General features: G+C 39.1%; 2 protein-coding genes and 1 pseudogene across 2 annotated transcripts; all 3 read right to left on the bottom strand.

Moving 5' to 3' along the window:
* Window positions 1-3735: 3735 nt before the first annotated feature.
* Window positions 3736-29629, bottom strand: LOC131659161 (probable amino acid permease 7; annotated as a pseudogene).
* A 6708-nt stretch (window positions 29630-36337) lies between these two features.
* LOC131659162 (uncharacterized) lies at window positions 36338-42759 on the bottom strand. Its single transcript, XM_058928390.1, has 4 exons — window positions 41956-42759; window positions 41221-41904; window positions 41022-41097; window positions 36338-36390 (listed from the first exon to the last, which is right to left on the bottom strand). The coding sequence occupies exons 1-4, from the start codon at window positions 42757-42759 to the stop codon at window positions 36338-36340; spliced, it is 1617 nt and encodes a 538-aa protein (XP_058784373.1).
* Window positions 42760-44885: 2126 nt separating this feature from the next.
* LOC131659163 (uncharacterized) lies at window positions 44886-46561 on the bottom strand. Its single transcript, XM_058928391.1, has 3 exons — window positions 46402-46561; window positions 45723-46297; window positions 44886-45584 (listed from the first exon to the last, which is right to left on the bottom strand). Exons 1-3 carry the CDS (start codon window positions 46559-46561, stop codon window positions 44886-44888), a joined length of 1434 nt encoding a protein of 477 aa, XP_058784374.1.
* Window positions 46562-72089: the final 25528 nt, after the last annotated feature.

Consider the following 72089-nt stretch of genomic DNA (forward strand, 5'->3'; position numbering starts at 1 on the left):
GAACACTGAATGAGACTCACCCTTGTGTTTCAAGAACTTTACCCATGTCCAGCGGCTATAATCATCTACGATGACTAATCCATATTTCTTCCCTCTGACAGATGTTGTTTTGACCGGGCCAAATAGATCAATGTGTAGAAGTTCTAGCAGCCTAGAGGAAGAAACAACATTCTTAGACTTGAAAGCAGGTTTGGAAAACTTCCCTTTCTGACATGCTTCACAAAGAGCATCTGATTTGTATTTCAAATTAGGGAGTCCTCTGACCAGATTTAATTTGTTAATTTGAGAAATCTTTCTCAAACTAGGATGGCCTAATCTTCTATGCCAGACCCATTGTTCATCGCTAACAGACATAAGACAAGTTACCTTCTGATTCTTAAGATCCTGAAGATCAATCTTGTAAATGTTGTTCTTTCTCTTGCCTGTAAATAGGATTGATCCATCCTTCTGACTTACAGCCTTACAAGACTTTTGATTAAAGATCATGTCATAACCATTGTCACTTAATTGACTTATGGACAATAAGTTATGAGCTAATCCATCTACTAGAAGAACATTAGTTATAGAAGGAGAGTTACCAGTACTTATGGTTCCTGAGCCAATTATCTTGCCCTTCTGATCTCCTCCAAACTTAACTTCTCCAGCAGATTTAAGCACCAGGTCTTGGAACATAGACCTTCTTCCCGTCATGTGTCGAGAGCACCCAGAGTCCAGGTACCATGACATGCTTTCCTTTGTCTTCTTTGTAGCCAAGGATATATGCAATGGGAATAATCTTTTCCTTAGGTACCTACATTTTCTTGGGTCCTTTCTTGTTAGTTCTCCTCAAGTTCTGATTGAAATTGGGTTTAGCATGATAAACAACAAGAGGTACATCATGATAATTCTTATTCTGAGTTACATGATATTTCCTAGGTTGTGTCACATGCTTCTTAGTGTGTGTAATATGAAAGCTTTTAGCATGTGATGTGAGCCTAATATCATGGGAGTGCCCATACTTTAACTGATCATACAATGGCTTGTATGTGATTTTCATATCATCTACAGGTTCAAGTTTGTATGGGGTTTCACCCTCATAGCCAATGCCAACTCTCTTGTTTCCACTAACAGCATATATCATAGAGGCAAGTTGACTTCTTCCATTACCTCTAGATAAGAACTTTCTGAAGCTCAAGTCATATTCTTTCAGAATATTGTTCAGACTAGGAGTAGACTTTTCTGAGTCAGAAGGAGATCCAATATTTTTGGATAATTTTAAAACTTTTTCCTTCAATTCAGAATTTTCTTCTTCTAGCTTCTTAGTTTCAGATTCAAATAGCTTTTTCAGCTTTTTGTATTTGATACTAAGATGAGCCTTGAGTTCCAGAAGTTCTGTTAAACTAGAAACTAACTCTTCTCTAGATAGTTCAGAAAATACCTCTTCAGAATCTGATTCTGATGTAGATTCTGATCCATCATCAACTGTGGCCATCAGCGCAATGTTTGCCTGCTCGCCTTCTGAGTCTGATTCTGATTCTGATGAATCTGAATCATCCCAAGTTACCATAAGACCTTTCTTCTTATGAAACTTCTTTTTGGGCTTCTCCTTCTGAAGCTTTGGACACTCACTCTTGTAATGTCCTGGCTCATTGCACTCAAAGCACGTGACCTTCTTCTTGTCATATCTTCTGCTTCTAGAAGATTCTCCTTTTTCAAGCTTCTTAGAACTTTCGAAGTTCTTGAACTTCTTATGCTTGCTTTTCTAGAGTTGGTTTACTCTTCTGGAGATCATAGACAGTTCATCTTCTTCTTCTTCTAATTCTGATTCTTCAGAATCTTCTTCTTCATCCTGAAAAGCGTTAGTGCATTTTTTATAATTAGATTTTAATGCAATAAACTTACCTTTCTTCTGAGGTTCTTTAGCATCCAACTCTATTTCATGACTCCTCAAGACGCTGATCAGCTCTTCCAAAGAGACTTCATTCAGATTCTTTGCTATCTTGAATGCAGTCACCATTGGGCCCCATCTTCTAGGCAAGCTTCTGATAATCTTCTTGACATGATCAGCCTTTGTGTATCCCTTGTCAAGCACTCTTAATCTAGCAGTTAGAGTTTGAAATCTTGAAAACATTTTTCAATGTTTTCATCATCCTCCATCTTGAAGGCTTCATATTTCTGGATTAAAGCAAGAGCTTTGGTCTCCTTGACTTGGGCATTTCCTTCATGAGTCATTTTCAATGATTCATATATGTCATAGGCAGTTTCTCTGTTTGATATCTTCTCATATTCAGCATGAGAAATAGCATTCAGCAGAATAGTCCTACACTTGTGATGATTTTTGAATTCTTTCTTTTGATCATCACTCATTTCTTGTCTTGTCAGCTTTACTCCTCTAGCTTTCACAGGATGTTTGTAACCATCCACCAGAATATCCCATAAGTCACCATCTAATCCAAGAAAGTAACTTTCGAGTTTATCTTTCCAATAATCAAAGTTTTCACCATCGAATACTGGTGGTCTAGTGTAGCCATTGTTACCATTTCCATTGTGTTGCTCAGCACAGCCATATGTAGATGTAGGTGGTGGAGTCTCAACCATCTTAACTTAGTGTTTTTCTCTTCCTGAATCTTTTCTAACACGGTTAAGTGCTTGCACCTTAGAACCGACGCTCTGATGCCAATTGAAGGATAGAAAAACACTTAGAAAGGGGGGGGGGTTGAATAAGTGTGACTTTAAAAACTCTTAAGATAAAAACAATTGCATAATGATTTTTATCCTGGTTCGTTATTAACGAAACTACTCCAGCCCACCCCCTTAGAGTGATTTACCTCACCTGAGGATTTAATCCACTAATCAACCTTGATTACGATGGTTTTCCACTTAGATACCTTCTAAGTCTTCTAGAGTATTCTGATCACACCTTGATCACTCTAGGAACCTTTTACAAATTAATGTAAACAAATTCTTACAAGAGTATTACAATGCTTCTTAATAAGTTATAATCACAACTGTGATATTTCTCTTAAGTTCTAAGCTTAAAATCTCACTAAGATATTACAAATAAAGTGAGGTTGAAGATGAAGTTCGTAAGACTTTGATTCAGCAGCGTTTCAGCAAGTATGAAAGAGTTGTTCGTAAATTGGTAACCTTGCTTCTCATCATAACTTCACTATTTATAGGCATTTTGATAAGATGACCGTTGGGAGCATTTAATGCGTTGCGTGATCCGTACAGCATTGCATTTAATGTTTCACTCTTTTGTCAACTACCTCGAGCCTTGCTTTTCCTTCTTTAACTGACTTTGCCTTTAATAGCTGCTAACGTTCCTTTTGTCAGTCAGCGTAGCCTGCCATCTTGTATTTGCTTCTGATCTGATGTTTGTAGATACAACGTTTGAATTAATCAGAGTCAAACAGCTTGGTGCAAAGCATCTTCTTGTCTTCTGACTTTGAAGTGCTTCTAGCGGGATACCATAAGAACTTCAGTGCTTCTGCTTCTGATCTCAAGTTCATCTGATGCTTCAATAGACCATGTTCTGATTCTGCTTGACCATCTTCTGATGTCTTGCGAGACCATTTTCTGATGTTGCATACTTGAACCTTCTGAGTCAGTGCTTCTTGCGCTGAATTGTGCATACTCTTTATATATTTTCTGAAATGGAAAATGCATAGGATTAGAGTACCACATTGTCTTATACAAAATTCATATTTGATGTTATCATCACAACTAAGAATATTGATCAGAACAATTCTTGTTCTAACATAAAATTGCAACTCCAGCGGTTAAAATCACAAAGGATGTTCTAAAACCGAACATGTAAAGGTTTACCTCAAAAGCAGGTAACAGAGGAAGTTTCACTCCGTGGAAATCGTTCACAAAGCCACTATTCGGGTATTTCTTTGAAAACCATCTATCCATAGTACTATATATTGGTTGACAACATATCTGCCGAAAAAGACGATACAAATAAAATCGTTGAAAAGTGTAAATGGTTTAGTATGAAGTATGAACTAAAATTGATTGGTAAGAGATTATGATAGTACTTGATATCCTCCAACTAGATGAATGATGATACAGAAATTGGCAATGTCAATAAGCCAGAAAGGCTCATAAAATCCAAACCCTGTCAACAGATTTCCCGGAGCAGCATCTCCAAAAGCCGCATATCCAAAACATCCACAAAATAGGTAGAAGAGTGTTGTAATTGCGATTGAAATCACGGAGGCCTTTTGTGGTGGTCGTTTTCTTTACCTCCCCGTTTCACTTGGGAGGACGGCACGCTAAACCCTTCACGCGAAATTTGGAAGGAGAATGCGCCCGTGGTGGGATGAATTTTGTTTCAGTTCTTCCTACGATATCACACGAACTTTCTTATTTGTCCTACGAGTAGGAAAGGGGAAAAAAGATCTCAACTAAACCCTAGGAGTTTGCTAAGTGTGGGGATTTCACCTAGACTAGAAATTCTGGAGTCCGGGAGGTCGGTTATACATAGGGAAGTGTTTAAACACCCTACATATCTGTAGTACTCTACAGGAACCTTCTCTGTGTCATTGTGTTTGTGTTTATTGCTAATGATTGGGAAAGTTTCTCCTTTGTGTTAGGAGAAGGAATTGAATTGATTTGAAAAGACAGACAGACAGACAAACTGACTTTTTTTTGTATTTTATTAGCTCGCTGAGATTCCTTGTGAACCTCATGCCTACATATCCCTAGTGGAAGTCAGAGCTTAATGTAGTTCGGGGAACTAACTAGGGAAATTAATTATTTTTGGTGCCTTGCTTGAAGCTCAAGGTTGAAGCTTGGAATTAAATCTCTGTTTACAGTAAAGAGACATGAAATTATCTCTACAGAGAGGTATTTGTACTATTCTACCACAAACATTTAAAGGAGTGACAGAATAACTGAATTCATTTCATTCAAGAGGGGGACCTTACTTGTGTATGTGCAAGTATACCAGTCAAATGCCTCTTAAATGAAAGAAAGATGCTCATCCAAATTAGGGAAAGTTACCACATGTCTGGGTTTTACTGCCAGCTCATGCCTTTCAAAATCCTAAATGGGAGACTTGATTAAAATTGAAATTGAAATGGAAATGTTTGTTTGAATGTGGTAGAGTAGTAAAAATATCTCTCTATAGAGATAAGCTATGTCTATCTACTGTATAAAAGATTTGACTTTAGCTGGCTTGTATGAGGCCCAAGCTTGAGGATTTTTGATTGATTAATTATTATTATTGACTCTGGGAGATGGCTCCACTGGGGGTTAATTACAGGGTATTTTTGGTGTTCTGTACAAAGCCCAGAATTGAGGCTGACTCTACTTAGGGAGACTCTATTTATGTGCCTTGTACAAAGCCCAAGGTTGTGGCTAACTATTAAGGATAATTGAATTTTTAAGACTATGAATGACTCTATTTTATGTGCCTTGTACAAAGCCCAAGGTTGTGGCTGACTGTTGCTAGGGAAAACATTATTTTCTGCCTTGTACAAAGCCCAAGGTTGTGGCGGACTCTTAAATGAATTAAGTATGGATGACTATATGGGGAAAGATCCTAAGTGTTAGGAATCTTTGATACATGAAAAATATGGTTTATCTGCCTTGTACAAAGCCCAAGGTTGTGGCTACTGAATGATGAAGAACTCACTGGGGAGACTCTATTATCTGCCTTGTACAATGCCCAAGGTTGAGGCTGACTCTTGACAGGGGAGTTTTATTGTTTGGGTGCCTTGTATGAAGCCCAAGGTTGAGGCTAACTGTTTTTGTTGGTTTTGACTCTACTGAGGAGGTTTTATTTATTAAAAGACTATTTTTCTTTGGAAGCTAACCCTTTCCAGGGATTTTGACTCAGCTGGTGAATTTGTCTGTTAAAAGACTGACTTTATCATGTTTTTTGGAGGCTGACCCTTTCCAGGGATTTTGACTCTTTTGGGGAAATTATCTCCTAAGAGAATGAAATTATTTATTAATTAATTTTGGAGGCTAACCCTTTCCAGGGGTTTTTATTGAAATGAAGGAATGTGTGGAAGCTAACCCTTTCCAGGGATTTTGACATTTTAGACAGATGTTGGAGGCTAACCCTTTCCAGGGGTTTTTGACATTTTAGACAGATGTTGGAGGCTAACCCTTTCCAGGGGTTTTTGACATTTTAGACAGATGTTGGAGGCTAACCCTTTCCAGGGGTTTTTATTAATATGAATGGCAGAAAGATTATCTAATGGAGACTTCTTGTTTAAAGCCCAAGATGAAGGCTGACTCAATGCTGAGGATGACCAAACATGGATCCTAGACTCTGCTAAGGAAGATTGATGAAGATAAGGGTGACAGAGACTGTCCATGTCTCTCATTCCAAAAGGTGTACTCAATGCAAAATTGAGACAAACTTAGCTTGTTTAAGGTCTGGTTTAAATTGGAAGAAACTCACCAGGGTAGGCTAAAAGGTGACTAAAGACCTGTTCCTATGTTTATAAGAAACCTGATGGGTCCTTGTATACAAGCTCAAGAGGAAGCTGGAAATGCTTTTAAGAAGCCTGTGGGTCCTTGTACAAAGCCCAAGAGGAGGCTAATCGAGGGTCCTTGTTATAGCACAAGAGAAAGCTATGTAGTTTTGAACTTATTTTGGCTCTAAGCAAATGGGTAAGAGGTTTCACCGGGAATAATTCCTCTTTGGGTGGATGTGTCCTATTTATTTGGATTCTAAGGTTTTTGCCAAGATGTTTCACCGGGAATAATTCATCTTGGGGGTTTGAACTACAGATCTCTAATTAGGAAAGAGCCTTCACCGGGAAGACATTCTCAATCCTAGGTCATATTCCTATAATATATATATAGTTTAACTGTCCTAGGGTTTACACTCAAACGTAGTTCTAAACTAATATATATATGCACAGTTTATATTTGACAGTAATTTAAATAAAGACTGTAAATTGAAAGCTTGTAAAGCCTAACCTGGATGGAGTGGAGGCCATTGAAGAAGTATGTACAGAGCCTCAACAGTAATTTTTGTTGTTTTGTTGATAACAGGTGAATATATATATGATAAACAGTTAATGGTTTTTGAAAACAGAAGAAGTGAAGATGGACAAAGGTCACATAGGTATCTGAAGAGTTTCACCGGGAATAATGCCCTTCAAATACCAGAAGAATGTTTTTGAAAACAGAAAGAAGATTTTGAAAATACAGTTTTGAAAACAAGCTAAGAAGAGAAGGTTTTTGGGACTTACACTCTATTAGAGGCCCAGTACTTTGCAGTACTGGTGATAAAAACAGTTGGAAATGATTTGAAATGATATAAGGTTTTGTTGTTTGAAAACCTTAATCATTTGATTTAATCAGAGATTGAAAACAGTTTTGAGAATTGACAAAAGTCAACTTAATTAAAGTAAAAATAAAGATTTTTACTTAATTAAGACCTAAACAATTAGGGTTTTATCATAAAATTATTTACAAAGTGATTAGGTTAAAATAAAGTGATAATATATATTTAAAGTATTTAAGAAAACACTTAAAAACATACTATTTTAAACCTAATTAAAATTCAAGAAATAAATAATATTTTTATGATTTTTTTGACTATTCACAAAATAGATATATTAAATAATAGGTGTATGAAAAATGAAGTGAAAATGATTTATTTTGATAGGTGAATTAATTGTGTGAAGTTGTGAAGAAATTTAGTGTGAAAAGTGATAAAAAAATGGTTTTGTCACCTAGAGGGGTTGAACTCACGCCCTCCAAGTCATTGGCCAAAACACCCACCATCTGGGCTACGCGCGCAGTTTGTTTAAGATGCACATCCAACTTATTATATTTTCAAACAAGTGGCAAAACATTGAAAAATAAATGAAGCAAAAAGTCTGGGGCGAGGGGGATTCGAACCCCAGACCTTGGGCATGAGGAGACTAAGAGCGCATGTGTGGCCACTAGGGCAAGTTGTTCAGTCGTTAATAAAACGCACACCATTCAAAATAAAATAAACTCTCCCCTGAGAATTCAAATTTTGCGCGCCACCACCATCTTCGTCTTCAACCTCAAGCTCTCCATTTTTTGAATTTCTGAACTTACTCGTTTCTCAACCATTTGCAACGATGTAAACATGAAACTTGCTCTAAATTCACTCACGATTCTAAATATGTAACTAACATGAACTATCATTAACTACATCTAACTAATTTACCAGAAATCGTGAAGAACCCTAAAATTTCAAAATTAAATTAAATGACTATACTGAAAGATAAATGGATGATGATAGAGGGTTTTCAATCCTCTGATGATGCTGAACAAGATAGAATCGAGCTATTTCACAAAGAGTACTTAAATTAAAGAGAGGGAGTTCAGAAACTTACCTCTGAAAATGGAGATCGTGAGGATGATAGAGAGCAACTGGGCTTGTATGAATGATCCCAAAAGCTTCCTTGTGGCTCAGTGATGCTAACTGAATGCTTGTAATGACCTCAAACCTCCTGAATTGTTCTATGGACCTCCCTCGATTTCAGCTTCAAGTGAACATGGAGGGTGTTGATTCTCGAGTTACAGATGAGCTGCAGCCATCTGGTTAGCTTCACTATGACCTGAGGAGTGTGTCTGGATGATTGGCTTGCCTTGAAACCTTCTGAATCACTCCATGGACCTCCAACTGCAGATGCTCCAAAGTGAGAGCAACAATGGTGTTCCTCCACCTACAGAAGTGATCCAGGTGCTTGGATCACCTCAAATGACCTCCCTTGAGATGTTAGAATGCTCACTTCCCAAAGATAAGCTCTGGTTTGAAGAAATCGATTCTTCTTGCCAAAGAACTTTGAAAAACAATGAACAAGAGAAGAGAAAGAGAAAGCAAGTAATATGGTTGCTTTGGTGTGTTTTTCTACTGAATTGTGCTCTCCTATTTATAGGCAAATGTCTCAGTACTGAGTGAGAGAGTGAGCTTGCTTAGTGAAGCAAGTTTGGTTTCTTAGCCATGAAGAAATTTCAAAGAATATCCAAGTGTGATCATTGCATTTTCGAGCCACCTCCCCTATCCATTGATTCTATCTGATCTTAGGGGACAATTCAGATGCAAAGTGAGCTCTAATTGGTTGGTGAGAAGATTCCTTGGGTGATTCATCAATTTGCCATAAATTCTCAAATGTAATCATTACATAATCACATGTTCTTGTTTTAGGAATCTTCTTCAATTATCATGGCATGGTGAAAATGAATGCATGTCATGTTTGCAGATGTATTATGGGTCATGTAGCATCTGTATTTGAGGTCATGTGCACAAAACTTCAAAGTTCCAAAATGATGCATGACCTATAATTTCACTTCATGAGGCCAACTTTGAACAAGCATAACTCTTAGCTCAAATTGAATTTTGAGAAGGTTGAACACAATTTGGAAAGCCCTAAACATCTACTTTAAATCATTAGTTTATGTCTTCTTCAGAATCCTTTGGGAAATTTGTGAAAAATGAGGCCAAAGTTGGAAGAAAACTAGGTTAAAACACTTAGAAAAATTTCTAAGTGTTTATGACCTAAACTTCAAAATTTCCAAAACTTCATAAATGGTTGATCTTTTGAAAAAAGTTCCCTTGTAAGATGTTGTTTTATTTGGCAAGATCTACAACTTTCATGTTGGAAGTTTTTTGAGTTGTGTAGGTGAAATTTTGAGATCTCACCATGCCTTCAAAAACCCTAATTCCCGACTTTTCGCTCCTTGATGAATTTCTTTGAATTTCTTTGGCCAAATTACTTTGACATCCATATATTGATGATATTGATCTTTGAAAGTTATTTTTTGACCAAAAACCTTAAAAGTCAATGATGATCCTTCACAGTTGACTTTTTCCTGACAAAGTGAATTTTTGGGCTTTTGTGTAGAAATAAGATCTTCTCCCCAAATGGATGATATAAATGGATTATATGGAGGTAGTAGAGATCCTTGAATCATGTCTTGAGTTTTGGATTCATGCCCTGATCAGAAGTCAACTATCTTGGTGAATTAGGTCAAAACCCTAATTTGTCGACCATGTGAAAATAATGACTGTAGACTTTGAATTGAAGTGTGATGTCTAGTAGATCTTGTCATATGAGTTATTTGAAGATGATTGATGTCTTTGAATGACCCTCTGAGGTTTTTTAGGGTTTCCCAAATGTGATCCCTGATTTTAGTCCTTGATAGGCTCAAAACCCTAGTCTGGTGACCTGAGTAAACCTGTACTCATATGACTGGATGTCTAATCAATCATAGATGAGAAAAGTGAAGTTTTTGAGCCCCATGATTGTATTAGAGACTAATCTTTGTATTGATTGATCCTTTGCCTGAGCTTTCTTGTCTTTGAGCATCCTCGATTAGGTACCAGATGGAGAAATGACTGCTCTGGGTACTTGTCTTGACCTGATGAAAAATCCTGAAGATATGCCATCTCAGGGGGGTCAAAAATTAGGGTATGACAGATGCCCCTATTTAAGTTTCTTTTATCTGGAGGGAGAGAGATTGATATCTCGATCTCTCCTGCGTAAAAGAGACTTAAATATCAAAGAATGCCCGAATTTTGGGCGCTCCTGAGATGTTGTAATTGATAAAATCTTTACATGACTTGATCCCATTGTCGCGCTTGGCGGGGGATGATGAGACAAACTCCTGCAGAAATACTTGATGTGGATTCTGGTGAATGGATGGCAATGTAGGATGCGCAATCCATCTTCTTTAACTAAGTGTTGATACTTAGAAAAAGGTAAACAACCTCCCCCTTGTTTCGGATGTCCATATCTCGAAACTGGTCTTAGTTGTGTTTGGACAATATCTCAGATAAAGAGAAAATTTCCAATGGTCTGTTTCCTCGTCAAACTTCTTACCAGCACTTGGAGGTAAGATACCATTTGACGGTAATAAAGAAACTTCAAAGGTTTGTTTCCTCATCAAACTTCTCATCAGCACTTGGGGATGAGATACCATTTGATGGTAATAAAGAAACTTCAAAGGTTTGTTTCCTCATCAAACTTCTCATCAGCACTTGGAGATGAGATACCATTTGATGGTAATAAAGAAACTTCAAAGGTTTGTTTTCTCATCAAACTTCTCATCAGCACTTGGAGATGAGATACCATTTGATGGTAATAAAGAAACTTCAAAGGTTTGTTTCCTCATCAAACTTCTTACCAGCACTTGGAGGTAAGATACCATTTGACGGTAATAAAGAAACTTCAAAGGTTTGTTTCCTCATCAAACTTCTCATCAGCACTTGGAGATGAGATACCATTTGATGGTAATAAAGAAACTTCAAAGGTTTGTTTCCTCATGAAACTTCTCATCAGCACTTGGAGGTAAGATACCATTTGACGGTAATAAAGAAACTTTAAGGTTTTGTTTCCTCATCAAACTTCCCATCAGCACTTGGAGATGAGATACCATTTGATGGTAATAAAGAAACTTCACCATCTTCCCTTTTGACCTGGCATCTTTGAAAGATTGTCATATGGGCCCATGCTTTTTTGAGGGGCTAATGACTTTGTTTGAAGGCGGACGAACTGTTTTCGGGGTGAAAACTGCCATTCGTCGATTGGTGCCTGGGGAATCAACAAACTGTTTTCCTAAGGGGAAAACTACCGTTTATTGACTCTGTGGGGAACTAAACATCCCTGAAACAGACAAACTGTTTGAAGAAACTACCATTTGTCGATCTCTTGAGTATTTAACAGACAAACTGTCTTTCCTTGGGGAAAGACTACCATTTGTTGACTCCGCTGGGGATCATGAACTATCTTCTGGATGAAGACTACCATTCACTGATTCTGCTGGGGAATCATTTGTCGATCTGCTGGGAGATTCTGAATTATTTTCTTTGACGAAAAGGTGGCATCTCTTGACCTTGCTGGGGAAATACCAAACCTCTGGGGAATTCCAAAATGCAAAGCAGATTATCTTATCTGAAGAAGACTGTCGAATGTGGCTCTGCAGGAGAATCTCGGCTGAGGAATTCCAAAAGTGAACAAACTATCTCTTTGAGGGAGACTACCATCTATTGACTTGCTTGGGGAAATCTCTCTACATGGATTGTTGTCTTGAAGGAAAAAGTTTCTCCAGGACTTGCAGGGGAAACTTGAGTTCATGCCCTCATGACTCGGGCATTCTCATGATTAAAAGCCTAATTTGACTATGCAGTTGTGATGTAATGTATGCATGAATATTATGACAATTATAAAATGTAAAGTGAATGTGAATAGAATTGTCGCGGATGTAAAATCCTAATGATACGACTTGAATTCTTGTTGATCAGAAGATGTCCTCTTCTTGTAGTTCGAACTCTGTTTGGAATATCTGGCTATCAGTTGTCCGCTGTCCGAAGTAAATAATATGAATTGAAGTAAAGATCCGTCATCGGGAGATGTTCGCAAAGCGACCTCATGGGGAAATATTGGTTCCCGGAGTCTCAACCGTTCTCGGAGCAACTGTTTGCATTCTTCCTATTGTTTGTAAACCTCAGAAAGAAATTTCACCTTTATTTTTGCAAGTAAATTCATTTTTATTTTATGAAAACATTTGTTTCAAGAAATTGACTGTTTAAACTTAAAATGCATTCCAAGAAACTGAATAAGACTAGATTGCAAAGGAAAGCACAAGGCTCAAATTATTATATATGGAATGGTAATCAGCCAAATGCTTGATTCCATGGAGTATTTACAAAGTTGGAGATTGGTAATTTTCGGGAAAAGGGCTACGATGAAACGTGACGATCGTTATCTTTCCTTTCCACTCCGAGTTGCGCTGTATTCGTGCTTCGTAGAAGATGACCTACTGCTGATGAATACTCCGCTATGGATTTTGAATGATCAAGTTTGTCCTGAACACAGTTACTTGCCATATATCCCTAACTTTTGCGTAAACTACCCCTTTCGGGTTTTAAGTTTACCGGGATTGATTATTTATTTTTTTATGTCTCTAACTTTTGCCTGAATCGCCCTTTCGGGTTTTCGATTCACCGAGACGCTCTTTTTTGCCTAAGCCGCTCTTTGCGAGTTTTCAACTTAGCGAGCTGTTCTTTTATTTATTTAGGCGAAGTATTTCTTGACTACGTCGACGTTCACAGGACGGGTGAATTCTTCTCCATCCATAGTCGTGAGTATTAAGGCTCCTCCTGAGAAAGCTCTCTTGACCACGTAGGGGCCGTCATAATTGGGAGTCCATTTCCCTCTCGAATCTGTGAGAAAAGATTGAATCTTTTTGAGTACAAGGTCGCCTTCTTTGATTGTGCGAGGTCGAACCTTTTTGTCGAAAGCTTTCTTCATTCTTTGTTGATATAGCTGTCTGTGGCATAAAGCTGTCATGCGCTTTTCTTCGATTAAGTTCAATTTATCGAATCTGCTTTGACACCACTCGGCTTCTGTTAATTTTGCCTCCATCAAAACTCTCATTGATGGAATCTCAACCTCTATAGGTAGGACTGCTTCCATGCCATATACAAGGGAGAAAGGAGTTGCTCCAATCGAAGTACGTACTGATGTACGGTAACCGTGAAGAGCATACGGGAGCATTTCATGCCAATCCTTGTAAGTGATGACCATCTTCTAAATGATTTTCTTGATGTTTTTGTTAGCTGCTTCTACAGCTCCATTCATCTTTGGTCTGTAAGGAGATGAGTTGTGATGTTCGATCTTGAATTCTTCACAAAGCTCCTTCATCATTTTGTTATTCAAATTTGACCCATTGTCAGTGATTATCTTGCTAGGAATGCCGTAGCGACAGATGATGTGATTCTTGATAAACCTGACGACAACTTGTCTTGTAACGTTTGCATATGAAGCTGCTTCAACCCATTTGGTGAAATAGTCTATAGCTCTTTGATATGTTGCCCCTGCGTTCTTTAGTCCAAAAGGCATAACACGGTAGCAGAACGTGCCCCAGGGGGTGATGAAAGCTGTTTTTTCCATGTCTTCAGGTGCCATTTTGATTTGGTTGTATCCTGAAAATCCGTGCATGAATGAGAAAACTTTGGATTTTGCTGTACTGTCTACCAACATATCAATACGTGGTAAAGGAAAATCATCCTTAGGGCTAGCTTTGTTCAAATCTCTGTAGTCGACGCACATGCGGACTTTTCCGTCTTTCTTAGGAACGGGAACAATGTTAGCTAACCACTGAGGGTATTCTGAAGTGACGAGGAAACCTGCGTTGATCTGCTTTTGAACTTCCTCTTTGATTTTCATGGCCATCTCCGGATGAGTTCTTCTTAATTTTTGCTTGACCGGAGGGCATTCTGCTTTTAACGGCAAGTGATGCTCCACTATACTGGTATCCAACCCTGGCATATCTTGATAAGACCAAGCGAAGACATCTGAGAATTCTCTGAGCAGCTGTATCAAACTCTCTCTGATCTCTGAACTGAGCGAAGCTCCAATCTTAACCTCTTTTCTGTTTCCATCGGAACCAAGGTTAATGATCTCTAGAGGCTCATTGTATGGCTGAATGGCCTCTTCCTTTTGTTGAAGTAATCGTGAAATTTCCTTTGATATTTCTTTGTCTTCTTCTTCCTCTGCCTCGAATACAGGAAACTCAAAGCTTGGAGAAGTCATACGGTCGCACGTTTCAACGGGGTATTTTATGATTAATCTGCATATGTGTGATAAGTTTTATTTAGACAACGAGGGAAGACTCGGTGTATGCAGTTAATGGAATATTTGATGTTTTTTAAGGGTGTTTTTTAGGATTACCAATTTCCGAAAAAGAGAAAAGGAAAAACTAAACGAAGGAACAGAATGACATTTTTATTTATTGACAGTCATTTCTTGAAACAAAGACCCTATAAAACAAAACTCTATTGCTTTGGGCGAAGCAAAGAGGGACATTTTCCTAAGAAATAGTAAAATGCAAAGCCCTATGAAACATCTCTTCACCCTGGGCTATGGTGAGAGGACAAAATAACGGTGAAAGTTCCTACTTAGGAGTGCGAACAACAGTCGAAACTTCAACAGCTGTCCAGTAGTGGCGAACCCCATTGTGCACTAAGTAATCTGGAACCTTAGGCTTAAGCTGGCCTGTGGTAGGTCTTGATTTACCAACCACTGTCTTTGCAACACTCAGACGATCTTCTTCTACTTCAGCAGACTGAGCGGTGTGAGCATACCCCTTTCCAAGTGGAGTATGTCGAACTTTCTTTTGAGGAAACTTCCAATCTTCTGAATGGAGAGACTCGTTGTCGGAGACACTTTCGAGATCGTCCTCTTCTGTATTTTGGTCTTGCTCTTCTCCCAAGATGGCATTGACTAGATATGTGAACTCTAGATCCGTAGCCTCGGAAGGTGACTTGGGGATATAATCCTCAATGATGATTTCACCAGTAGATGATGATGAATAGCAAGGGTTATACATCTCTTTTGGCTGAGAGAGGTACTCATAATCAATGTTCCATCCAGTTGGAACAATATCTTCAAGAGAGATTCTTGAACTTTCAGGAGCGGAGTATTTTACCATGTAGTCGAATTTTCCGCTTGGTTCTCCTAATGTATCCCAAGTCTCTTCGGGGATAGGAGGAACTTCTTCTGATGGACCATGACTTCTGGTGGTGAAGCTGTCAGTAACTTCATCACTGCTTGGTTGAGTCTTACTTTCAGATCCTTCATTTGGATAACAGCAAAGTGGTTCAGATTCTGATAGGGAGATGTATCCTGCTTTGTTGAGATAGGATAACCATTCCTCTTCATCGGTGCTTTCCGTATCGATGATATTGACTGTTTGTTGAACAGGTTGAAGAAAACCTCCACTGCAGAAAGTTTCTTGAATTGGGAGAACTACCTCAATCCCTGGAATAGCTTTTGATGATGTCGGAAAGAATCCAATTCCTGTTCTGTTCTTGTTGTTGGTAGGAATATTAATGTGCCCCCAACCACTGGTAGTGCCATCTTTTACAACTTGGATTGCATCTTTGTATGAAGAGATAGACGCTGCTTTCTCCTTTCCTTTGTCTAAGGAAAGTGCTTGGAATTTAGTTCCAACAACTTCTTTTGGTTCTATGTCGGAGAATGATGACAGGTTGCTGACGATTAGAGCTCGTTCTCCACATACGGTTACCAATTTGTTATTTCTTATGAACTTCAGTTTCTGATGAAGTGTTGAAGTAATTGCCCCAGCTTCATGAATCCATGGGCGACCTAGCAAACAACTGTATTGTGCTGGAATATCCATAACTTGGAAAGTGATTTTGAACGTCTGAGGTCCAATAGTTATGGGAAGATCCACTTCTCCGAAAACTGACTTCCTTGATCCATCAAATGCTTTGACGATGACATGACTTTTTCTTAGAGGGTAATCTTCGAAAGATAATCTTGATAATGTTGATTTAGGCATGACGTTGAGAGAGGATCCATTGTCTATTAGGACTCCTGTGAGTGTATTACCCATGCAGCCAACTGAGATGTGAAGTGGAAGATTGTGGTCCACTCCTTCTTCAGGAAGATCTTCGTCACAGAAACTTAGGCTAGTTCCGGCGGAGATGTTGGCAACGATGTTGTTGAATTGGCTTATAGTAACACTTGGTTCTACGAAAGCTTGTTCCAAAACTTTCTGTAGAGCTTCCCTATGAGCTTCAGAACTCAATAGCAGGGAAAGAACAGAAATCCTAGACGGAGTATGTAGTAATTGATCTACAATGTTGTATTCACTCCTCTGGATTAACTTCAAGATCTCATCATTTTCTTTCGCTTGAACAGCATTGGTCGGATGATTATCTTGCCTATGTGGTACTTCCTCTGAAGGTTTCTCCACATTTTCTGTTGTTCTGTTGAAGACTCGTCCACTTCTGGTGACTCGACTAACATCAGCAATGTTGACAACAGACGGTAATGGTATTTCCTTACCATTTTCAATGAATGTAGCGTTGTATTTGTATGGTATAGCCTTGTCAGACTCATACGGTACAGGACCTGGTAAGTAGATGACTAGTGGTGCAACTGCTGTCTTCCTGCTGTCATATTTAACTTGCATAGGTTCAACTTGATTAATTTGAGGAGATACGGTAAAGACTTCGTCATCTTCTCTGTTGGCAAGAACAGTAATGGTATTGTCATCCATCAGCTTTTGAATGTCGTTGCGAACACGCAAACATCCTCGTGAATTTCTTCGACAGATTCTGCATCTACTGTAAGCGTGGAAATCTGTTCCAAAGTAGGCAAGTCCATTTAAAGTTTTGTGGAACCTGACTACCGATCCTTCAAGGTCTTCAACTTTGTAGATTTTGTATTCTCCTGGACATCCTTGAACCATGTTGATGTCATGTTCAGTTCTGACTCGGATATGTTGAATCCATCCTAAGTCCATTTGTTCTTGTAATGCAGCTTGAACTACGGCACATCCTTGATTATTCTTTGGACAAATTTCACATGTGAAGTAGTTGTGAGGTGGTACATGACCGTACCCAGCTTGTTTAGCGTGCATCTTAACAAGATTTTCCCCTATCTGACGAATGTCGTAGATTTGAATGACATTGGGGTGTTGGTCTATCAGATTTACTGAAGCTTCTTTATGCTGCGGCAAAGGATTTGCTTGGACGTTTGGATTAGTATCTTTGAAGGATAGCATTCCGCTCTTCACTAATCGTTGGACGTCAATCTTGAAAGGGAAACAGTTCTCAATATTGTGACCTGGTGCCCCCTGATGATAGGGACAAGATTGGTCAGCCTTATACCATGGTGAGGAACTGTTTGTAGGATTTGGAGGACTCCTTGTCTGAATGAGTCCTTTTGCCAGTAATGTTGGAAACAATTCTGCATACGGCATTGGTACGGGGTCAAAGGCAGGATACCTTGGAGCCCGATTGTTGTAATTTGGAGGTCGAACCTGCTGCTGAGGTTGCTGCGACCTTTGTTGAATTTGTTGTTGCGAGACCTGAGGTTGATAAGCTGGCGCTGAGTTAACAACCGGAGTTATTGTTGCAACTTGAGGTTGGAATTTCTTCTTGATTTTGTGCAAGACATTGCTGACATCTTGATCCTTTTTCTTCTGGAAAGAACTTCCATACTTCCTTGGACCAACAGAAGATTCTGGTTCTTTGTTCAAGCGTCCTTCTCGAACTGCTTCTTCTAAACGCACACCCATGTTTACCATCTCGGTAAAGTCACTTGGTGCACTTGCAACCATTCGTCCGTAGTAAAATGGACTCAAAGTTTTGAGATAGATTTTTGTCATTTCTTTCTCTTCAAGTGGTGGACAAATTTGAGCAGCAACTTCACGCCATCTCTGAGCGTATTCCTTGAAGCTTTCTCTATCCTTTTGAGTCATGGCCCGGAGTTGATCTCTGTCGGGAGCCATATCCAGATTGTACTTATACTGTTTGACGAAGGCCTCTCCGAGGTCTCGAAAAGTACGAATCTCTGAACTGTCCAAGTTCATGTACCATTTGAGTGCAGCACCAGTCAGGCTGTCTTGAAAATAATGAATGAGCAATTGTTGATTATCAGTCTGAGTTGACATTCTTCGAGCGTACATCACAAGATGACTTTGTGGGCATGAATTCCCTTTGTACTTCTCGAATTCTGGTACTTTGAACTTGTGAGGAATCTTAACATTTGGAACCAGACAGAGGTCTGCAGCATTCTTTCCAAATAGATCTTGTCCTCGGAGAGTCTTGAGTTCCTTCTGCATTTGCAGAAACTGTTCTTGGAACTCGTCCAATCTTTCATACACGCCAGCGTCCTCACTTGGAGCGTGATGATATACTTGTCCGCCCTGCGGGGGAAAAGTATGCATAATAGGCTGTGGAGAAGCCATGACAGCAGATCTTGGAATCTCAGCATTCTGTTGTGCGAAACCCATTGCCGTTGCTCTTGGAACTTCAATTTCCAGAGGTTTGTAACCCTCCGGTGGACGCATATCCATGGTGACTTTTGGAGCTTCAGAAGCTGGAGGTATGTACCCTTCTGGAGTAAAGTTATACGGCATGCCCCAAGGTCGATCAGGCGGCATGGTATACTGAGGAATAGGAGTAGAAACAATCTCGGAAACCACAGTCCTTTGTGGTTCTTCTGGCGTTGGTCGATTCTGCGCAACTACCAGGGCTTCTACCATACTATTGAGTCTTTCAACAGTACCTTTGAGAGTATTAATCTCTTCTCTGAGTTCTTCATTCTCTTGCTCAAAGTCTTCCATTCTTTTCTTGCGACTTGAACGAGTGTTGTATGGATGAGACAGCTTGAAAGTCTTGGTTCACCTCCTTCTCCTCCTCTCTTTCTGGAGAAAGGAAAGTGACTATTAGATCCGCGACAATTCTCGTGTCAGTGCGTACGACTAAAGCGATGTATGATATGCAATTAAGTTATTATTTTTCAAGGAAACACCATAATTACGTTATGAAACATCAAACTTTTATTAATTAAGCGAAAACGCCGTTTTTACACACTTTGAAAATGGAAATACAGAGAAACTGAGAGAAAGGACTCTAAAATTTTGATGAAGAGCCGACTTCACGTTCTAACATCTTCTTCTGTTTCTTGAGCTGAGCGTTCTCTGACGTGAGCTGATCGATGATCCAGGAAGCAGGAGGGATATGATGAGAAAGTGATGATTGTGTCACTTGTCGATCGAGTACTTCAAGTAACTCATCCTTCCTTCTTAGGATGTTTTGAATTTCAACATTTTCCGTGTTGACAATTCGATACTTGTTCCTCCAAGCATTCCTTTCTTGGCATACCTTGTTTAATGCCGCTTGCAGTTTTTCAACATCGGTGGAGAAAAGGTAAATTGGTTCCCTTAGGGGAATAGGTTCTTGATGTTGATATGGCATCCTGAGCTTGAATGCTCTGACGCGTACCCATTGAAGGTAAGGATCCAGGGAGATGCAAAGATGTTTTCCTAACAATCTTCTCCCTTTGCTGTGAACAAGACGCCAGGCTTGGACAATTTCCTTCTTCAGCATGTTGCCATGATCGTCGATGTTCTTGAAGAACAGACCCTCCAATTGAATATTACTTGGAATGTTTTTCATGGGATAGCCGTATTGACGACGGGCTAAAGCTGGATTGTAACTGATTCCTCCCTTAGTTCCAATAAGGGGTACGTTGGGAAAACTTCCGCAACTGAAGATGATCTTGGTTTCGTCGTTGTCAGGACTACACCAATCAATGTCTGTATGAGTGAGAGACATGATTTTCTGTGACCAGTAAAGGCCATCCCTCATGTTCCAGAAAGTGCTAGACTTTGGTAGGTGTGAAACGAACCATTCGTATAACAACGGTACGCAGCATGTGATTAATCCTCCTCGCTGCAGGTTTCTTGAATGCACAGAGTGATAAGCATCCGCAAGCAAGGTTGGAACTGGATTTCCAATTAAGAAGATCTTAATTGCGTTGATGTCGACGAAATCGTTAATGTTAGGGAACAAAAACAATCCGTAGATAAGCAAAGCCAAGATTTCCTCAAAAGCGCTCATATCTTGGATGCTGACGAAGTACCGAGCTTGATCAAACAGGAATTTGGAGGGCAATCCTTGAATTCCTCCTCTACTCACCATATGAGTTCTGATGTCGACTACGTTCAAAGGAGTAGTTGCAGCAATGATAATGTCGTCAGGATTCTTTTCCAAACCGGAGTACGGATCTTGCGCGTACACGGGTATTCCAATCAGACGAGAGTACTCCTCTAACGTAGGTATGAGCTGATAATCTGGAAAGGTGAAGCAGTGATACGTTGGATCGTAAAACTGTACCAAGGTGGGAAGGATCCCATCCACCATGTTGGTATTGAGCAAAGGCAGAAGTTTTCCATACTTCTCCTTGAAAGCCTGGGGGTTGACCACCAGTTTTCCGAGCTTTCCCAGTTCCTCGACCTGGGGAATCTTGAAGGTGTATTTCCTAGCTCTCTTTCTTCCGTAATCCATGGTATAGATCCTTAAGTCCTTTCTCCGTTTCTCTCTTTCTATGAAGTTCAAAACGTTCGTTATTTAGTTTCCTTGAAAAACGACTCGAAAAAGACTCTTTTTGTTTTTAGTTGTTTATTAATGAATGATGCATGAATGCATGAATGCACACACAAGAGTTTTAAACAAACATGGCGTTGAAGGGTATAGTGGTCATGAAGTCCAAACGCAATCCCCGCCCCAATGGTAAACTAAGGTTAAGGATTTTTGTACCTGTAGAACGGGTTCTAAGGGTCTCAGAGTTTTTGCTCAACCTTAAAGATACGTTGATTGGTATCTATAAGAGAGTTTTCTCTGAGTGTAGTATCTGCGTGACAATTACTTCCGTAATCACCGCTCTACGTCCTAAAAAAGGCTTTAAGTGGGGTTAATGTGTTTCTAGGTCCTCCTGGTACAAATCAGTCTCGGAATGCAGTGGCGCAGTTAATCACAACCAGCCAGGCAAATCCCAAGAGTAGACTTGGAAACCAAGATTAGAGGGCCTTCACCGGGAAGACATCCTCCATCCTATCTTATGTTGCACTCAAATCCGGGTATAGGATTTCTCACCACAAGGGGGAATCAAGCCCTTTCCCGATACAGAATAAACAAAATAAACAAATATATATGCAACAAACACATGATATGACACAGAGGTTAGGCAGGACCTCTCTTGTTTGAGGGGGAATTTGGCATCCCTAATTCCTCATTGGGGCTGGACCAGCAACAGGTCAACCATTGGTTTGGATGAAAAACCAAGGTTTTGAACACTTATATCCCCAGCAGAGTCGCCATTTTTCTGTGGTGTCGTTTTCTTTTACCTCCCCGTTTCACTTGGGAGGACGGCACGCTAAACCCTTCACGCGAAATTTGGAAGGAGAATGCGCCCGTGGTGGGATGAATTTTGTTTCAGTTCTTCCTACGATATCACACGAACTTTCTTATTTGTCCTACGAGTAGGAAAGGGGAAAAAAGATCTCAACTAAACCCTAGGAGTTTGCTAAGTGTGGGGATTTCACCTAGACTAGAAATTCTGGAGTCCGGGAGGTCGGTTATACATAGGGAAGTGTTTAAACACCCTACATATCTGTAGTACTCTACAGGAACCTTCTCTGTGTCATTGTGTTTGTGTTTATTGCTAATGATTGGGAAAGTTTCTCCTTTGTGTTAGGAGAAGGAATTGAATTGATTTGAAAAGACAGACAGACAGACAAACTGACTATTTTTGGTATTTTATTAGCTCGCTGAGATTCCTTGTGAACCTCATGCCTACATATCCCTAGTGGAAGTCAGAGCTTAATGTAGTTCGGGGAACTAACTAGGGAAATTAATTATTTTTGGTGCCTTGCTTGAAGCTCAAGGTTGAAGCTTGGAATTAAATCTCTGTTTACAGTAAAGAGACATGAAATTATCTCTACAGAGAGGTATTTGTACTATTCTACCACAAACATTTAAAGGAGTGACAGAATAACTGAATTCATTTCATTCAAGAGGGGGACCTTACTTGTGTATGTGCAAGTATACCAGTCAAATGCCTCTTAAATGAAAGAAAGATGCTCATCCAAATTAGGGAAAGTTACCACATGTCTGGGTTTTACTGCCAGCTCATGCCTTTCAAAATCCTAAATGGGAGACTTGATTAAAATTGAAATTGAAATGGAAATGTTTGTTTGAATGTGGTAGAGTAGTAAAAATATCTCTCTATAGAGATAAGCTATGTCTATCTACTGTATAAAAGATTTGACTTTAGCTGGCTTGTATGAGGCCCAAGCTTGAGGCTTTTTGATTGATTAATTATTATTATTGACTCTGGGAGATGGCTCCACTGGGGGTTAATTACAGGGTATTTTTGTGTTCTGTACAAAGCCCAGAATTGAGGCTGACTCTACTTAGGGAGACTCTATTTATGTGCCTTGTACAAAGCCCAAGGTTGTGGCTAACTGTTAAGGATAATTGAATTTTTAAGACTATGAATGACTCTATTTTATGTGCCTTGTACAAAGCCCAAGGTTGTGGCTGACTGTTGCTAGGGAAAACATTATTTTCTGCCTTGTACAAAGCCCAAGGTTGTGGCGGACTCTTAAATGAATTAAGTATGGATGACTATATGGGGAAAGATCCTAAGTGTTAGGAATCTTTGACACATGAAAAATATGGTTTATCTGCCTTGTACAAAGCCCAAGGTTGTGGCTACTGAATGATGAAGAACTCACTGGGGAGACTCTATTATCTGCCTTGTACAATGCCCAAGGTTGAGGCTGACTCTTGACAGGGGAGTTTTATTGTTTGGGTGCCTTGTATGAAGCCCAAGGTTGAGGCTAACTGTTTTTGTTGGTTTTGACTCTACTGAGGAGATTTTATTTATTAAAAGACTGTTTTTCTTTGGAAGCTAACCCTTTCCAGGGATTTTGACTCAGCTGGTGAATTTGTCTGTTAAAAGACTGACTTTATCATGTTTTTTGGAGGCTGACCCTTTCCAGGGATTTTGACTCTTTTGGGGAAATTATCTCCTAAGAGAATGAAATTATTTATTAATTAATTTTGGAGGCTAACCCTTTCCAGGGGTTTTTATTGAAATGAAGGAATGTGTGGAAGCTAACCCTTTCCAGGGATTTTGACATTTTAGACAGATGTTGGAGGCTAACCCTTTCCAGGGGTTTTTGACATTTTAGACAGATGTTGGAGGCTAACCCTTTCCAGGGGTTTTGACATTTTAGACAGATGTTGGAGGCTAACCCTTTCCAGGGGTTTTTATTAATATGAATGGCAGAAAGATTATCTAATGGAGACTTCTTGTTTAAAGCCCAAGATGAAGGCTGACTCAATGCTGAGGATGACCAAACATGGATCCTAGACTCTGCTAAGGAAGATTGATGAAGATAAGGGTGACAGAGACTGTCCATGTCTCTCATTCCAAAAGGTGTACTCAATGCAAAATTGAGACAAACTTAGCTTGTTTAAGGTCTGGTTTAAATTGGAAGAAACTCACCAGGGTAGGCTAAAAGGTGACTAAAGACCTGTTCCTATGTTTATAAGAAACCTGATGGGTCCTTGTATACAAGCTCAAGAGGAAGCTGGAAATGCTTTTAAGAAGCCTGTGGGTCCTTGTACAAAGCCCAAGAGGAGGCTAATCGAGGGTCCTTGTTATAGCACAAGAGAAAGCTATGTAGTTTTGAACTTATTTTGGCTCTAAGCAAATGGGTAAGAGGTTTCACCGGGAATAATTCCTCTTTGGGTGGATGTGTCCTATTTATTTGGATTCTAAGGTTTTTGCCAAGATGTTTCACCGGGAATAATTCATCTTGGGGGTTTGAACTACAGATCTCTAATTAGGAAAGAGCCTTCACCGGGAAGACATTCTCAATCCTAGGTCATATTCCTATAATATATATATAGTTTAACTGTCCTAGGGTTTACACTCAAACGTAGTTCTAAACTAATATATATATGCACAGTTTATATTTGACAGTAATTTAAATAAAGACTGTAAATTGAAAGCTTGTAAAGCCTAACCTGGATGGAGTGGAGGCCATTGAAGAAGTATGTACAGAGCCTCAACAGTAATTTTTGTTGTTTTGTTGATAACAGGTGAATATATATATGATAAACAGTTAATGGTTTTTGAAAACAGAAGAAGTGAAGATGGACAAAGGTCACATAGGTATCTGAAGAGTTTCACCGGGAATAATGCCCTTCAAATACCAGAAGAATGTTTTTGAAAACAGAAAGAAGATTTTGAAAATACAGTTTTGAAAACAAGCTAAGAAGAGAAGGTTTTTGGGACTTACACTCTATTAGAGGCCCAGTACTTTGCAGTACTGGTGATAAAAACAGTTGGAAATGATTTGAAATGATATAAGGTTTTGTTGTTTGAAAACCTTAATCATTTGATTTAATCAGAGATTGAAAACAGTTTTGAGAATTGACAAAAGTCAACTTAATTAAAGTAAAAATAAAGATTTTTACTTAATTAAGACCTAAACAATTAGGGTTTTATCATAAAATTATTTACAAAGTGATTAGGTTAAAATAAAGTGATAATATATATTTAAAGTATTTAAGAAAACACTTAAAAACATACTATTTTAAACCTAATTAAAATTCAAGAAATAAATAATATTTTTATGATTTTTTTGACTATTCACAAAATAGATATATTAAATAATAGGTGTATGAAAAATGAAGTGAAAATGATTTATTTTGATAGGTGAATTAATTGTGTGAAGTTGTGAAGAAATTTAGTGTGAAAAGTGATAAAAAAAATGGTTTTGTCACCTAGAGGGGTTGAACTCACGCCCTCCAAGTCATTGGCCAAAACACCCACCATCTGGGCTACGCGCGCAGTTTGTTTAAGATGCACATCCAACTTATTATATTTTCAAACAAGTGGCAAAACATTGAAAAATAAATGAAGCAAAAAGTCTGGGGCGAGGGGGATTCGAACCCCAGACCTTGGGCATGAGGAGACTAAGAGCGCATGTGTGGCCACTAGGGCAAGTTGTTCAGTCGTTAATAAAACGCACACCATTCAAAATAAAATAAACTCTCCCCTGAGAATTCAAATTTTGCGCGCCACCACCATCTTCGTCTTCAACCTCAAGCTCTCCATTTTTGAATTTCTGAACTTACTCGTTTCTCAACCATTTGCAACGATGTAAACATGAAACTTGCTCTAAATTCACTCACGATTCTAAATATGTAACTAACATGAACTATCATTAACTACATCTAACTAATTTACCAGAAATCGTGAAGAACCCTAAAATTTCAAAATTAAATTAAATGACTATACTGAAAGATAAATGGATGATGATAGAGGGTTTTCAATCCTCTGATGATGCTGAACAAGATAGAATCGAGCTATTTCACAAAGAGTACTTAAATTAAAGAGAGGGAGTTCAGAAACTTACCTCTGAAAATGGAGATCGTGAGGATGATAGAGAGCAACTGGGCTTGTATGAATGATCCCAAAAGCTTCCTTGTGGCTCAGTGATGCTAACTGAATGCTTGTAATGACCTCAAACCTCCTGAATTGTTCTATGGACCTCCCTCGATTTCAGCTTCAAGTGAACATGGAGGGTGTTGATTCTCGAGTTACAGATGAGCTGCAGCCATCTGGTTAGCTTCACTATGACCTGAGGAGTGTGTCTGGATGATTGGCTTGCCTTGAAACCTTCTGAATCACTCCATGGACCTCCAACTGCAGATGCTCCAAAGTGAGAGCAACAATGGTGTTCCTCCACCTACAGAAGTGATCCAGGTGCTTGGATCACCTCAAATGACCTCCCTTGAGATGTTAGAATGCTCACTTCCCAAAGATAAGCTCTGGTTTGAAGAAATCGATTCTTCTTGCCAAAGAACTTTGAAAAACAATGAACAAGAGAAGAGAAAGAGAAAGCAAGTAATATGGTTGCTTTGGTGTGTTTTTCTACTGAATTGTGCTCTCCTATTTATAGGCAAATGTCTCAGTACTGAGTGAGAGAGTGAGCTTGCTTAGTGAAGCAAGTTTGGTTTCTTAGCCATGAAGAAATTTCAAAGAATATCCAAGTGTGATCATTGCATTTTCGAGCCACCTCCCCTATCCATTGATTCTATCTGATCTTAGGGGACAATTCAGATGCAAAGTGAGCTCTAATTGGTTGGTGAGAAGATTCCTTGGGTGATTCATCAATTTGCCATAAATTCTCAAATGTAATCATTACATAATCACATGTTCTTGTTTTAGGAATCTTCTTCAATTATCATGGCATGGTGAAAATGAATGCATGGCATGTTTGCAGATGTATTATGGGTCATGTAGCATCTGTATTTGAGGTCATGTGCACAAAACTTCAAAGTTCCAAAATGATGCATGACCTATAATTTCACTTCATGAGGCCAACTTTGAACAAGCATAACTCTTAGCTCAAATTGAATTTTGAGAAGGTTGAACACAATTTGGAAAGCCCTAAACATCTACTTTAAATCATTAGTTTATGTCTTCTTCAGAATCCTTTGGGAAATTTGTGAAAAATGAGGCCAAAGTTGGAAGAAAACTAGGTTAAAACACTTAGAAAAATTTCTAAGTGTTTATGACCTAAACTTCAAAATTTCCAAAACTTCATAAATGGTTGATCTTTTGAAAAAAGTTCCCTTGTAAGATGTTGTTTTATTTGGCAAGATCTACAACTTTCATGTTGGAAGTTTTTTGAGTTGTGTAGGTGAAATTTTGAGATCTCACCATGCCTTCAAAAACCCTAATTCCCGACTTTTCGCTCCTTGATGAATTTCTTTGAATTTCTTTGGCCAAATGACTTTGACATCCATATATTGATGATATTGATCTTTGAAAGTTATTTTTTGACCAAAAACCTTAAAAGTCAATGATGATCCTTCACAGTTGACTTTTTCCTGACAAAGTGAATTTTTGGGCTTTTGTGTAGAAATAAGATCTTCTCCCCAAATGGATGATATAAATGGATTATATGGAGGTAGTAGAGATCCTTGAATCATGTCTTGAGTTTTGGATTCATGCCCTGATCAGAAGTCAACTATCTTGGTGAATTAGGTCAAAACCCTAATTTGTCGACCATGTGAAAATAATGACTGTAGACTTTGAATTGAAGTGTGATGTCTAGTAGATCTTGTCATATGAGTTATTTGAAGATGATTGATGTCTTTGAATGACCCTCTGAGGTTTTTTAGGGTTTCCCAAATGTGATCCCTGATTTTAGTCCTTGATAGGCTCAAAACCCTAGTCTGGTGACCTGAGTAAACCTGTACTCATATGACTGGATGTCTAATCAATCATAGATGAGAAAAGTGAAGTTTTTGAGCCCCATGATTGTATTAGAGACTAATCTTTGTATTGATTGATCCTTTGCCTGAGCTTTCTTGTCTTTGAGCATCCTCGATTAGGTACCAGATGGAGAAATGACTGCTCTGGGTACTTGTCTTGACCTGATGAAAAATCCTGAAGATATGCCATCTCAGGGGGGTCAAAAATTAGGGTATGACACCTTTCTCATGGTTAGATGCTCTGATGGAAGAGACGCTAAAGTGTCCTATTCTCAGCAAAAGTCAATAATTTATTTAATATGTATATATATATATATATATATATATATATATATATATATATATATATATATATATATATATAATCAGCCTTTACTCATCAAATTTGAGTATGAAATATTGAAGGTACATGTATCTCAAGAAGGATAGTTGAGTATGGATAGGAAAAGCTAATGTCTCCAAGTGCCTGGAAGATTAACCAGACTTTCTGGAATAGTAATATTTTTATGATGGAAATTCAGTCTTACTTATGATAGTTGCTATGCCTAGTCCTACTCCAATGAATGGGTATGAAAATGACATAATAGAAGCCACAATTGAAACCCATGCCATGTCATGGAGATTCGGTATGAATGACATCAGAATCTGAACAAGTCCGAATAACATCATATATAAGTTGCCACCATAACTACAAGGAGCATTGTGTCCTTCCTTGTGATAACAATTTGACATCACAATAGCCCTGTATTATGAATTAGTAGAATAAACATGTGTCATTGGATTGTTGGCAGGTAGGTAACGGTAAAATGAATGTTTTTTTTGTTAAGTCAAGTTTATTAAAGCGCATAAGTGATGCCACAAAGACATTCTGTAACAACACATTACAATTATTGCCAATACAACTAACATGCATATCCAACGCCAAAATGACAAGCAGATCCAACACCAAAAAACTCCTATACTTGGAACACATCCTAATCCTAATAATGAGACCAACTGCTAAGATACCAAATCCATTCCAAATTAATAGGAATAATAAGAAGAACTATTTTTATGCAGTATATGACAAAAAAAATGACAGCATCTCCATTGACTAAGCTAAATTCGGCACCTGTATAACCACTCTAAATAAATCCAATCTGTTTCAGTCGACACCAAAAATGACACTACCGTCCGGACCTGGTCGAACTCACAGACACAGAGATGATAAACGCTCCATAGCCTTCTATTAAAATACCCTCCTATACTTCAACCACACTATCCATCGTGACAAAGAATCACACCACAACAATTAGCTTAATACTAATGATAGTTAACTTTCAAGTAATGAATACTAAAATATAGTGACCCTAAAATACATATCATTAACTAATTAACTTTCAAGTAAAATATTTAAATTCTCTAATCTAACTCCACGATCCTATCAAAGTACCTCAAACTGGTTGCTGCGGTAATTACATAGGCAACCGAAGTCCCATACAAGACCAAGAATTGAAGCAAACCAGCCACATATGTTCTTTTCATACCTGAATCAGCATTAAACTCAATTATAAGTTGTAATTGTTATGGTAGTTCATGAAAAGTGTATCTATGTTGTATAGTGTTATTACCAAGATTGACTCTAACAGCATTGATGTAAGAGTGGTTTCTTTTCCCGGTCACAGGACCAGGATTTCTATAGCAATCAGATAACAGGGATGAAGAAATGCATGTAGTTATTGCACAACAAAGTACAGCAACTGGCCCTCCAATCCATCCTATTTTAGAAATACTTCACACCAAAGACAAAACACCAGAGCCAATAACAGTTGTGATTATATGAGCCACAACACTTTTCACATTTCCTGCAGAATACAAAAAAAGAAAACATCAGTATTCAATTGGAGCAATCTTTAAACATATATGAATCTTATGATACTATAGACAAGTGATTTTACCTGTTCTTTTGGCATGTCCTTCATCATCATAAGCCCCAAAAGCACTTCTTGTTATTTGAAGAGAGCTATTCCTATCCATTTGTATCCAAGAATCAATCCAGTTCAAGCTCATGAAGAGTTCTGCATATAATATGAATAAAAGGAACTATGAGCAATTTGTATAATCAAAATGAAAATTTAACATAGTTTGAAAGCAAATGTTATAGCCTCACAAAAAGAGGTAAAGTTATCATTTTTATGAAAAAACACAATATCATACTTTCAATAAAATAGATGCAGTTTGGAATCTATGTATCATGCTTAATAAAACAATAACAAAGGCGTGAAAAAATGAAACATTAACAGGGCATGAAGAGGCGAAAGTTTGACAAATCATTTGAGAAACAGAGCATGAAAAGAAACATAGATGCAAATATAAATGAGGAAACTTGATGAAAAGAGAGATGAGGATGAAAGTCATCTGGGAGCAAGATGAAGATGAAAGTGTTGAGCAGAGGAAACGGAGCAGAGAGGAAAACGTTGGACAATGTTTTCTGAACGAAAGAAAGATTTTTTTTGTCAAAGCTAAAAACGAAAGAAAGCCTTGTAATGTTGGAGGGAAAAAGAATAACTTAATTTGGACACATTGATTATAGCATATAGTAGTAATTATAGCATATAGCTTTGGCTGTTTGGTTAGACTATGTATCCTCATAGCACTTCTTATGTTGTTTACAATTAGGGAAATGATAAATGACACGAAGCTAAATGATTTTATTCGTAAGTGTGTGTGTGTATATATATATATATGTGTGTGTGTGTGTGTGTGTGGGTGTGTGTGTCGCTACCGTGAAAATTAACAGAGTCGCCACTAACATATTTATCCTAAAAAGGAAGGGAATGCCAGCAAACCCCAAAACAAAACAACGGTCTCACGACCAGAGAAAAAGAGTAAGGGAGTCAGTTACGCGAGGGGAAGGTGTTAGCACCCCACGCGCCCATCGTACTCGATGGTATCCACGCTTGTGTCTAAAACTATGGGTGTGTAACAAATCTACGCTAATCTGGACTAAAATGAATGCAGAATGTAGGGAAAAGAAAGAGTTATACTCGCACAGGCCCTACCCCGCTGCCTACGTATCCTTTTTGAGGAATCAGAGGTACCGTAGCTCAGCTCACATGTTTCTGTTTGTTTTGTGTTTTTTAGGTGAACAAGTTACATTCGCACTCCGCTGCTCGACCTTTGGAGACTAATGCTTGGGAATGGAGCGGAAATAACAAGTTCTTAAGAAAAGAAAATCAAAGAGTGTGGTTTGTACAAAGAGTACAAGTCTAAACTAGCCTATCAACCTACAGGGAAAAGCGAATGCAAACAATAATATCACACAAACGAGCTCTGCTAGTAAAGCAAACAAGGCCACCGGCACTGGCCGAATGGTAGAAAAGCGAGCCCACCATAGCCAAGGGGAGCGAATCACCCGAGTCAACCAAGCATCAGACCTCACGAAAATGATCAGGCCATAGACAATAGGAGCGAGTCCCTCTCAGCAACCAAGCCGTCACTGATCGTAAAGGAAAACGGTGCGTGCGTACACCGAGCATCAACGTCGAGCGACGCGGGCTATAGGATAGGCGGGGGTCCGGCTACATGAACCCTTTTCCTGACATACTCGATAACAAGATCTTGTGCAGGTTCGGAAGCGATAAAAGCGTAGCGTGCGCATACCAAACGGACTCGATGAGACTAGGCGGGGGTTGATTACTAACCCTTTCCGCGTGCCTTCCATGAGGACTTAACGGAGTGCCATATAGGACTTATTATACCGTGACTCCATGCCGCAAAGCACAAATGTAAACACACCAACAAAAACAGAGCCTCTTTCGAGGACTTGGCCAGATGCATGTCTAGGTCCTACTTCTCATGTTAAAGGATGATGCGAGAAAGCAATAAAGTACGAGAAAAAGATAAAATGAAACGGGATCAATACCAAACGGATGATGATCCGTAAACTAGCGACGAAAAGCGAAGAAACTAAGAATCCCGCGAGCGATCTAGCAAAGCAAAAGCAAATAGTCAGCACACCGATTAGCCTTAAGCACACAAAAATCGACACACGCATCGAGCATAATCACAATACACCTGCAAGAGGAACAAGCAAACCAAACAAGCATATATAAAGCAGAAGGATCGTGTCTCCAAGATGAGGACATGGCACAAGTGAATAGAGTCGTGTCCTGCAAGTAAAGCGGAACACTCGAGTAATAAGCGTCAATCGGTGACCATCCAAATGCCTTGCATACTAGCACACAAGTTAGAGATAACAAACACCGCAATCGGAATTGCGTTATTACTATAAAGCAAAAAAAACGAACAAGTAATGTACACATGTAATGAACAACAAATGTCAAAGGAAAATAAACATGAAGAACTTAACAATCAATCAATATCAATCATCTCATGAGGTAGCACGTTTCGCAAGCTTTCCAACGATATAAAGAACGTGCAAATCGGAGCTAAAAGTAAAAAGATACGAAGGATTGAAGTTAGAAAAAAAAACACAAAAAATAACACACAGGAACCGGTTCCTGCATAGGACAACCCGGTTCTTGGTACAAAAACCAGGGACTAAGCAAACAAAGCAAACTGGGAACCGGTTCCCACCTAGGGACAACCCGGTTTCTGGTATTAAAACACAGAGGCATGCATATTTCAAGGAACTGGGAACCGGTTCCTGCCTAGGGACAACCCGGTTCCTGGCATAAAATCCAGAGGCAAAAAACAATGCAGGAAGCGGTTCCTGGCTGGGACGAACCGGTTCCTGGTACAAAAACCAGGGAGGCAGCAATTTTGGATTGAGTGGGAACCGGTTCATGGCGTAGGAAAACAGAATTTTGTGCATTTTTGAAGCCTTAGAACCATTCGCACTCAATCCAAAACCATGCCGACTTGAGATCAAAGCATACAAACATCGAATTTCAAGTTATGCGCAAATCCACAAATCAAATGAGCTAAATGTCAACAAATATGCTAAGTGCGACGCGTCACGCAAGACAAATATCAAGCAAAAGTGCAACACATGCATTTATACAAACACTTTGAGTACGCCGCGAACACCATATATGAACATAAACAATTATGCATACAAAATCATCAACGAATCACGGATTCAAACTAGAACATCATAATTCATCATCAACGCGCATCAATTATATGCAACGAACATTAAATCTAACCACGATTCACATGAACATTATCAATTCGAGGAAAAAAATGAACAAATTCACCGATCAATTATCATCAATCATCCATTAATCAAGAACAAGAGGTAGATCTAGATTCGAATTCACATGACGATCAACAATTAAGCACTTAGTTCAATATCCGAAAGCTTACCGGATGAAGATCTAAACCGAAGTGCGAACACGAACACGACACGAACGCGAACACGACACGAACGCGACATGAACGCGGAAGCGAAATCCAAGCGAAGAGAGAGGGAGGGCGCGCGAACTACAAGGAGGAGAGGAGAAGAAATTCAAACTTCGAATCTTGATTCTTCAATCCATGTTCTTGATCTTGGTGAAAATTGATGAGTTTTGATAAAAGTTTTATGTAATTTGTGGTTTTGATTCAAGAAAATTGAGAGAGAATTGAGAGAAAGTGTTTATGAATTTTTGGGTGAAGTGAAGTTATGAGAGTTCTCTCTTCATTTGTGAAGAGCAAAAAGTTTATATATTGTCAACACGAAATGTCCAAATTGCCCTCGGTGCGTCTTATTTTAACTCGTTTTTAAGGAAACTCGGTTCAGCTCTGAATTCTGGAACGAAACCAATGCCACTATGAAGATGACCAAATTCGTGACTCGTCGCCGCGAAAATCGTCTTAATCCGATAAGCGATGAAGAAAATACGCCCGTTTGAATGACGAGAAACGCCAATTCATCTGGCGCGACTGTGCAGAATTTTGTGCGCACCGCTCAAAGAACTCGATAAAACTCCATCTTCGGCTCAAAATCTGAACAGGCGTGTGTGACGAAGAATCGAAGCTAACGAAATTTCCGAGAGAATTCTACCGGAATGGACTTCATACGATAAAAACCGAAGAAGTTATGAATTTTCGAACTCGGTGCAACATACTCGAAATCACACTTTTTACCGAAACAACGCGACGATCCTTAAAATTCTGAGCATTTTCGGTGCACAATCAGCCGACGGTCCGAACATATGAAATCTTGATAATGATGGTACGGAGCTCCAGTTAAATTTTCAAGCGAATCCGACTAGTGAATTGGGAGATATGAATTTTCTGAGATCCAAAACCTTACGTTAAACACGTTTTTTCACTGTGAAATCTCAAGTAACTTGCAAATCTGACAACCTTCCTCAAATAATTGGCTTTCGAGCCGAACACGAAAGTTGTAGATATCGTCGAAACGGCTGAGTCTACACGGGAAATCAGCTCATATTACTTTCTCCACAAGACTTGTGAATTTTCTCGTAATTGTACTACTTAAACCATTTTTCACATTGCGCTTCTTTAAAACCACCAGAACTTTTTATTGATTTTCTCCAATTTTTGAATGACGAAATAAACGTCATTAATAACTTATAGATCAAATAAAGAGGGCAAATTTTGGGGTGCAATAGCTTCCCCTATTCAAACTTCTTGAACCTGACGAGCGAGAAACGAAAGTTTCGAACCGTTGAGGTGGAAGGAGATTGAATACCAGAATGAACTCGAAAATTTGTGCTCTTGATCAATAGAAGATTCCATCTTGAAATAAGAAGTAATGTACCACCCCGCAAGCAGGGAGAAAAAACTTCGATTGATCTGGATAATTAAATATGCTCCTACTTGTGATAAGAAGGAACGGGCACCCACAGGCAGGGGAAACACTTCAAATGATCTGGTTATCAAGAGAAGGAACATCTCGACTGATCTGAGCATCATACGTAGCAGATGTCTCCGAACTTGCATCGAGACAGATGTCTTAGGTCGATCTGGGAAATGAGGGAGATACATCGGTTGAATAGGACATCAACGGATAATAGGTATCTCTGATCTGGGAATCATGATCTGGGAATCTGGGCAGACATCTCTTTTGATGCAATTAAATCATCAGGTAGATATTCCTACTAATCTGGGAATTAACGGCTAGCTCCTTCGTAAGACCACGGGGATCCGGAGGTGGTTCCTTCAACTGAACTGGAAATCAGGATAGGAACAATATCTCTTCCGAATTGTGTACGCCGGGGAAAGAATGCCTTTAAACTGATCTGGACATGATGCCAGAAAAAATGTAGGACAATCTTCATCTGAAAGACAAAGTCGATCAGGTAGACATCTCTATCTGATCTGATGATATCAGTGGCTTGCTCCTTCGGAAGATCTATAGAGATCCGGAGGCGGTTCCTTCAACTAATCTGAATCTGAATATTAGGATAGGAACATATATCTCTTCCGAACTGTGTACGTCGGGTAAAGAAATCGTCTTCAACTGATGGTTAGGCATCATGACTGGGAAAACAAGTTTCTTCTTCTGAACGAACTAAATCGTCAGGGAGTAGATATTTCCAACTGATCTGATGTATCAGAGGGCTTGCTCCTTCGGAAGATCGATAGAGATCCGGAGGCGGTTCCTTCAACTGAGCTGGATATCAGGATATGAACAAATATCTTCCACCGATCTGGGGGCATCGGGAATAGGAATGTCTTTGAACTGATCTGAGCTGCGCCAGAAAATAAGTAGAACAATCCTCTTCTGATTCAAAACATCAGAATAGGCGCCTGTAATGACTAGGTGAATATTGCTCTCTGGGGAGCATTTGAATCTGGATAACTTTCCTGCAGAAAGAAACAGATATGATATGTTTTATGCATGATGCATGTATGAATGTATATGGAATAACGCTCCCGAGAGGGAAGACGCTATACGCTTTTGAGAATGTTATGCAAATGATGTATGACTCGGATGCTGCGTAGGGAAACAGCAGAGGAGCACTGAATTGCTAGAAAAGTCCTGGAGAGAATATGGAACTCTGCGGAGAGGACAAGATGAGTGACCAAGGGTTACAACTATGAGCTTGCAAAGATGGATCAGAAATCTGCTGGAAATGATCAAATCTAGACACGAGCTCTGCTTGGGGAACAAATCTTGCTTGAAGATAAGAACATCCCACTTAACTGCTTGGGGAAAAACCCTGGCAACTTCATTGGAGAAGAAAATTCTCGACATACAGGGGATGTAGAGATAAGAGCATGTCACAGAGACAACTCTGATGGGGAGTGACCAACTTGCTTGTGTAGGACGCATTCCGCTGGGGAAATCCTCGAAGGAAACAACTTCTGCTGAGGATGCGCGTGAGTCTTTGCTGAGGAAAGAAACTCAGCGGGGAAGAGGAATACTTCTGCACAGCGATCTGCTAGGGATATGAGAGATCCGCTGGGGATAAGGAACTTATCAGAAGAACCTTTCGTTAAGACAACTCCACTGGGGAATAAGATGACTCTCTCGGGGAAAACAGGTCAATCTGCTGGGGAGAGAAACACTCTACTGGGGAGAACGAGGAACTCAGGCAAGAAACCTCATTAAGAGCTTGCTGGGGAATCAAATACCATCCAATCATGACTCAACTGGTGAGAAGGCATTCCGCCGGGAATAAGACTTCAGAAGCACGGGGAATACATCGAGATGTGCTTTGCTGAGGATATGAGAATCTTGGAACAAAGAAAATCTCATCTGGATGTACTCAGTCGGGGGATGAGAATCTCTCATTAGGATGCACTCAGCTGGGGAATAAGGCTATCTCATTCGGCTAGATCTGCTATTGTGCCGATCCGATGCACTTGCAAAGACATACCTGCGAAATAAACAAATGAAAATGCCCCAGGATATAGCATGGCATCTTGGCCTGCCATCCTGGTTACACAAGACTTCGAAGTAAATTCAAAGGTTTTATCATTTCTAATCATGTATTGTAAAAGCAATGCAGTTTTCATATGCAAAGTTTAACATAAACTCAGGACGTTTTATGCAAACAAAATAGTAAAAGAAAACAGTTGTTTAAGATGAAAAAGATATTTATTAATTGCAAATAGAATGCTCGTAATAGAGCGAACACATTTTTGAAGCAGTTCCTAGTAAGAGGTAACTACACGTTTTCGAACGCAAGAGAAATGGCAATGTGAAACGGATATCCATTAGTTTCGATCCCGCTATCACTTTTATAACCTTGACGTTGTCATCCCCTTGCTTTGGAAGACCGTACTTATTAGGCTTGATCACTGCCTGATTTCACGACTGAAACAACACCGAACTTGTGGACCCGACGGGGTTTGTGAGTGCCTTTAGGGATTTGAGCTGCCAGATACAAACTCAAGAACACGGAGTCTTGCTTATCCCTCGGTCGGGAGCCCTAAACACGACGATTGGAATTAGAGAATGCTTTAGGGATTTTAGCTGCCAGGTGCAAACTCAAGAACACGGAGTCTTGCTTATCCCTCGGTCGGGAGCCCTAAGCATGTATGAAGAGTGATTGCCGAGATGGCATGCGAGATGTAGTCATTCACTTTTGTCCCTTTTTTTCCTAAGTCGCCCTTTCGGGTTTTCAACTTAGCGGGTATATTTGTTTCTTTTTCATTCTTTTGCCTGATTCATTTTCCTTTCTTTTTTATCTTTTTCATTCTTCTTTTTTTCAGGTCTCTGCGAAGTATTTTTTGACTACATCTGTGTTCACAGGGTGCGGAAAGTTCTCGCCATCCATCGTTGCAAGCATCATGGCACCGCCAGAGAACACTTTCTGCACAACAAAGGGGCCTTCATACGTTGGACTCCACTTGCCTCGAGGATCGCCCTGAGGCAGGATGATTCTTTTGAGTACCAGGTCACCTGGTTTGTAGCTTTGGGGTCGCACCCGCTTGTCAAAGGCTTTCCTCATCTTCTTTTGGTACACCTGACCATGACCAATAGCTTCCAAACGCTTCTCATCAATGAGGTTTAACTAATCCATCTGATTTTGTAACCATTCTGACTCGTCAAGCTCGACGTCTTTCATAACCCTCAAGGAAGGAATCTCAACTTCAACTGGTAGTACCGCTTACATACCATAAACAAGTGAGAAAGGAGTTGCCCCAGTCGATGTACGCACAGAAGTGCGGTAGCCATGCAAAGCAAAAGGCAACATCTCGTGCCAATCTCGGTAGGTCACTACCATCTTCTGCCCAATCTTCTTAATGTTCTTATTAGCCGCTTCAACAGCGCCATTCATCTTTGGATGGTACGGAGAATAATTGTGATGCTTGATCTTGAAGGACTCACAAAGCTCCTTCATCATCTTGTTATTGAGATTCGATCCATTATCAGTAATGATCTTCTCAGGAATCCCGTAGAGCCAGATTATGTTGTTCTTGATAAAGCGAGTAATCACTTGCTTGGTGACATTCGCATAAGATACGGCTTCAACCCATTTGGTGAAGTAATCGATGGCAACCAAAATGAAGCGATGTCCATTGGAAGCAGTAGGCTTAATCTCTCCAATCATGTTAATGCCCCACATTGCGAAAGGCCATGGAGAAGTCAAGACATTCAAAGGCATAGGCGGGACGTGTACTTTATCAGCATAGATCTGGCACTTGTGACAAATTCTGACATGGTTATGACAATCGGTTTCCATGGTGGACCAAAAGTAACCAGCCCTCAAGATTTTCTTAGCCATCGTATGCCCACTAGAATGAGTACCAAACTCACCTTCGTGCATTTCCTCTATGATTTTCGAAGCTTCTTCTTTCACGACACATCGGAGTAACACACCGTCATGATGTATCTTGTACAAAACCCCACCGTTAAGGTAGAACTTAGCTGCGGACCTTCTCAGAAACTTCTTATCAGTCACCGACGCTTCGGGAGGATACTCTTGAGTTTCGAGGAACTTTTTGATATCATGATACAAGGGATTACCATCCAATTCAACATCAGCCTCAAAGCAGAATGCTGGCTCGTCCAACCTATTGATGGTGATGTTAGGCGCCTCATTGGCCCACTTCACTTTGAACATGGAAGCCAAAGTAGTGAGAGCATCAGCAAGATTGTTCTCTTCTATAGAAATATGCTCGAATGTGATCTCATCAAAGTACGGAATAAGTCTCATCACATGCTCCCTGTATGGAATCAGATTCTGATGGCGAGTTTCCCAATATCCATTAATCTGGCTAATGACGAGATTAGAATCCCCATAAACTTTTAAGTACTTGATTCGTAAATCGATCGCAGCTTCGATACCATAGATGCAAGCTTCATACTCAGCCATATTATTAGTGCAATCAAAACAGATTCTGGGTGTAAACGGAATATGAAAACTGGATGGAGAAGTAATTACAGCTCCAACACCATTCCCAAGTGCATTAGAGGCACCATCGAACACGAGCGTCCATCGCGATCCTGGTTCGGGTCCTTCTTCTGGTCCAGGAATGTTACAATCTCTGATGTACAAGACATCCTCAGCGGGGAATTCAAACTTCATCGGTTCATAATATTCGACAGGCTGATGCGCAAGATAATTCGCCAACACACTACCTTTGATGGCTTTCTAGGTAGTATATTGGATATCATATTCAGTCAAAATCATTTGCCATCTGGCTACTCTTCCGGAAAGAGCGGGCTTCTCAAAGACATATTTGATAGGATCCATCTTGGAAATCAATAAGGTGGTGTGAACCAACATATACTGCCTCAGCCGGCGAGCAGCCCACACCAAAGCACAACAAGTTTTCTCGAGCAGTGAGTATCGGGATTCACAGTCGGTAAATTTTTTTCTAAGGTAGTATATTGCATGCTCTTTTCGGTCAGACTCGTCATGTTGACCCAGCACACATCCCATTGAGTTTTCAAGCACTGTGAGGTACATAATCAAAGGCCTTCCTGGAACTGGAGGCATTAGTATCGGTGGTTCCTGCAGATATTCTTTCACTTTTTCGAATGCTTTTTGACAATCATTATTCCACCTGGCCGTCTGATCTTTTCTTAGCAATTTGAATATTGGTTCACAAGTGGTCATGAGATGAGAGATGAATCTAGCAATGTAGTTCAATCTCCCTAAGAAACCACGAACCTCTTTTTCTGTTCTCGGCTCAGGCATCTCTTGTATAGCTTTTATTTTTGCAGGATCGACCTCAATACCTTTTCCGCTAACAACAAAGCCCAACAACTTTCCAGATCGCACTCCGAAAGTGCATTTGTTTGGATTCAACCTCAGTCTGAATTCCCGAAGCCTTTCAAACAACTTCTGCAAATGAACCAAGTGCTCTTCTTCAGTGTGAGACTTTGCAATCATGTCGTCGACATACACTTCAATCTCTTTGTGAATCATGTCGTGAAAAAGAGTCACCATGGCGCGCTGATACGTTGCCCCTGCGTTTTTCAACCCAAAAGGCATGACTTTATAGCAGAAAGTTCCCCACGGTGTGATAAATGTTGTTTTCTCCATGTCTTCGGGTGCCATCTTGATCTGATTATACCCAGAGAAGCCATCCATGAAGGAAAACACTTTGAAAGGAGCAGTATTATCCACCAGCACATCAATGTGGGGAAGAGGAAAATCATCTTTCGGACTCGCCCTATTCAAATCTCTGTACTCAACGCACATCCTGACCTTTCCGTCTTTCTTAGGCACAGGAACGATATTCGCGACCCACGGCGGGTAATTCACAACTTGCAAAAAGCCAGCATCAAATTGTTTCTCAACCTCTTTCTTAATCTTCTCAGACATATCTGAGCGAGTCCTTCGAAGCTTCTGCTTTGCAAGAGGACTATCTTCCTTGAGAGGTAGACGGTGCACCACAATATCTGTATCAAGACCTGGCATATCCTCGTAGGACCAAGCAAAGATATCTGCATACTCTTTCAACATAGCAATAAGCCTCTGCTTCACACTATTCTCAAGCGCAGCCCCTAGCTTGACTTCTCGGACTTGCTCTTTATTGCCAACATTTACCATCTCAATTGCCTCCTGATGCGGCTGAATCACTTTCTTTTCCTGTCTCAATAATCTGGCCAATTCGTCGAGGAGATCACAATCTTCATAAGCTTCCTCCTCGGCTTGGTAGATCGGATTGTCAAAATCATAACAAGCAATAGCGGAACTTATACCAATGGAATCCGTGGTAGTGGAACATCTGCATGATTGATGTTTTGATTTTAGTTTTATTTATTAATATATGTGCAAGTGTGGGCAAAAACATTGCCACTTAAAGGAAAAAGTTAAAAAGAAAGACAAAGATCAAAACATTTGAATGCAAAAAAAAAACATCCTTTTATTTCATTATTAACTTTGAAAATGCGAACTGCATGGCCCTACAAATGATTCACTACGCCTTGGGAAGAGCGTAGGAATTATGTCATGATAAGAGAAGAAAAAACAAGGAATTTACTCCTGAACTTGTGTGACTTGAATGACATCTTCAATTGTCCAGTTGCAAGGCATCTCCCTTGGAATACTTGGATGAATCCAGCTATCAAAGTCACAGTCATTATCCACCTCCTCGCCATTGACAATGGCATTAACCTGACCGTTCTGAATGACACCACCACTCACAAACTTGATAGGGCTGAGGATATTAGGCTTGGGCGATGTATTATGCTTCCCGGGATTGAAACCAAGACCATTCTTGTCAAATTTGGGACGCACATCAATTACTTGCCCCCAACCTTCCATCTTTCCAGTCTCAACAGCATCCTGAGCATCTTTCAAAGAGGACATAACTGTTTCTGGCTTTGTTACCTCGTAAAGAGGAATTCTCACAGCATTTACAGCCTCAAACGCTTGGAACGACGTCTCATGTATATTACCTTCGATCTCCACATATCGGAAAGAATACAAGTGACTCATGATATAATCCTCCTCACCACAAACTGTCACCACTTTACCATCAACTGGATACTTTAACTTCTGATGAAGAGTGGATGTCACAGCGCCGGCCTTGTGAATCCATGGTCGTCCCAATAGACAGCAGTAAGCAGGCTGAATATCCATTACATAAAAAGTTATGGTGAAGATCTGAGGACCAACTTGGATAGGCAAGTCTACCTCTCCGAACACAGACCTCCTTGAACCATCAAAAGCGCGTACCATCAACTCACTGGGTCTCAATTCAACACCAGCATAGTCAATTCTCATAAGGGCCGATTTGGGAAGCACGTTCAGGGAGGAACCAGTATCAACCAAAACACGGGACAAAGTCGTCCCCTTACACTCCATCAAAATATGAAACGCTTTGTTATGGTTTTTCCCTTCTGGAGGAAGATCACGATGAGTAAACCCCAAACCATTTCCAGCGGAAATATTATTGGCCACTGCCTCTAACTGATTCACAGATATCTTCTAGGGTACGTAGGCACCATTCAGAATTCTTAAGAGAGCATCTCTATGAACCTCCGAACACATCAACAATTGCAAGATAGAAATCTTTGACTGAGTCTGACCCAATTGCTCAACAACTTTGTAATCGGACTTCCTGATGATTCTCAATAATTCTTCTACATCCTTGGAAGATACATCATTATCCGGTGCCCCATTCTGAGTCGGAGAATTCTGGACATCAGTCACCGCTTGTTTTCCTTTGGCCTTAGCCAAAGCATCTGCATCTTTTTGGACAAGCTGAGGGGAGAACACCCTACCACTGCGAGTAATTCTACCAGTACCGGCAAAATTATCAGTGTTTGCAACTGCGGCCTCAACAAACTTCTTTTTAGATGGATCACCCTCCTCCTTCGTGCCATAGTAATATACGTCTGAACCATAATGCCAAGGGACGACCTTCTCACTCTCATATGGAATAGGCCCTAGCACGGTAATCATCAACGCCGCTGGTTGTTCCTCATATGGGATACCTACAGGTATCTGAATAGGCACTTGGATACATATTGGAACAACTGGTTCATAAGGAATTGAAATCACTGCCACTTCGCCATCCCCACTCTTCGCACCTCTCATCCTTCGATAAAATTGAAGAGGACCCTCGTCAATCAGCTCTTGTACCATACTTTTCAAATCAGCACAACCTTCGGGTTGACTCTTGCAATCCTCCCAATCAACGCCACAGCCCGGGAAGATGCCGCTATTAACCAGATGTTGCTTCACAGACATAAGAGGAAAAGTCAAACAGCCCACATCAGATACAACCCTTATCTCTTCACTCTCAATGACATTCACACCCGAACCTCCGTGAGTAGGCATAGGATTATTGATAATATTGGGTGTAGGAGTGAATTAAATAATCTTTGGATCCAATAAGTCCTGGACTTTGTTCTTCAACGCAATGCACCTCTATGTATCATGTCCAGCGGCACTTGAGTGGAAAGCACATCGTGCGTTTGCATTGTAATTAGGAGATTGTGTGTCCGGAGCATTCGGAGCATCTCTCAAAGTAATCTTCTCAGTATTGAGCAAATGTTGCAACAACTGAGCATACGTCATAGGAATCGGATCAATCTTTCTGTGAGGCCTAGTCCTGGGAGGGTAGTGATCATTATTGGAACGCTGTCCATGCTGATGTTATTGTTGTTGCTGCGGCACTGGGATCATGACAGCATTAACCTATGAATTGTTTCTCCCTGAACCCCTTCTTCCTTATATGGCATCCGCATTTCCTTCCTTCCTTCTGGCATAACCCTCAGCTTGTTTCTTACCACCAGCAGTATTAGAAGAAGCTCCTAACTGAATTTTCCCCATCTTTAGACCCATTTCAACACGTTCGCCATATCTCACCATTTCAGAAAAGTTGGCTGAAGCACTACAAGCCAAGTAATAGTGTCCAGACAAAGTACTGGTGAACATATCAATCATCTCACGCTCAGTCATCGGTGGCTGAACCCTCGCAGCTAACTCGCGCCATTTCTGAGCGTACTCCTTGAAAGATTCTTTAGACCCCTGAACCAAACTCTGCAACTGAGTCCTATTGGGCGCCATATCAACATTGTACCGATAGTGCTTAATGAAAGCCTCGATAAGATCTCTCCAAGAATGGATATGAGTGCGCTCGAGTTGCACATACCACTCCAAGGAAGCCCCAGCAAGACTATCCTAGAAGAAGTGCATTAGAAAACCCCCATCCTCAGATTATACTGACATCTTCCGATAATATGCCTTTACATGAGTCATAGGGCAAGTCGCTCCATTGTATTTGTCAAAAGATGGAAATTTGAATTTCGGTGGAATCCTCACACCAGGAACCAACCCCAAGTCATTGATATCCATGCCTAACACCCTTTTGCCTTCAACAGCTCTGAGACGTTCTTCAACCAGACGATACCTTTCAACTTCATCATGCGCACCCTCAGCATTATGCCTTGATACTTGATCAAAGTTCTCAATATTGAAATCCAAATTACCACAGTTCTGATTATCTCTCCTTCCAAACAGACGAGATGGAGGTGGAGGTGGAAACCCGTGATACTGATTGAAAGGATTATAGTGCCCTCCCACGTGATCGAACTCATTCGGATCATGGTGATCGTCAATCCTTCCAGACACATCGTCAAACAGCCCTTGAAGTCCTTCATTCTCATTCCTTCTAGAGTTCTCGACGAGAACTCGCAAGTCATCCTGCCCCTTGGTCACATTAGTCAATGCTTCCATAAACTGCGCCATTTGCGCATTCATCTACTTCGTCAATTGAGCTCTCATTTCCGCCATTTGTTCCTGAATCTGTTCCATATGCCTTCTCTGATTGCTCCTAGTCGGATACGCGTGATTAGCCGTCTTAGAACTCCTTCTGGTAACAAAACAGCGAGACATAAGATATAAGCCCTACAACACCTACAAATGTATGACATGTATGATATATGAATGATATGCATGAAATGTTTGTCAATTTTCAGGTATCCAAGAGTTCATCCCATTTTCAGATAGGACATAGCAACCCTAATACAAAATATATTTGAGCAACAATCCACACACGAGAATAATTCAGCAAACCAAGCATATTTCATTCAAACATAATTGAGAATTTGAGTTCATACAAACAAAACACACAATCGTGTCATAAAGTGCTCGTAAGGCATACAAAAGAAATCCATAATATCAAAATGCGACCCCATCCAACAATCCTGGACATGGGCGACAAACATCAAGAATACACAGCAAATCGACCATGGGCCAAACAAATCCACTCCACAGCAGCACTAGGATCGTCTGATAACAGAATGAGCTCCTCCATCTCTTCTCCGTTGGGCTCGGAGTCTTACGAGCTCTTCTTCAAGTCGAGCTGACTTGGCCTTTTCTTCCATCAATTGCTTTTCCGAATCCTGCACCTTTCTCTTGCTATTGTTTTCGGACCTTTGCAGCTTCACATATTCCTGTTGTTATCGGTACAAGATTTCCTCCATCAAGTCATGAGATCGCCTTTGAGCACGTGTCATGTTTGAACCTTCACCTTGCCCATGCTTAAGCTTACGAGCCAATTCCGCCTTTTCGTGGTCTTGAAAATACCTCTCCAAACCAACCTCTTTGTCCTTTGCTTTTAGCTGGATGTTGTCCGCTTTGGCTTGAATATAGAGTTCAGCCGCAACTGTATCAGATAAAACCCCAGGAGGTTGCTCGTACAACGGACATGACCTCGCAAATGGCATTAACAGATCTGCCACTTTTGCCTCAACCCACTTCCTGTAAGGACCCATAGCAATAGGAACCTTCTTCTTCAAAGTAGTCTGATCTCTCTTGTGGACTTTAGTCCAAGCATACGCTATCTTTTCTAACTCCAAAGGATCTTTACCATCGGCAAAGTACACTGATTCAAACACTTCTACATCATTCTGAGCCCTTTCCATTGCATATCCCAATTGACAGTAAGCGAGCGTGGGATTATAACTAATACAACCTCTGGTTCCCATGAGAGGAACGTTGGGATATTGACCGCAACTAGTGATGATGTTCCAAACCTTCCCCACACAATAGTTCCACCTGATGTCATAAGATGTGAGGTTAACAATCCTATCTGACCACTTAAGAGAACTCTTCTTGAGCACAAAAGGTCCTCTCACCGGCAAATGCAACATGAACCACTAATACAACAACGGAAGACAAGAACCAACAACATATCCTCCCTTTTTATTTCTGGAGTGGATCGCAAAATAGGCGTCCGCAAGCAATGTTGGCAAGGGGTTTTTGTTCATGTAGACACAAATCGCCGCCAAACTCACAAAATTCTCTCTTGATGGGAATAAGACAATGCCATAGATCATGATAGCAAGCAAACGACTAAAATCAACCCAATGCTCTTTCTTAGCCGCATCCTCAGCCCTACTAATCAGAAAGCAAAGAGAGAAACCTGAAACACCGCCCGATGACTTCCAATTTCTTTCCACCTCCTTTATACCCATGTGAAGAGCTTCAGCTATCCTTTCAAACCTCACAACCTTGGGAACTCGAACGAATGGTACATCATCAGTGATTCGGATGTTGAGTATGTAAGAAAATTCCTCGAGCGTTGGGACCAGTTGATAGTCCTGGAATGTAAAACATCTCAACTGCGGATCATAGAACTGAAATAGGGTGATCAAAGCCATCGGATCAAAAGATGTATTGAGGATGGAGAGCAAATTGCCATAATCATGATTGAAGTCACGGAGAACCTCCCCTTTCAACCGAGAACTCAAACTTATCAACCCCGAATCATCAATATCCGGAATCTTGTAAGCGCTGGTATGCCTCGTACGTTTTTTGACAGTATCGGTGAGAATGTCCATCTTCAACTTGGGTGAACTCTTGAATATCCCTGAAAATATAACATGCAAATGCTTATTATTATATACATTTTTTTTATTTCTTTTAGAAATAAATATGCTATGATGCAAAGTGGTGGGACTTGTTGCCGCCCACCAGGCATTCTGGACTGCCGGCAACACATATAATACAGAGCCAAAGGTTCGGCCTCAAATGGTATACCACAGGGAACATAGAATGTCAATCCACTGAACCAACACCCATAGTCAACAACACAATGGAATAAGACACAAATCACCACTCGAACAAGAACCATAGTACCCCAAGAACAGGAACCAATAGTACACTCGAACGAGAACAGCGGTAACCCACAGACAAGAACAGCGGTAACCCACGAACAAGAACAGCGGTCACCAACAATGTACCTGTTAAGCAATGATTGATTCCCGCCCCACTCACGGGTAAATCTAGGCTAGGGTAGGTCAAAAAGCATACAAAGGATCGAATGTAGGCGTTATCATACGATATTGCCTCATTCCACCAAGCTCTGCCCGTGGATACGTGATCAGGTCAATCAGGCATACGCCTTCTGTCCGTCACGGCCACTCTAGTCCTAGTTCCTATGGTATCACTCATGACCTGGGTATTGGGTCTTTTACCTCTTGAAACACCCACCCATAGACATAAATCCAGACAGTCCAGAATATGATGCAGAAAAGTAAAAGCGCACATAGAATGCGATGCAAATAGGCAAATATGCAAAGCAGTAAAGCACCCAAAGATAAACACACAAGCTCTAGGATCGACTCGCTAGGTCCGGACTCACAATAGGTCGAGACGTCCCCAGCAGAGTCGCCAGCTGTCGCTACCGCAAAAATTAACAATGTCGCCACTAACATATTTATCCTGAAAAGGAAGGGAATGCCAGCAAATCGCAAAACAAAACAACGGTCTCACGACCAGAGAAAAAGAGTAAGGGAGTTGGTTATGCGAGGGGAAGGTGTTAGCACCCCACGCGCCCATTGTACTCGATGGTATCCACGCTTGTGTCTAAAACTATGGGTGTGTAACAAATCTATGCTAATCTGGACTAAAATGAATGCAGAATGTAGGGAAAAGAAAGAGTTATACTCGCACGGGCCCTACCCTGCTGCCTACGTATCCTTTTTGAGGAATCAGAGGTACCGTAGCTCGGCTCACATGTTTCTGTTTGTTTTGTGTTTTTTAGGTGAACAAGTTACATTTGCACTCCGCTGCTCGACCTTTGGAGACTTATGCTTGGGAATGGAGCGGAAATAACAAGTTCTTAAGAAAAGAAAATCAAAGAGTGTGGTTTTTGTTTTAAAGAATGCATGAGGAAGACCTAAGCTAAGGGGGAAAGCTTGCTACCTAATGTTATCATACAAAGGGTACAAGTCTAAACTAGCCTATCAACCTACGGGAAAAAGCGAATGCAGACAATAATATCACACAAACGAGCTCTGCTCGTAAAGCAAACAAGACCACTGGCACTGGCCGAATGGTAGAAAATCGGTCCCGCCATAGCCAAGGTGAGCGAATCACCCGAGTCAACCAAGCATTAGACCTCGCGAAAATGATCAGGCCATAGACAAGAGGAGCGAGTCCCTCTCAGCAACCAAGCCGTCACGGATCGTAAAGGAAAATGGTGCGTGCGTACACCGAGCATCAACGTCGAGCGACGCAAGCTATAGGATAGGCGGGGGTCCGGCTACATGAACCCTTTTCCTGACATACTCGATAACAAGATCTTGTGCAGGTTTGGAAGCGAGCAACGCGTAGTGTGCGCATACCAAACGGACTCGATGAGACTAGGCGGGGGTTGATTACTAACCCTTTCCGCGTGCCTTCCATGAGGACATAACGGAGTGCCATATAGGACTTATTACATCGTGACTCTCTTCCGCAAAGCACAAATGTAAACACACCAACAAAAACAGAGCCTCTTTCAAGGACTTGGCCAGATGCATGTCTAGGTCCTACTTCTCATGTTAAACGATGATGCAAGAAAGCGATAAAGTACGAGAAAAAGATAAAATGAAACGGGATCAATACCAAACGGATGATGATCCGTAAACTAACGACGAAAAGCGAAGAAACTAAGAACCCCGCGAGCGAGCTAGCAAAGCAAAAGCAAATAGTCAGCACACCAATTAGCCTTAAGCACACAAAAGTCGACACGCGCGTCAAGCATAATCACAATACACCTACAAGATGAACAAGCAAACCAAACAAGCAGATATAAAGCAGAAGGATTGTGTCTCCAAGATGAGGACACGACACAAGTGAATAGAATCGTGTCTCGCAAGTAAAGCGGAACACTCGAGTAAGAAGCGTCGATCGGTGACCATCCAAATGCCTTGCACACTAGCACACAAGTTAGAGATAACAAACACCGCAATCGGAATTGCGTTATTACTATAAAGCAAAAAAAAATCGGACAAGTAATGTACACATGTAATGAACAACAAATGTCAAAGGAAAACAAACATGAAGTACTTAACAATCAATCAATACCAATCATCTCATGAGATAGCACGTTTCGCAAGCTTTCCAACGATATAAAGAACATGCAAATCGGAGTTACGAGTAAAAAGATACGAAGGATTGAAGTTAGAAAAGAAAACACAAAAAATAACACACAGGAACCGGTTCCTGCATAGGACAACCCGGTTCCTGGTACAAAAACCAGGGACTAAGCAAACAAAGCAAACTGGGAACCAGTTCCCACCTAGGGACAATCCGGTTTCTGGTATTAAAACACAGAGGCATGCATATTTCAAGGAACTGGGAACCGGTTCCTGCCTAGGGACAACCCAGTTCTTGGCACAAAATCCAGAGGTAAAAAACAACGCAGGAACCGGTTCCTGGCTGGGACGAACCGGTTCCTGGTACAAAAACCAGGGAGACAACAATTTTGGACTGAGTGGGAACCGGTTCCTAGCTGGGACGAACCGGTTCCTGGCGTAGGAAAACAGAATTTTATGCATTTTTGAAGCCCTAGAATCATTCGCACTCAATCCAAAACCATGCCGACTCGAGATCAAAGCATACAAACATCGAATTTCATGTTATGCGCAAATCCAAAAATCAAATGAGCCAAATGTCAACAAATATGCTAAGTGCGACGTGTCACGCAAGACAAATATCAAGCAAAAGTGCAACACATGCATTTATACAAACACTTTAAGTACGCCATGAACAACATATATGAACATCAACAATTATGCATACAAAATCATCAACGAATCACGGATTCAAACACGAAGATCACAATTAATCATCAACGCGCATCAATTATATGCAACGAACATTAAATCTAACCACGATTCACATGAACATTATCAATTCGAGCAAAAAATGAACAAATTCACCGATCAATTATCATCAATCATCCATTAATCAAGAAAAAGAGGTAGATCTAGATTCGAATTCACATAACGATCAACAATTAAGCACTTAGTTCAAGATCCGAAAGCTTACCGGATGAAGATCTAAACCGAAGTGCGAACACGAACACGACACGAACGCGAACACGACACGAACGCGACACGAACGCGAAAGCAAAATCCAAGCGAAGAGAGAGGGAGGGCGCGCGAATTACAAGGAGGAGAGGAGAAGAAATTCGAACTTCGAATCTTGATTCTTCAATCCATGTTCTTGATCTTGGTGAAAATTGATGAGTTTTGATGAAAGTTTTATGTAATTTGTGGTTTTGATTCAAGAAAATTGAGAGAAAGTGTTTATGAATTTTTGGGTGAAGTGGAGTTATGAGAGTTCTGTTATACCCCAAAATTTGCCCGCATCTTTTTTCAAGAAAACTCCAATCTGAAAATTAAGAGTCTCATATAATCATGGATTTTTATTTCAACAAATATCCTGACATATGAAATACTTAGTTTTTAGAATTTTTCTTATACAGTAATTTGGCTTGCAGTTGAATTTATTCTTACGCAAACGCCAAATACTGTTTATTACTTCACACATGCTATTTATTTATTTACAGATAAATAGTACTGACACAATTGGTACAGAGTTAAATCTTTTTGCAGGCGCAGAATCAGGAAACTCAGACTGTACTGGTAACAAGCATATTATTATTATCTTTTGTTCCCCACTAATTTTTGTACTATATTCCATTATTTTCAAAAATCTTTTCAAATCTCTTTTTCAAAAATCAAATCCTAACTTTATTCTCTACATCTCTCTTTTTCCCAACACTATCATACACTTTCTGTCAAATCTTACTTCCACTCAAATTCTCCTTTTGTACGGAATCACATCATTCCCCAACGTCTCTATCCTTCTTCCCACTCTATAAATACCTCTCATTTTTTCATAAAAATCTCACATCAAATTCTAATTCATCTCTCAAATTGCTACTTCATAATCCATCCTTTCTTCTTCCCCGACAAAATTGTGGGTGGTTCTTAACCTTGACTCCATGCTCGTGACGTCGAACCTTTGAACCCTGTTTGTGCGACCATGTGTGATCTTGATTGTGATTGATGCATAAATCATGCATCCATGCATTCATTTGATTTCCAAGGAACTCATAGGTCTTTCTTTGTAAACATCATAAGTTTCATCAAACTCAATGGATCTTGGGTGTCGATGAGGTGAAAACCTTAATCCACCAAAATGGATGATTGATCTTGATGATAACTTGATCAAAGCTTTGATCCAATGTAGGATTTACCTCCTTCATGTTTTGATGTTGACAAAGTAATAACTTGAATTCTTTGAAAATCAAATAAATAAATAAATAAAAAACAGCAATTGCATCATTTGCATACATACATCCAGGTTGTCCAGAAAACTTATCCTTGTCTGTCTCCATCTTCAGAGTTGTTGTCTACCGTCAAGCTGATTCCTCGACACATTGAACTAGAAGCATGTATCTGAAAAGTATGGAAGAACTTCAACAAGACCAAGAGTTTCTAAGAGCAGAGGTCAGCGAGTTGAAAATTCAGATGAATCAAATTATGGAAATCCTGCAAGTCTTGTTGAAGAAAGAATGCAACATTCCTCCGATTTTCCTAAAGCCAAGTGTTTCAGACAAGATAGCTCATCTTTGTTGCTGATTAGTCACTAGGCCTTGTTTCTGTACTGTTTGCATTTCCTTTATTGTACTGTTTACTTGTAGACTTTGTTTGTTTTTGAATGGTGATTTTAATGAAATGAGCATTGCATATTTTGAATTCATTTTCATCTACACTGTTTATGTTCATGCTTTCTTTTACAAAACTTTTTCTTCCATTCTCTTTCTCTATCAAATTTGTGTTTTATGCAAAGATTGGAGGGAGGATGATGACAACGAAATACCCAAGTTGTTGAACTGTATGCTTTCGAATAAAACTTTGCTGATGATGTACAGGCATTGTTTCAATTCCCAAACACTGGAGAAATAAGGAAGTTAATCCCTTGTCAACCCCTCTGAGCCTTCGAAGTTGGAGTTTCTTTCTGTATGAAAAACCCCGCATTTTTAACCTGGGGCAGGGTAGTTCTCAGTTAATTTGGTTGTGCATTCTATTTTAAGAGAATCATTCAGTACACCTTTCAACAAGTGTTTCAATCGGAAGCATTCCTCCGCATACATCAAAGAAATGTTGGAGATGTCAATCAAAAGCCAATGATGGTTCATCAATCATTAAGCAAGGCAGTCACTATCTTTCAAAAAAAAATGAAAAAACATGTATACAAAGAAAAGCCTGCTAAGTCAAAACCATAAAATGACTTAGGCAAAAATAAGGGCATCCCGCTGACTGTAAGATCAAAAATAAACAGTTCAGGCAAAAGTTAGGGATATCAAAAGAAAAAGATGAAAAAAGAGAAGTCAATAAATTCTCAAACAACAAAATGTTGTGATATCAAAAGGAAGAAGTGACTGCAATCTCAAAAGTTCTCTTTGCTTGTGAGCTATCATCATTACAAAGGTGCAATTCCGGAAGCCTCTTGGAACCTGTGGTGTCGTTTTCTTTTACCTCCCCGTTTCACTTGGGAGGACGGCACGCTAGACCCTTCACGCGAAATTTGGAAGGAGAATGCGCCCGTGGTGGGATGAATTTTATTTCAGTTCTTCCTACGATATCACACGAACTTTCTTATTTGTCCTACGAGTAGGAAAGGGGAAAAAAGATCTCAACTAAACCCTAGGAGTTTGCTAAGTGTGGGGATTTCACCTAGACTAGAAATTCTGGAGTCCGGGAGGTCGGTTATACATAGGGAAGTGTTTAAACACCCTACATATCTGTAGTACTCTACAGGAACCTTCTCTGTGTCATTTGTGATTGTGTTTGCTGCTAATGATTGGGAAAGTTTCTCCTTTGTGTTAGGAGAAGGAATTGATTTGATTTGAAAAGACAGACAGACAGACAGACTGACTATTTTTGGTATTTTATTAGCTCGCTGAGATTCCTTGTGAACCTCATGCCTACATATCCCTAGTGGAAGTCAGAGCTTAATGTAGTTCGGGGAACTAACTAGGGAAATTAATTATTTTTGGTGCCTTGCTTGAAGCTCAAGGTTGAAGCTTGGAATTAAATCTCTGTTTACAGTAAAGAGACATGAAATTATCTCTACAGAGAGGTATTTGTACTATTCTACCACAAACATTTAAAGGAGTGACAGAATAACTGAATTCATTTCATTCAAGAGGGGGACCTTACTTGTGTATGTGCAAGTATACCAGTCAAATGCCTCTTAAATGAAAGAAAGTTGCTCATCCAAATTAGGGAAAGTTACCACATGTCTGGGTTTTACTGCCAGCTCATGCCTTTCAAAATCCTAAATGGGAGACTTGATTAAAATTGAAATTGAAATGTTTGTTTGTTTGAATGTGGTAGAGTAGTAAAAATATCTCTCTATAGAGATAAGCTATGTCTATCTACTGTATAAAAGATTTGATTTTAGCTGGCTTGTGTGAGGCCCAAGCTTGAGGCTTTTTGATTGATTAATTAATTATTATTGACTCTGGGAGATGACTCCACTGGGGATTAATTACAGGGTATTTTTGTGTTCTGTACAAAGCCCAGAATTGAGGCTGACTCTACTTAGGGAGACTCTATTTATGTGCCTTGTACAAAGTGTAACACCCTTCTAAACCCCGCGGAAATTAATAAAATAATTCAGAGTTAAACATGAAAACAAGGGTGCCACAATTCAATTTAAAACAAATTATCATAAATCAATTGTCATGCTTCACTTAGGGGAAAATCATCCATTTAACAAAATCATGTTTCTATACAGCGGAACATTAATAAACAGATAAGCATAACATCATCTATGCAATATCTCACAAAATTACTCCAATAACAACAAAATAGAGTATCATCATAAACTCTAAACTAACGTTCCCCCAGTGTTACAATATCAGAGCATGACACCGACGCTATACCAAATAAATTGACTCATGAGTTAATCCTCACCGAGCCAAAAGCCGCTACTCGCCAATCTGAAATCATCAAAGTAAGGGTGAGTCTCATTCACAATTAACAAATGTTATCGAATCATAAACAATAACACATCATAGTCACATTATTCATCCAATTTCGTTATATTCAGATTGTCAGGAAGTACTCATCAACACACAACACAAATAGAATACATTACCAAGTGGCAACACCATAATTCATCCAAACAAATCATAACCATTACACAATCATCACATATTATAACATTGGACAATATTCCATTCATGTTATAATAAACCAAGTAACCTAATGCAAATGCAACTATATGCATGTGGTACCAAAATCTGGGATAACCCAACTCACCGATCCACCATCGTCAAGGATACGGCAACACCCACTCACTAATTCCACACAATGGGAATTAGCTACCACTGATCCACCATCGTCAAGGATCAGCCACATAATGATTATGAATGCATGTATCAACCATAACATGCTTATCACCCACATAAATCAACCAAATGTCATAATCATCAACCACCACAATAATCAATAGCCATACACAGTTATGCTATTTCTCAACCACAATAAAATACATATTTTACATCAACAATATATGTATAACAAACACCAATTACACCCACAACGTCATAACAGGTAAATCATTCATTATACAGTGCAACAACGATAACACCCCTCACAATCGTGTACCAAGTACAACAAAGCAACTCATCAACGACAGAGTATTTACCTCATCATTCCTCAAAACACATGATAACCATATTTACCATGAACAACACCCATTTGCACGATTAACAGAAGCAACCACATTATCACAACATACATCATTGCACATATTCAATTATGCACACAACAACCATTGCACCTCATCAGCTATGCAAAACCAGAATAAACCACATTTGAAGAAAATGATACTTTTTAAAATAAAATCAAGTTATTATTGTTTTACTCATTTCATGTGGTAGAGCATTCAATTTAAGGAACAACGCCCAAAACGGCGTCTAAAACGGACTTACGGTTTGAAAGTTACACATCTTTAACTTTTTACAAGAAAACATTTATCGCTACAGCACGCGGCGCAACCAGAGTTCGCGACGCGACCTGAAGCATACAAACACGTTCGCGGAGCCAACCTATGCACGCGGCGCGATGCGAGAAAACAAGTACGCCTTCGCGGCGCGCACCTACCTTCGCGGCGCGAACTGGCAAAAGTCAGAGCTTTCATCGCATTTGACAGCATTACGGGATTTACCCCAAAATCCCCAAAACCAAACCAAGTTATGTTATGAACCTCAAATACCACTATATCAGCCACATACATGTTATAACACAAATATAACACCCAAGGAGGATCATTTAATCATCATAACAATCCTATAATCATACAATTCATCAAATCATACAATTCCCCTCAAAATCATCCCAAAACCCCAATCCATCATACAACCAATTGACACAAACAATGCATCTAAATCAGTCCTATTATCTATAATACGATAAAAGATATTAACCGGAAGAGTCCCCCCTTACCTTAGCCAAAGATCTTGATTAGCCCTCTTCCTCTTCTGTTCCTCTTTCACGTATCAGCTTTCCAATCTCTCATCTCCTCTGCTCTGCTTTTCACGTTCCTTTTTCCTTTTTCCCAATTTTCCTTATTTCCTTTATTTTATGAAAACATAAAATAATTAGTAATGGGCTTACTCCCTTAGCACCCCCATACTACTAATCTCACCATTCTAGCCCAATGGCCCTTAATCCATAATTTTCCAATAATTCAACAAAATACCAAATAATTCTAAATAATAATTTAATTTCCGATTAAATTAAAATTAGGAAATATGGGGTGTTACAACTCTCCCCCACTAAAAGAGTTTTCGTCCTCGAAAACATACCTCAAGTAACCAGCTCGTATAAGAGTCCTTCACCTGAGTCTCCAGCTCTCAATTAACATTACCATCAGTCAATCCCCAAAAATCCATCTGACATAACCAACAGGAAACATGTTTCATACATTCAATCCCAGTTCTTGCGTCGCATTTGACTATCCAAAAGTATACCACTCGCTTTATCTCCAAAAAGGTTAACAACAACAGAACATTGAGGTACAACCTATACAATACGCTCAACAAACGAGTAATACAATTACACAATTTATAGTATGATCACACTTGATCAACAATACAGTAATGGATCCCTTCTACCAAACATACCAACCTTAGACACGCTTTTCTATCTGAGCGGTAAGGTAATACTTACACTTTTCACCAACCGCTTCCTTCAAGAAACTCAATACTCATATTCCTATACCATTGAATTCCAATTATCTGACTCCTCTTAAATCACACCAGTAATTATCCAACACGTTACATTCCGCTTTTTCCGCACTACTCTGACTACTCATCACAATCATCTATACCAAATAGATTTCTGAGTTTTACCCGATACCGACTCTCTTTACTCATTCGTTTCAAGAATCATTCTTCATCATTCATGGTACTAATCTACCATTTAGCAATCCTTACTCGCATCCAACGAACCAATTCCTGATTTACTTCCTCTATTTAAACATCCTAACCATCAGAACAAGTACACACTCATCAGCCTCAGTATACCATCGCTTACAAAAAAGCTCAACTAAGTCACGCTCTCTACTAAGAATCAAATCAACTCCGTCCTTTATAGAGTGTAATTCCTCATTATATATGGAATTTACAATATCACCTCAATAACAACACAAAATTATTACAGCATCATATATTATCAATCCTTCGTTTTAATTTCGCCGAATACATACTCGTTAACTACGTACAACCGTAATGACATATTCATCATCTCGGAAATTATTCAAAAGAGTTATAATTCTTCGACACGACATCCTTACATCCACTGGATTCTAAATCCAACATATAGATCAATACACATTCTCTATGTAGGCTTCCGACATATTAATTCCTTACTTCCCGCGAGTAGTACTCATAACACTACTCCACATCACACTTTCGCTGCGCGACTCTGATTACCCGTCTTAAGTCATCATCCACCATGTTGCACTCTTTCATATTCACTTCTTCATAAGTTCACACAACATAGTGAGTGATTATTCTCACGGCTTAGTATTCATCACATCTTAAACCATTAAGGTAACAAAACAAGCTTATCTCTTCTATATGATTCCATCTACTACCAACAAGAGATTTAGGGTGATCAAGTCCTAAATTTGTCAATATTAGTTGAAAATCATATTTAAGCATAAACCGTCGTTACTACATAATAGTGTCCATTTCCGAGTTTGCACCCAAACTCATTAACATCGTCATAGTTCAATAATCCACTACGGTGTCCTTCTTCTAGAATATTCTTCCGAAGCTCAAAACATCAGTTACACAAATCCAATCACTCAACCTCATTATATTATTCCCGTCGATTCTGAATTCACCGCCTTTACCTTGGTAATTCAAAGTCAACCTATCGATCAACTCAACATCATCTTTCTGACCTTCTCTAATCTCGTTAAGAATACCACTAGTCATCTTCTAGCATACTCAATCTAACACTATTAGGATCACCTTCACATACCAACTCAAGTCTCTAAATTGTCCAATTAAATCCAACTCATTCATCCTTAGCACCGACATATTTAAAAACTTCCTACGCAACACAATAGCACAACATTCATAACTCGTGGTTTTAATCCAAATTCTATTACATCCTTCACGTCCAATTATCATCCCACTCGGAATCTCAACAAAGTCTCCCTCACGTCAACAATGTTAGAAATTCCCTACAATCCTTCTTTTATACTTATCGTTACCTTGCCATCACAAATACGATTCCAAGGGTTCTAAAGTTTGTCCCATCTTTACTACTAATTTACTCATTCACTAAAATCCATCGGTATTCAAATCATCTTTGTGACCGAACATCTCATCGACTTATTCATCAACAACATGTTCTACTCCACGTCGTTTCAAACAATCGCGGTAGTAGGCATTCTTATTCAACAAGTTTCACGCTTCTATAACCGACTTCAGAACCTCTCCTCATAGGGTCACTCTACCGTATTTATAACTCTTCCATAAATTAGAACACAATCCCTCCTCCTCGTAGGTTCAAACGGCACATTAATCCGACACTCGGAACCCAAGATATGAATTTTCCAATCATTGTCCGAAAATGCAACACTGACATCATGCAGCGACACTCTATACGATATATCCAAAACTCCTCAATTGGTAAATTCAATTCTTAAAATTACTTCTCAAAAAAACCTTCCAAGTATTCCTTCGATCCATTCAACACTGACACTGACATCCCGTGCAGTACCAATAAACAAGTCTAGTTATAAGAGCAAGAGTAACCGTAACTTCGCCTCCTTCCAACGTCATCCTGTCACAATTAATTATGTTGCAGCTGCTGCAACCATTTTTATAACAAAGTTCATCTCGTTAGCTTTCCGACGCTTCAAACGGAACTCAATTCGGATGTCCAGAACTCCAGTTATGAATTTTCGAAGTTCCGCAGCTATTCCGCAATTTTCCTGCATTTTGCTTACGAAAATCTCTCTCCAAAACTCATTCTCTTCAACTCTATCACATTCCAAACAGCCCCTTATCATATCTCTTTACTTCCAAACATCATTATAACTTGAGCAACACTTCCCATCGCCGAAGCGCAATTTCTGGAACATTACTACATCAATCCTCTTCGCAAACTTGCAGCTGAACCTCTTCTGAGTCGTAAGGCTACTCAACTGACAGCTTCGCAGCACACCAGCACAGCTGACACATTGCAACTTTCCAATTTCCTTCTCTTACAATAACTGTCAATTACCTCTAATCATCTTCCTTCAAGATGTTCCAACTCAATTCCCAGTGAAGTCTTAATTCCAAGTCACCTTCAATACGGAAAACAACAAACTCCGACAACACTCGCACTGTTGCCAACAACAGCCTACTGAATCAATCTTCTTGCAACTGAAACATAACCGAGAAGCGAAGCTTCTCCCCCACTTGTTTCAATCCAACACCTGCAACAAAACAGCCAAGTACCGACAGTGATTCCCTCACATGTCGTGTACCAAGGGATAAAACGCCGACAGTGTACAACTGTCGCGCCACTCAACTGACTCGACAATTGGCCGGACGGACCGACCTGCTCTGATACCACTATTGTAACACCCTTCTAAACCCCGCGGAAATTAATAAAATAATTCAGAGTAAAACATGAAAACAAGGGTGCCACAATTCAATTTAAAACAAATTATCATAAATCAATTGTCATGCTTCACTTAGGGGAAAATCATCCATTTAACAAAATCATGTTTCTATACAGCGGAACATTAATAAACAGATAAGCATAACATCATCTATGCAATATCTCACAAAATTACTCCAATAACAACAAAATAGAGTATCATCATAAACTCTAAACTAACGTTCCCCCAGTGTTACAATATCAGAGCATGACACCGACGCTATACCAAATAAATTGACTCATGAGTTAATCCTCACCGAGCCAAAAGCCGCTACTCGCCAATCTGAAATCATCAAAGTAAGGGTGAGTCTCATTCACAATTAACAAATGTTATCGAATCATAAACAATAACACATCATAGTCACATTATTCATCCAATTTCGTTATATTCAGATTGTCAGGAAGTACTCATCAACACACAACACAAATAGAATACATTACCAAGAGGCAACACCATAATTCATCCAAACAAATCATAACCATTACACAATCATCACATATTATAACATTGGACAATCTTCCATTCATGTTATAATAAACCAAGTAACCTAATGCAAATGCAACTATATGCATGTGGTACCAAAATCTGGGATAACCCAACTCACCGATCCACCATCGTCAAGGATACGGCAACACCCACTCACTAATTCCACACAATGGGAATTAGCTACCACTGATCCACCATCGTCAAGGATCAGCCACATAATGATTATGAATGCATGTATCAACCATAACATGCTTATCACCCACATAAATCAACCAAATGTCATAATCATCAACCACCACAATAATCAATAGCCATACACAGTTATGCTATTTCTCAACCACAATAAAATACATATTTTACATCAACAATATATGTATAACAAACACCAATTACACCCACAACGTCATAACAGGTAAATCATTCATTATACAGTGCAACAACGATAACACCCCTCACAATCGTGTACCAAGTACAACAAAGCAACTCATCAACGACAGAGTATTTACCTCATCATTCCTCAAAACACATGATAACCATATTTACCATGAACAACACCCATTTGCACGATTAACAGAAGCAACCACATTATCACAACATACATCATTGCACATATTCAATTATGCACACAACAACCATTGCACCTCATCAGCTATGCAAAACCAGAATAAACCACATTTGAAGAAAATGATACTTTTTAAAATAAAATCAAGTTATTATTGTTTTACTCATTTCATGTGGTAGAGCATTCAATTTAAGGAACAACGCCCAAAACGGCGTCTAAAACGGACTTACGGTTTGAAAGTTACACATCTTTAACTTTTTACAAGAAAACATTTATCGCTACAGCACGCGGCGCAACCAGAGTTCGTGACGCGACCTGAAGCATACAAACACGTTCGCGGCGCCAACCTATGCACGCGGCGCGATGCGAGAAAACAAGTACGCCTTCGCGGCGCGCACCTACCTTCGCGGCGCGAACTGGCAAAAGTCAGAGCTTTCATCGCATTTGACAGCATTACGGGATTTACCCCAAAATCCCCAAAACCAAACCAAGTTATGTTATGAACCTCAAATACCACTATATCAGCCACATACATGTTATAACACAAATATAACACCCAAGGAGCATCATTTAATCATCATAACAATCCTATAATCATACAATTCATCAAATCATACAATTCCCCTCAAAATCATCCCAAAACCCCAATCCATCATACAACCAATTGACACAAACAATGCATCTAAATCAGTCCTATTATCTATAATACGATAAAAGATATTAACCGGAAGAGTCCCCCCTTACCTTAGCCAAAGATCTTGATTAGCCCTCTTCCTCTTCTGTTCCTCTTTCACGTATCAGCTTTCCAATCTCTCATCTCCTCTGCTCTGCTTTTCACGTTCCTTTTTCCTTTTTCCCAATTTTCCTTATTTCCTTTATTTTATGAAAACATAAAATAATTAGTAATGGGCTTACTCCCTTAGCACCCCCATACTACTAATCTCACCATTCTAGCCCAATGGCCCTTAATCCATAATTTTCCAATAATTCAACAAAATACCAAATAATTCTAAATAATAATTTAATTTCCGATTAAATTAAAATTAGGAAATATGGGGTGTTACACAAAGCCCAAGGTTGTGGCTGACTGTTGAGGATAATTGAATGAATGACTCTATTTTATGTGCCTTGTACAAAGCCCAAGGTTGTGGCTAACTCTAGCTAGGGAAAACATTATTTTCTGCCTTGTACAAAGCCCAAGGTTGTGGCGGACTCTTAAATAAATGAATTGAGTATGGATGACTCTAAGGGGAAAAGATCCTAGGTGTTAGGAATCTTTGACACATGAAAGATATGGTTTATCTGCCTTGTACAAAGCCCAAGGTTGTGGCTACTGAGTGATGAAGGACTCACTGGGGAGACTCTATTATCTGCCTTGTACAATGCCCAAGGTTGAGGCTGACTCTTGACAGGGGAGTGTTATTGTTTGGTGCCTTGTATGAAGCCCAAGGTTGAGGCTAACTGTTTTTGTTGGTTTTGACTCTACTGAGGAGGTTTTATTTATTAAAAGACTGTTTTTTCTTTGGAAGCTAACCCTTTCCAGGGATTTTGACTCAGCTGGTGAATTTGTCTGTTAAAAGACTGACTTTATCATGTTTTTGGAGGCTGACCCTTTCCAGGGGTTTTGACTCTTTTGGGGAAATTATCTCCTAAGAGAAATGAATCTTTATTTTTTGATATTTTTATTAATTGACTTTGGAGGCTAACCCTTTCCAGGGATTTTTATTGAAATGAAGGAATGTGTGGAAGCTAACCCTTTCCATGGATTTTATGGAAGTTGATTTTAATTGACTTTGGAGGCTAACCCTTTCCAGGGGTTTTATTAAAATGAATGGCAGAAAGATTATCTAGTGGAGACTTCTTGTTTAAAGCCCAAGATGAAGGCTGACTCAATGCTGAGGATGATCAAACATGGATCCTAGACTCTGCTAAGGAAGATTGATGAAGATAAGGGTGACAGAGACTGTCCATGTCTCTCATTCCAAAAGGTGTGCTCAAGGTAAAATTGAGACAAACTTAGCTTGTTTAAAGTCTGGTTTAAATTGGAAGAAACTCACCAGGGTAGGCTAAAAGGTGACTAAAGACCTGTTCCTATGTTTATAAGAAACCTGATGGGTCCTTGTATACAAGCTCAAGAGGAAGCTGGAAATGCTTTTAAGAAGCCTGTGGGTCCTTGTACAAAGCCCAAGAGGAGGCTAATCGAGGGTCCTTGTTATAGCACAAGAGAAAGCTATGTAGTTTTGAACTTATTTTGGCTCTAAGCAAATGGGTAAGAGGTTTCACCGGGAATAATTCCTCTTTGGGTGGGTGTGTCCTATTATTTTTGGATTCTAAGGTTTTTGCCAAGATGTTTCACCGGGAATAATTCATCTTGGGGGTTTGAACTACGGATCTCTAATTAGGAAAGAGCCTTCACCGGGAAGACATTCTCAATCCTAGGTCATATTCCTATAATATATATAGTTTAACTGTCCTAAGGTTTATACTCAAACGTAGTTCTAAACTAATATATGCACAGTTTATATTTGACAGTAATTTAAATAAAGACTGTAAATGGAAAGCTTGTAAAGCCTAACCTGGATGGAGTGGAGGCCATTGAAGAAGTATGTACAGAGCCTCAACAGTATTTTTGTTGTTTTGTTGATAACAGTTGAATATATATATATATATGATAAACAGTTAATGGTTTTTGAAAACAGAAGAAGTGAAGATGGACAAAGGTCACATAGGTATCTGAAGAGTTTCACCGGGAATAATGCCCTTCAAATACCAGAAGAATGTTTTGAAAACAGAAAGAAGATTTTGAAAATACAGTTTTGAAAACAAGCTAAGAAGAGAAGGTTTTTGGGACTTACACTCTATTAGAGGCCCAGTACTTTACAGTACTGGCTATAAGAGCAGTTGAAAATGATTTGGAATGATACAAGGTTTTGTTGTTTGAAAACCTTAACCATTTGATTTAATCAGAGATTTGGAAACAGTTTTGAGAATTGACAAAAGTCAACTTAATTAAGATAAAAATAAAGATTTTTACTTAATTAAGACCTAAACAATTAGGGTTTTGTCATAAAATTATTCACAAAGTAATTAGGTTAAAACAAAAATGAAAATATATATATATAAGTATTTAAGAAAACATTTAAAACATACTATTTTAAACCTAATTAAAATACATGAAATAAATAATATTTTTTATAATTTTTTTGATTATTCACAAAGTAGGTATATTAAATAGCAAGTGTGTGAAAAATGAAGTGAAAATGATTTAATTTGATAAGTTTATTAATTGTGTGAAGTTTGTAAAAAAAAAGAAATGAAAATGGGTGCTAAAAAATTGGTTTGGCCCTAGAGAGGTTCGAACCCACGCCCTTCATGATCACATTTCAAAACTTAACCAACTGAGCTGTGCGCGCAGCTTGTTAACTATATACACTCAATATATTATATTTTCAGATAAGCCAGGAAATTCAAATTTTACGCGCGCCATGTTCATCTTCTTCCTCGAGCTTCAGATTTTCAAATTCCTAACTCTCTGGTTTCTCAACTAAATGGCATGATGTAAACATCAATCTCACTCGTTTTTGGACAAGGAACATGATTATGGGCTCAGAATTCATTTATTCTAAGTGTAACTAACGAATTTCATCATGAACACGAAGAACACATAAACCCTAATTTTAAAATTAAATGATGCACAAGATGAATAAATGAACGATGATAGAGGGTTTTCAATCCTCTGATGATGCTGAACAAGATAGAATCGAGCTTTAACACAAAGAGTACTTAAATTAAAGAGGTGGAGTTCAGAAACTTACCTCTGAAAATGGAGGTCGTGAGGATGATGGAGAGCACCTGGGCTTGAATGAATGATCTCAATAGCTTCCCTGAGACTCAATGATGCTAACTGAATGCTTATTGCAGCCTGAATCCTTCTGAATTGTTCTATGGACCTCCCTCGATTTCAGCTTCAAGTGAACATGGAGGGTGTTGATTCTTGAGTTACAGATGAGCTGCAGCCATCTGGTTAGCTACACTATGACCTGAGGAGTGTGCCTGGATGATTGGCTTGGCTCGGAACCTCCTGAATTACTCCATGGACCTCCAACTGCAAATGCTCCAAAGTGAGAGCAACAATGGTGTTCCTCCACTTACAGAAGTGATCCAGGTGCTTGGATCACCTCAAATGACCTCCCTTGAGATGTTAGAATGTTCACTTCCCAAAGATGAGCTCTGGTTTGAAGAAATCGATTCTTCTTGCCAAAGAACTTTGAAAAACAATGAACATGAGGAGAGAAAGAGAAAGCAAGGAATATGGTTGCTTTGGTGTGTTTTTGAATGAGGAATGCATCTGTATTTATAGGCAAATGGATCAGTATAGCTGCAGAGGAGTGAGCTTCCTTAGTGAAGTTGATTTGCTTTCTTAGCCATGAAGGAAGTTTGCAAGTATCTCTTATGCAATGATGAGAATTTTGATTCCATTTGATCAATCCCCTAGCCCTCGATTTTGTTTAATCTTAGGGGACAATTCTGAGCCAGAAATGAGCTCTAATTGGTTGGTGAGAAGATTCCTTGGGTGATTCATCAATTTGCCATAAATTCACAAATGTAATCATTACATAATCACATGTTCTTGTTTTTAGAATCTTCTTCAATTCTTATGGCATGGTGAAAATGAATGCATGGCATGGTTTCAGATGTGTTATGGGTCGTGTAGCATCCATAAGAGAGGTTATTTGCACAAAATTTGCAAAGTCCAAAAGTGTCCATGACCTATAATTTTACTTCATGAGGCCAACTTTGAACAAGCATAACTCTTAGCTCAAATTGAATTTGGAGAAGGTTGAACACAATTTGGAAAGCCCTAAACATCTACTTTAAATCATTAGTTTATGTCTTCTTCAGAATCATTTGGGAAATTTGTGAAAAATGAGCCCAAAGTTGGATGAAAACTAGGTTAAAACACTTAGAAAAATTTCTAAGTGTTTATGACCTAAACTTCAAAATTTCCAAAACTTCATAAATGGTTGATCTTTTGAAAAAAGTTCCTTTGTAAGATGTTGTTTTATTTTGCAAGATCTACAACTTTCATGTTGGAAGTTTTTTGAGTTGTGTAGGTGAAATTTTGAGTTCTCACTATGCCCTCAAAAACCCTAATTCCCGACTTTTTGCTCCTTGATGAATCTCTTTGAATTTCTTTGGTCAAATGACTTTGACATCCATATATTGATGATATTGATCTTTGAAAGTCATTTTTTGACAAAAAACCTTAAAAGTCAATGATGATCCTTCACAGTTGACTTTTTCCTGACAAAGTGAATTTTTGGACTTTTGTGTAGAAACAAGATCTTTTCCTTAAATGAATGATGTAAATGGATTATATTGAGGTAGTAGAGATTCTTGAATCATGTCTTGAGTTTTGGATTCATGCCCTGATTAAAAGTCAACTATCTTGGTGAATTAGGTCAAAAACCCTAATTGTCGACCAGAGGACAATGATGACTGTAGACTTTGAACTGAGATGTAATGTCCAGTGGATCTTGTCATATGAGTTATTTGAAGATGATTGATGTCTTTGAATGGTTCCCTGGGGCTTTTTAGGGTTTCCCAAAAGTGATCCCTGATTTTAGTCCTTGATAGGCTCCAAACCCTAGTCTGTTGGTCTGAGTAATCCTGTGCTTAGATGACTGGGTGTCTTAATCAATCATAGGTGTAATAATGAGGCTTTTGAGTCTTATGATTGTATCAGAGACTAATCCCTCTATTGATTGATCCTTTGCCTGAGTTTTCTTGTCTTTGAATACCCTCGATTGAATGTCAGGCTACTCTGGGTACTTGTTTTGACTTGATGAAAATCCTGAAGATATGTCATCTCAGGGGGGTCAAAAATTAGGGTATGACAGAACCTGAATGCATAAGCTGAATTAACTGAGTTTTAGGACTGGAGATCATCACGAAGATGGGGTGGGTACAATCAAATTTTGAGCCTTATATCCTTTATTTCTGAAACCGTGAACCAGGCTACGTTACAACCTTTAAAAGACCTAATTGAAGCAAGGTTTGTTTGAAAGCATACTACAACAAGGTTGCGTAAGCTGACTCCCATGAGATTTTCCAATCATTTGTTTGATATCATGCCTTTGCTTTATCTTTCACTTTGAATGTCTTAACCTTTATGTTTTGACCAGTGATTCCATTTGCTTTACATCAATAGCATCTTTCCAAAAATGATTTTGATTTCAAAAATATGCTTTGAGCATTGCATTAAAATTACCATTCTTGAATGAACATTTTATTTGCAAGTAAGCATTCACCTTTCAGGAAGTTCAAACAGTCGAGAAACTTGATCAGTGATCCTATCAGGGGCACGTTATTTCAAGATCCTGTTGTTCATTCAAGATTTGTTGATCAGAATATCCTTTCAATACCTGTACTGGGGCAAGCCATCCCAACATGCATTTCAAGAACTGAAGCCATGATCAGTTAACTTGCAACAATTAGTGATTCAGGGGCAATCTTCTTCAGCAATCCCCAAGCAGTTTTATCAGCCCTTCTCAAAGGATCATTGTTTTGATACAGTTACCAGTGTAATAGAAGTATGTCCAAGCATCTTCTTCCCAAGCAGAATTGGCAGAGTTCCTGTGTTGAGGAATCGAGGTCCTATCGTGCCTCACAAAAGAGTCTCCCTCAGTTGTCACAAACAATTGCATTGCATTGATCATATATCATGCATAGAAAAATTCAACATCATGCATTGAAACAAATTTCATACTCATTTGCATTTTCCAAGGTCCTGTTGCTATCAACATCTTCACCTTGAGATCAAAGTCCAACTTACTTGGCACCTATCCAAAACAGATACTTGTTTGTCTTGTCTGTCTAGTGTTGTTCCTAGATGTATCTTTTCTTCTTTTAGTGTCATTCCTGAAAGATTTCGATCATGTTTTATCTTGATTGTCTTTGATCATGCTTTATCCTGATCACTTACACCATGTTTTATCTTGTTTCCCTTCAATCATGTTTTATCTTGATTGTCTCTAATCATGCTTTATCCTGATCGCTTTCTACCATGTTTTATCTTGGTTATCTAATCATGTTTTACCTTGATTGTCATTTGGTATTTTTCAATCATGTTTTACCTTGATTGTCATTTGATGTTATCCAATCATGTTTTACCTTGATTATCCCTTAATGACATCCAATCATGTTTTACCTTGATGGACCTGTGATGATTATCTAATCATGTTTTACCTTGATGGACCTGTGATGGTTATCTAATCATGTTTTACCTTGATTGTTCGTTGATGATTATCCAATCATGTTTTACCTTGATTATCCTTTGACGATATCCAATCATGTTTTACCTTGATTGTCATTCGATGTTGCCCAATTACGTTTTACCTTGGTTGTCATTTGATGTTGTCCAATCATGTTTTACCTTGATATTCATTTGATGTAGCCACATTCATGTAGGCCTTAGATATTCTCTTCTCGAAGTTCCTTTCATGTTTTACTCTTGAAAGCTTCTGTTGACTGTCTCTTTCTCCTGTGAAATCCAAGTTTTATTCCTGGATGACACATACCTTTTCCCCAGTGGAATCCTTTCTCCCCAATTGTGTTATACTTCTCTCAATTCCATAATCATACTTGATGCATCCATTAGCATCGCATTATACCTTAGGTTCAAAAATTGTGTGTTTTATATTTAAGTCTCTTCAATTACGTCGAGCTGAGGATTTTAACCCTCACATCTCCGGATAGAAGAAACTTAAATAGGGGCATCTGTCATACCCTAATTTTTGACCCTAAGATCATACATCATTTGCATCTCAATCATTAATCAAGATCACAATCTTGAGATTTCATTTTTCGGTGTTATGTTCGCTTCGTCTTTGAGGGGAACTATCAAGCACCTAATTTTCTTTAATTTGTTTTATACTAACCAAAATACAAAAATATGCATTTTGTTTCCCTTGTTTGTGTTTTGTAGGAAAAAGATCGAGCAAAAATCAAAAAGTGCAAGAAAGGGAATTTTTGAAATTTTCAATAGGGAAATCGATTTACCCCTGTGGGAAATCGATTTCCTGTGCGCAAAATTCAAAAAATATAAGGAGGGAAGCTTGACATCATTTTGGCACCTTTTTATTTGATCATTTTATCAATTTTCCACCTCATCAAAATTAACTCATTCATTAAACCCACTTTAACCTCATTTTACCATTTTTACCATTTAATTGCCACTTTAATCACCAATTAAACACAAGTTAATCACCAAACACAAAAAGACCAATTTTCCACTACTCTTGCTCCAATTCTATAAATAGAGCCCTCTACTCTCTCATTTCTCAAGCTTTTGATAGCCAAAAAAGTTCTTGCAAATTCATTTCTCAAGCTTGGAGAGCCAAAAAATTGCTTGCAAATTCATTTCTCACCCTTTCCAAAACCCTCACCCAAAGTTCATTTTCATAAGATTAGTGAGATTCACCTTGAATCTTGCTAATTTTGAACTAAGCCTCCTACATTTCTCTCTTTTCTTTGGTTGTTCATCTCCATATTTGAAGGATCTACACTTTGTGCTTGTTCTTGAAGCTACTTCACCACTTTAATTCAAGAATTGGTAAATTTCTCAATTCTAAGATGTAGATCTTTGTTGCTTGTGTTCAATGCATCTTTGATGCTATATTGGTGCTATTTGATGGTGATTTGATGGAAAATTCGTGCTCCAATGGATATGTGATCATAAGGTGTTTGTATGTTTGCTTAAGTCAAGTTTTATGCCTCCTAATGCTGATTTTTTGAATGCTGCGTGCAGGAAATCGATTTCCCTCTGTAGGAAATCGATTTCCACCTTATTTTTTTTTCAAAATTTGAACTCTGCACTCAGGAAATCGATTTCCTGCTGGCAGAATGTGTTTTTTTTCCTTTTTTATGCTTGTTTTGGCTTCCTACTTCCTCCACTTCATTAATATCATTGGATCTAGGATGTTGATAGGTTTGAAATGACCTAATCCATAATATTAGATGAATGATATTAATGATAGTGTGAGTTGATTATCTTTTGTGAATTTTATTCTTCTTCCTACATTTCATTAATATCATTGGATCTAGGATGTTGATAGGTTTGAAAGAACCAAATCCATAATATTAGATGAATGATATTAATGATAGTGTGAGTTGATTATCTTTATGCATTTTATCTTCTCCTTCTCCTTTTTTTCTTTTGATCGATGAAAGTCTTAATACTTTGAGAATTCTTATGGATTCTTAGTAAAGACTAGATCGTTACTTATTTTCTTTTCGTGCGGTATTGCTTTCGGAAGGCGATCCACATATCGTTCTTCTCGCATGCATTAGCACATAAAGTTTTGACCGGCCTCGTTGTAGGGTGATTTCTACATAAATCACTTGGCGATCTGCTTAACATAGCGCAATATTTCGTGTCCCGAATAAAAAGATCCAATATGGAAGAGAATTGTGTGCGGTTGATTTAAGACTTGTGGAGGTTTTTATCGTGTAGTCGCTATGATTTTATCAAGCTTCTGATAAACCCCATTGAATTTAAATCCGAGTACATCATTCACTCACCATCGATCTTCATTACTAACTTTGATAACATACTTGACAAGTTTCAAGATGGTTATCTTTAACATTTAACAACTAACTTTAATTTCCGCACCTTTACTATACCGCTCTTTATATTTCTCGCTTTATCGCTTTATTTTATCATTTCATCATATTTAATTTCCGCCATTTTCTCTTTGTCCACTTGGACATATGTTTATGCTTCCGTATTTTTTCCTTTTGTCCACTTGGACCATACTTTATTTTTTGCTAAAACACTAATAAACAACCAAAAATCTAAAAAAATACATAAGGTTCTCTTTGGACTATCGGTTACTATCCCTAGCACTTTGGAGATTCGGACTTATGGACCTAGTACCTCTGGACTCATTCTATTACTATCATGTGATTGTTCTGTCTGTCTGGCATTGTTCTGTTGTATGTTTATGTGTGCAGGTATTTCCTTGAAAGCCCTTGATGGTTAATTCCAAGGCATTGATATAAGGATTTTACCCGAAAACAGCCGTTACTCTGCCCAATTTTCGTCAGAATCTTAATGTGCTTAATGAAAAATGGTGCTAAGACAATAAGTTCATGTGGATCCCCAAGTGTTAATGTGTTGGTATTGATAAATCCAAAGGATGGGAAAACTACCTTGGCTCTTAATGTCAAGTGTTGGCTTCTTATTTGGTTAGACCGTTTCTTTCCTTAGCTTTTATTTTATGCATTAGGTTAGCCTCTTCATCTCCTCTCATTCTTAAATTTTCAAAATCTTCTCCCTTTTTCCAAAATATTCTTATGTTTGCAATCTTTTCAAAACCTTTTTCTTAAAAATATCTTTCGCCCTTAGTGGCTTTTCTTCAAAAGTTTAGACACCGTTAATTGTCGAAACGAGTGGTTATACCCCACGATTTTGAAATTGATTGATAATAACGAGATCTTTTCCGCGTGAGAGAGCTAGTGGCATACTCGTTGATTTTACCCGAGTTGGCGCCCTTCTTTCATTTGCGATGCAAAGAACTTGTTTGTTCTCATGCTCAAGATCAATGGCTGAGTATTTCTCTCTAACGACAAAAAAGTGTTTATTCGTTTTAAAAACGTTTTTCCCAAAAGCGGAACTACATTAGCTCTGACTTCTCCATTGCACCGAGGAGGTATGTAGGCCCAAAGCTTAACGCTTTGCCGAGCTTATTTTAAAAATAAAACAAACCCCTTTTTAAGCACACACGACACAGATTTTCAAAAAGGTTTCCGTGGAGTACCACGGATATGAGGGGTGCTTTAAACCTTCCCCTCATATAATCAACACCCGAACCTGAGTTCTCTTTCTTGTTTTTTTTTAAAAACAAAACTTTGGGTTTTACGTTCTTTTCCCTTTTCCTTTGAAAAAATAAAGCGCGGTGGCGATTTCAAACGGAATATTGATTCGAGTCAATCCCATGGCTTCGATATCAGATTTTCCCCGCTACAATAGGTCGTTAAGGGTATTTTGTAATAAGGTAGATTTATTTCCTCGCATTTTAATTTCCGAACTCCCGCATTTTTGGTTATGTATCCCCCTCCCCGAAGCCTTGTAATAGCGTAGGACTTTACTTTTCAGCTTTTACTTTTCGCGCCTTATAACTGCTTTATTTTCCGCACTATATAACTGTTAGATGATAAAAGGATTGTATGGAAAGATAAAATCAAACTAGATAACCCTAATTTTCAGGATTAAATAAATCAACCACTTTTGTTAACACGCTCACCTTTAGGGTAATCCTCTCTTATGTTGTCTTTCGACGAATAATAGTCAAGTCCCTCAAGTGTAGGGATACCTTAGCAAATGTTGCCTCCGATTTAAATCATCATAGTCCCTCCGATTTAAAGAGCATGGTCCCTTTGATGTTTCCTACAATATAAATGATCTTGTCCCTCGATTAAATGATGATAGTCCCTTCGAATGGTAAGGTATCCTTACTTGTTGCCTTTTATGACTATTCACATCCAATGCATAGGACTTCCTACCCTCTTTATGGTATGGATAGTCCATATGACTATTCGATGGCTTTTCAATGACCCTTTACATCCAATGAAAGGACTCCCTACCTATCAATTTTATGGGTAGTCTCTTTCCCTTAAACGAAAGGAAAAGAACAAGAAATACCCACACTTAGGGTATGTTACTCTTAATTGCTTGCTCAAGCAAAATGCTTCATACACCTCTTTTCAAAACAATTTCAAAGGCTACACTTTATTTACAAAGTTAAAGTCCTTTTTCAAAATGTTTTTCTAAACACACACTATACTCTCTCAAGCAAAAATCAAACAATTCAAAAGTGAGCTATGTAACACCCCATATTTTCTAATTTTAATTTAATCGGAAATTAAATAATTATTTAGAATTATTCGGTATTTTGTGGAATTATTTGGAAAGAATTATGAGATGGGCTTTTGGGCCAACTGTGGTATTAGTAATGAGGGGGTGTTAAGTTGTTGAGCCCATTGCTAAATTCTGCTATGTTTTAAACATGATTTGCATGATGATTTGTTT

Source organism: Vicia villosa, linkage group LG3, assembly GCF_029867415.1.
Source record: "Vicia villosa cultivar HV-30 ecotype Madison, WI linkage group LG3, Vvil1.0, whole genome shotgun sequence".
In the NCBI taxonomy this organism is placed as follows: domain Eukaryota; kingdom Viridiplantae; phylum Streptophyta; class Magnoliopsida; order Fabales; family Fabaceae; genus Vicia; species Vicia villosa.

Bases quoted from the DNA above. Each gene is read 5' to 3' on its own strand.
- LOC131659162 (XM_058928390.1), bottom strand. From the start codon at position 42,759: ATGCCTACTCACGGAGGTTCGGGTGTGAATGTCATTGAGAGTGAAGAG. The intron at 41,905-41,955 runs GTTCATAGAGAT...TACGTACCCTAG, and splicing joins AATTGTTGATGTGTTCGGAG to AAGATATCTGTGAATCAGTT. The intron at 41,098-41,220 runs GTAATTGATGTG...GGTGTCATTCAG, and splicing joins AGATGGAAGGTTGGGGGCAA to AACGGTCAGGTTAATGCCAT.
- LOC131659163 (XM_058928391.1), bottom strand. From the start codon at position 46,561: ATGGTTCTTGTTCGAGTGGTGATTTGTGTCTTATTCCATTGTGTTGTT. The intron at 46,298-46,401 runs GTGGGCGGCAAC...TTATATTTTCAG, and splicing joins CCGGCAGTCCAGAATGCCTG to GGATATTCAAGAGTTCACCC. The intron at 45,585-45,722 runs GTGAGTTTGGCG...TTGTTGTATTAG, and splicing joins TCCCATCAAGAGAGAATTTT to TGGTTCATGTTGCATTTGCC.